At 50.6% G+C, this 72,089-nt stretch overlaps 1 protein-coding gene and 4 non-coding genes across 5 annotated transcripts; 1 reads left to right on the forward strand and 4 right to left on the reverse strand.

The window, feature by feature from the left end:
• Positions 1-5,105: 5,105 nt before the first annotated feature.
• trnak-uuu (transfer RNA lysine (anticodon UUU)) lies at positions 5,106-5,178 on the reverse strand. The gene has a single exon. It is a non-coding gene; the product is annotated as a tRNA-Lys (tRNA).
• An 8,120-nt stretch (positions 5,179-13,298) lies between these two features.
• trnak-cuu (transfer RNA lysine (anticodon CUU)) lies at positions 13,299-13,371 on the reverse strand. Its single transcript has one exon. It is a non-coding gene; the product is annotated as a tRNA-Lys (tRNA).
• Positions 13,372-15,663: 2,292 nt separating this feature from the next.
• On the reverse strand, positions 15,664-15,736 carry trnak-uuu (transfer RNA lysine (anticodon UUU)). Its single transcript has one exon. It is a non-coding gene; the product is annotated as a tRNA-Lys (tRNA).
• An 11,811-nt stretch (positions 15,737-27,547) lies between these two features.
• trnak-uuu (transfer RNA lysine (anticodon UUU)) lies at positions 27,548-27,620 on the reverse strand. Its single transcript has one exon. It is a non-coding gene; the product is annotated as a tRNA-Lys (tRNA).
• Positions 27,621-67,660: 40,040 nt separating this feature from the next.
• LOC132388874 (beta-1,3-galactosyltransferase 5-like) lies at positions 67,661-68,605 on the forward strand. The gene has a single exon (XM_059961301.1). The coding sequence runs from the start codon at positions 67,661-67,663 to the stop codon at positions 68,603-68,605; it is 945 nt and encodes a 314-aa protein (XP_059817284.1).
• The last annotated feature ends 3,484 nt before the right edge of the window (positions 68,606-72,089 follow it).

A 72,089-nucleotide genomic window follows, 5' to 3' on the forward strand; every position in this document is an offset into this window, starting at 1 on the left:
TCTAGTTAAGTTCAGATTCATAAACGCAATTGGCGGCACTAATTTGTCACAGGGTAGCAAATCTGACGGCGTCCGGGCTAACCGGGAACGGTGGGGGTGGCAGAAGCGTCTCAATCTCACGGGTTTGGCGGGGCCGGCTGACTGCCTTCCCGAGAAATACGCAGCCAAGGAAAACAAGGGGGGGGGGTTCAAGAAAAAAAAAATAAATTTCAGCTAAAGCTTCAAGAACGAAGCCAGAAAATAACTCAGGCAGGGAATTGGGAAAGCCAGGAGGGGCAGTGGAAAGTTCTTGCCGGATGTGATCAAAGGGAAACGCAGGACGTTTTATGCAGACGCCGAGAGCACCAGGATGGCAAGGGACCCACTCAAGGACGAGGCGGAGGAGGTGGTCCTGGTCGCAGACAGGCTCTTTGCATCGGTAGGTACAGCGGAGAAGGACATGAGGGACCGGGAGATCAGCATGGAACAGAGTGTCTCGCCAGGGCGCTTCACGATGAAGGAGGTCAGCGCGGGACTTCTTAAAGAACGTTGAGGTGGATAACCCCCAACACTGTTGGGGACCATCAGGGAGGAGGTACAGAAACCCGAAGGCACACACTCAGCGATTCAGGAACAGCTTCTCCCCCTCCGCCATCAGGGAGGAGGTACAGAAACCCGAAGGCACACACTCAGCGATTCAGGAACAGCTTCTCCCCCTCCGCCATCAGGTAGGAGGTACAGAAGCCTGAAGACACACACTCAGCGATTCAGGAACAGCTTCTCCCCCTCCGCCATCAGGGAGGGGGTACAGAAACCCGAAGGCACACACTCAGCGATTCAGGAACAGCTTCTCCCCCTCCGCCATCAGGTAGGAGGTACAGAAGCCTGAAGACACACACTCAGCGATTCAGGAACAGCTTCTCCCCCTCCGCCATCAGGGAGGAGGTACAGAAACCCGAAGGCACACACTCAGCGATTCAGGAACAGCTTCTCCCCCTCTGCCGTCCGATTCCTGAATGGACATTGAATCCGTGAATACTGCCTCACTTCTTTTCGAACGCAGAATATTTCTGATTCTCTGCACGTTTTAAAAATCTAATTAATCTACGTATACTGCAGTTGATTTACTGATTTATTCATCATTATTATATTTTTATTTGTTATTTCTTTTTCCTCTTCCCTGTCGTGCAGCCGCTGAGTTTCACCTCGCCCGCCGGAGATAATAAACCCGATTCGGGTTCCGCTCTGCAAGCAGGCCATCGAGGTGGAGGAGCGGCCGGGGAACTGGCGCGGTTCCGGATCACTGGAACGACATCCGGGCCGGGGGTCGACCCCGACGATAGGGTCACCTACCCGGTGACGTCTCCGAGGACTGAGGAGCGGGCGAATTTGTTCCATTGCTGGATCGGAGAAACAGGGATGATTCGGGAAGCCACGCGTGTTCAGTCAGTGGTTGGGAAGTACTGGAGAGGACTTTTATTTGCGGAGAGGATCTATGAGCGTGCGGAGAAACACGGCCGGTTTAAGTCGTGCGTTATAACTTCAGCGACGGTTCCGAGGTGGTGACAGGAAGTGATTTATGAGGTTAGAACCGATATTGTCTGCTTTATTTTTTATGTAAGGCGTTTGACATAATCCTTCATGGTTGTCGAAGCACAGATGCGCAGGATCCGCGGTGAAGTGGCCGTTTGAATCCAGAACTGATTGAGAGATTTGATGGAGTGTTGGACTGGATGGAGGGGGGTGTAATCGCTGTTGTTCTGCCGGAATCTCTGCGGGGAACGTTGCTCTTTGTGATATATCGGGTGAAAGCCGACGTGGGACAACGAGCGGTCTGACAGATCACACCAGGATCGGTGGTGTGCGCGGCTTAGAAGACCGGCGAAGGTTACAGCGTCATGTCGATCAGTTCCAGGGATGGGCGGAGATATGGCAGATGGCGTTTGACGCGGCCAAGGGTGAGGCTTCACACCCGAGGAGATGAAATGTAAAAGGTAAGTACACTCTCCATATCTCCCGGACAGTGTCCATACAGGTTGAAAGGGCTGTGGAGAAGGCATAAGACCGTAAGAACGTATGGCGTAGGAGCAGAATGAGGCCATTCAGCCCATCGAGTCTGCCCCGCCATTCCATCATGGCTGATCCCGGATCCCACTCAATCCCGTACACCCGCCTTCTCAGGATACACTTCGATGCCCCGACCAATCAGGAAATGACCAACTTCCACCTTAAATCTACCCAAGGACTTGGCCTCCACCGCCGTCTGTGGCAGAGCATTCCACAGATTCATTACCCTCTTGTTAAAAAAAATCCTTCTTACCTCTGTTCTGAAGGGTCGCCCCTCAATTCTGAGACTGTGCCCTCCAGTTCTGGATACCACCCCCCCCCCCATAGGAAACATCCTCTCCACATCCACACCCTGTCTAGATCTTTCAACATTCGGCAGGTTTCAAAGAGTTCAGCCCCGCATTCTTCTAAATTCCAGCGAGTCCAGGCCCAAAGCTGCCGAACGCGCCTCGTATGTTAACCCCTTCATTCCCGGAATCAGCCTCGTGAACCTCCCCTGGACTCTCTCCAATGACAACACATCCTTTCTGAGATGCGGGGCCTGAAACCGTGGACAATACTCCCAAGTGCGGCCTGACCAATGCCTTATCGAGGCTCAGCATTATCCCCTCGCTTACAGCGTACCCGTTGCCTTTATTTGTCGAGACACGTGAGGTCAAACGTTGGGAACTCGTGTCGCAGACTTATACACCTCGAGTGAGACCACATCCGGCTTACCGACTTCAATTCTGATCGCCCCCTCTGCATGAAAGACCTGGGGGCTTTGGAGAGTGCGAAGAAGAGGTTGACCCAAGTTACAGTGCTTGGACAAATTGGGGTGTCTTATCAGGAGAACTGGAGTTGAGAGGGAGAAATTCCGGATGGGATCTTGAACTTATTTCACATGTTCTCTCTCTACTACTTACTTATTTTTATTTAGAGATTCAACGCGAGGAGGCCCTTCAGCCCGAAGGAGCCGGGCGGCCCAGCAACCCCCCTGTTTAGCACTAGCCTAATCATCTGACGATGTGCAATGACCAACGAGAGGAATTAAGGATGTGGAGGCTTTGGAGCGGGCAAGGAGGTTCACATAGTGTTATCCTAGCTAGAGGGCATGTCTTATCGGGAGGGAGGGCGGGGGGGGGGGTTTGTCTTACCTGGAGAGGAGGAGGCTGAGTGGAGACCCAACAGGCTATTCAATAGGTTGAAATCGCTGATTTAAAAGTCTGTTACGTTGCTTTTTCCGAGCTCTGCGCCCAGGGGGTCGGCCCCAGAAAGGCGCAGCCCCCTGGATACAACGGTCCACGGCAGCTAACCCGCTGCTTCCGATGTTCCGTGCTCTGCCGCCGCGACCCGGTCAGGGGCACCGGCCTGGAATCAACCCGCCTCCAGAGCCACGAAAACCCGGCACCCTGAGGTGCTGGTCTTCCAGGCCGCGTCCTTGGGGCATCGAACAGTGGCCGGCCGTGAGACCCTGAGAGCGGGTCCTATTCCTGGAAGAACCGAAGTCAGAATGTAACTCTAGGTCAAGGTCTTCGAAAGCACCTTGTGAAGGGGAAAAAAGATATGAAATATAGAAATAGAGCTGTATCAGGAGTCGGAGTCTCCGATTAGCGCCATCTTAACTCTGCTCCGCCCCTCCGTTCACACTCCCCCCCCCCAGTACCATTTGATCTCCTGCCCCTGCTACACCAGGACGGGGTCAGTTTTGCAACAGAGCATAAAGAATACTAGAACAGTAGCGGCCCTTCGGCCCACCAGGTTGTGCCGCCTCTTGAACCGACTCCAACATCAGCCTATCCCTTCCTTCCCGAGTAGCCTCCCACAGCCACCTATGTACTCATATAAAAGCGTCTCAGAATGCCCGTAATGAATCTGCATCTACCACACGCCCGGCAGCGACTTCCACGCATCTACCTACCACCGTGTAAGAGAAAATAACCACCCTTATACTTTCCGTCTATCACCGTTGAATTGTTCCCACTGGTGCTCGACATGTCCGCCCTGGGAAACGGACCTTGGCTGTCTATTTGTATCATGCTTCGTAACTTCTTGACCACCTCCGTCAAGTCACCTCGCCCCCTTTCTTCTCTCCAAAGAAAAAAAGCCCACGCGGGATCCTCATCAGACGTGCTCTCTAATCCGGGCAGCATCCTGGCTAATCTGCCCTGCACCCACTCTGAAGCTGCCCCATCCTCTCTGCAATGAGGCGGCCTGCCTTGAACACGAGTCATCACTGAAGCATCCTGGCGCAAAATGATGTCACGCGAGCAAAGAACATAAACGGTCAGCAGTGCGAGAAATACTGCAACACACCCAGCATGGAAATGTTGTAAATTTTGTTAGTGGGGTGTAAACATGCGATATAAAGACAACTGCGCTTCCGGGAGTCGCACCTTTGACCTTCGGGTTGAAGGTCCCGATTCTACACCAGTGACTGCGCTCTCCAGGCTCCGCGTCGCGGCTACCTGAGCGCCCTCTGCTGCCTGAGTAAGTCCTCTACACCAGTGACTGCGCTCTCCAGGCTCCGCGTCGCGGCTACCAGAGCGCCCTCTGCTGCCTGAGTAAGTCCTCTACACCAGTGACTGCGCTCTCCAGGCTCCGCGTCGCGACTACCAGAGCGCCCTCTGCTGCCTGAGTAAGTCCTCTACACCAGTGACTGCGCTCTCCAGGCTCCGCGTCGCGGCTACCAGAGCGCCCTCTGCTGCCTGAGTAAGCCCTCTACACCAGTGATCGTCCATGTAATGAACTCGCTTCCCTGTCACAAAGACTGCAGTACAGTTAAAGAGAATCAGGGTTATCATCACGTGACGTGAAAAGTGATGCCGTGTGGCTACACTGCAGTGATAAAGATCACTATCTTACTAAAGCAGGTCGAGTATAATCGCTTGGACAGTGAGGCGTTTGGTCACGGGGAGAATATGACAGGCCAAACGTTATCTTCTGATCTTATTGAAGATCTTCGATTGTCTGATCTTAAGACCAGGGCCCCGAATGGCTGCTCAGATTATTGAAATAGGGAATACCTTTGGCATATGCTCCGCACTTACACTTGCGGCGAACCGGCAGGATAAAGTCAGCGCCCAAACAAGGACTTGAACCCTGGACCCTCAGATTAAAAGTCTGATGCTCTACCGACTGAGCTATCCGGGCTCGGTTTGAAACGCCGAGCCGACGGCGCCAATCGGAGCCGGGCCGGTGCACCCACCATCCTCCTACCGGCCGCGATCCACCTCAAGAATCAAGATCGCTCAGTGTCGTCCCCGGCGCACAAAGTCAAAGGCGAATGAAAAAGCTCATAATGCAGGTCGGATGCAGCTGCAGGAACGGAGTAAGATGGAGAACAAAGCACATTGATGCGAGTACGTGAGTTTAAACGGCGGGTTCTGCCGGCTGCGCAAGTCGTGGGAAGTTCGATCTTCAGCCCTGCCGAGCGGGTGGGGTTGAGATGCGAGCCCGAACACCCCCTTATCTGTCTGGGTGTCCTGTTACAAGTCAGTGCCACGAAAATAACGGGCAGTACACCGCACGCAATGAAACGACTTTGCTTTATAATTCTTAGTTTGACCGCAGAGTCAGTGAAGTAAAAAAAACAAGAAAAGGGCCCATTTTAATGAAACAGTCCCGTGTGCGCAAGGTGGAGCTCGCGGCTTTCCCTTCGCCGACCCTCCATCGAATTTCCCCCGGGCTTCGACAACTCCCGGCCCCTAGGGCTTCTCTCTCCATCTCCCCCCCCCCCACCACCACCTCCGGAACAAAAGACCCAGATCGCCTCGGTGTCAGGCACTCTTCCGTCGTCCACCGGAATCCGATGACGCGTCCACACCTTTAACGGTGAGATCTTTGATGACTATACAGTCCTATCCTGGACCCACAAGCTCTATTGTAGGTGGGACGTGTATATGTGGTAGTGATGGTGATCATGGCTGCATTTCTCCTGGCTCTCTTCTGCTCTCTTCTGGTTGTTCTTTCCATCTCCAGAATACAAACCCCATCCCTACACAGCTGTCGCCAAGTGTTACGGTCAGCAGCAACATCTTCCAGGTCCTCGGGTCTGATCTTGCACTTCCTTAAAACATTCTTCATCTGATCCTTATAGCGCCTCCTCGGCCCTCCAGCTGAGCGTCGACCATAATGTAGCTGGCCGTATAACACTCTGCAGGGTAGCCGACATGGGGGCATCCTTATCACATGCCCCAGCCACTGCAGCTGACGCTGGGTGATCACGGCCTCAGTACTTCTGCAGTTGTTCTTTACCATTATTTCAGTGTGAGGCACCCGCTCACGCCAGGTAATTCCCAGGATGCGCTGAAGGCAGCTTATGTGGAAGCGCTCCAGGGACTTGATGTGACGGCTGTAGGTTACCCAAGCTTCGTAGCCATAAAGGAGGGTGGTGACACCGACCGCCTGGTACACGGCGACCTTTGTGGAGGGGCGAAGGCTCCTGCTCTGAAAGACTCTACGCCGAAGTCTCCCAAGGGCAGCTGATGCCTGTTTAATGCGGCTCCGGATGTCGTTGTCAGGCACACAACGCGAAGACACGCACTCCTCCCATTGGACGGCCCCCGTTATCTCCAACCATGACCCAAACACCGCTTCGACAGAAAGACCATCACGCCGGCAGCGAAACCTTTCCCAGGGTGTCACACGATAACAAAACACGTTAAAACAAACACGATGACATGCACAGAGGCTGATTGCATGCGCGTACAGCGACGCCACGTACGGAGCTGTCAGCACAAATGGTGGCTCTGAAAGACAACGATGTAGCAGCGGTGGGCGCAGGTGCTGATCAGCCTCGCTGATGAGGGAACAGAACCGTTTCATCTTCGAGCGGCGGCCCCGGCGTGGTTGCTGCGCGACGCCGCCCACGATGGGGCAGACAGTTCATGAGCAGGGTTGGGGTGCCTGAGAACCCTTCCTGATGGTACTGGGCTTCCCCGGCACCTTTGCTGTGTGTATTTCCCTGTTACCCCTCCTGACTTGACTGACCGACCGAGTCGACTCCCAGGTCCGTTATCTCAGCTCACACCGGCGCAGAAAGTCACGAAAGGCTTCGCCAGGCTGAAGGACCCCGCTCCCACCCCGCTGCTGTCGGGCTATGAGAACGGGGACGCTGGTCGGAACAGCCTGCCTCGCCATGCCCTGACGGTCACCTGACGATATCCCTGCCCGGTACTTCCCCGGTAACTGCAACGCCGGTAATCTTGTTACCCAGGCCCATCATCCCCCGCCAGAGTCCTCTGCCCCGGGCCGGTCTGTCCCCAGGTGGACTCCCTCTCCCAGCGACGAGGCGCTCGGGGCTTCCGATGGCATTTCTGCCTTTTGCAGTTCTGGGATTTTACGGTATTGGGACTGCCAATCCCGTGCCCGAGCCCTGCTCCTTTCGCAGCCGGATTTGGGAGTGTCCACCGCGGGGATTTTAACGCAGTAATCTGCCATCTTTTACCATATTCGTCCTTGCTTCGGACCACCGTTCGGGTGACGTGCGGAATAATCTGCCTGAATGGCACTAAAAAAAAACAACAGGCTTTTCACTGCAGCTCGGCACGTGACTAATTGCCACTTGCCGGAGAGACAACGGGGTTACAAACTGCGCCACGATCTAACAAAGCCACGATGTAACAGAGCGCCAGCAAGCAAACTGCCCCGGTGTTAGAGATTCGGCAGCCGCTGGGAATCGCGAGCAACACCCACGAAATGCCGGAGGCACCCAGCAGGTCGGACAGCGTCGGTGGGAAGGAACAAGCAGTCGACGTTTCCGGCCGAGACCCTTCCCCGGGACTGCGAGGGGGGATGAAGCCGGAGGTCAGGAGTACTAGCTGGCGGGTGCTACGTCAAGCCAGGTGGGGAGGAAGTGGGGGGGATGGTAGGAGATTGGGGTGCGGGATTGAAGGGCGAAGCTGGTGGGGGGGGGGCGGGGCTGATAAAGTCATAGAGGTCTAGAAAAACACGGGCACAGAAACAGGCCCTTCGGCCCATCTAGTCGGTGCCAAACCATTCTAATTGCCTACTCCCGTAGATCTGCAGCCGGACCATAGCCCTCCACACCCCGACCATCCACGTACCTGCTCTTGAACGCCGAAATCGAGCCCGCATGCGCCACCTGTGCCGACAGCTCGTTCCACCCTCTCACGCAGAAGTTTCCCCTCTCCTTCCCATTGAGCGCTTCATCTTTCACTCTTGACCCATGACCTCCGGTGGAAATGGCCTGTCTAGGAGGGAGACAAGCAATTTATCTCATCTAGGAGGGTGAATCTCCTAGAGAAGGAGAAGAAGGAATCTGATAGGGGAGGAGGGTAGAGAGCTGCAGAAAGGGAAGGAGCCCCTTTCCTCTTCTCCCCCCCCCCACCTTTCCAGTCCCGGTGAAAGATTCTCGGGCCGAAATCTCGACTGCTCGTCCCTCTCCATCGATGCAACATGACCAGCTGAGTGCCTGCGGCTTCTCACCCAAACAGACGCGCCTGACTCAAGCACCGCTTCCTCGCTGGGGATGGAGAATGCAAGACGGAGGGGAAGCACTGGTTCGTGTCGGACACCAGAGGGCGCTGTGGAGGAGCTGCTTCTCCAGCGCCAGGAATGCCCAGCTGGCAGCTCTTGAGACTTTGGATCTGGCGGTCCTGGCTCAGCGTCCCCTTTCCGGCGTTGGCTTTAAAGGTCTCCAAAGGTTAATTGCATTGTCAAAGTGTATCTGTACAAAACAACACTGATATTGGTCTTCTCCAGTCAGCCATGAAACACACAACACACACAAAATATACATGTCTGGTTGAAAGAAAAGACATTAGCCCTCCCTCCACAACTGTAAAGAAAAAAGAAACAAAACTAACAAATTCCCACCCCCTCCTCGCGCACACAAACGCAACTAACACGGAGAACGGCAGCTGGAACATTAAACCCCAAATACCCCCAAGCCCACCCTCTGAAGAGCAGCGACATTAAAATCATACCCTCAACCCCAGCGGCAATGGCACCAAACCACCAACGCCCCCGCCCCGTTACATGCAAAACACACAGAGGAATCAATTAATGCGCCAGGCCCCACATTCCGAGATCCCCCCCCCCCCGCCCCGCAAGGGTTAAGATGTCGCACACCCGGAGCCCCGAACGCCCTTCGGAAACAAGGATGAAAATGCAGAGAACAATATAACGTATAGTCCTATAATCGCACCAATCTCACGAAAACTTTTTCCCCACGTAACCGAGGATCGCGTCCGCTCCAATTCATCCCTTTCGTGAGAGCGATTCCCGCGTTGCCGACCTGCGGCCTCCCGAACGCCGCCGACCCGCCTACCAACCGCCGTGCCCTCCTCGGTCAGCGACCGCCGACCTCCTCCGCAATCGCGCCGATTGTGCTTCAGCCTTCCCCGACGCTTCCAAACGGAGTCGGCCACTGCCCCCGCGGCCCGTCTCTGACCTGCTGCACAAGACAGCAGGCGCTGGCGGTCCACGCCGGGTCACAGGCCCCAGCAGCTCCCGAAGCACAACGAGGACAAGGGGGAGTAATTAAAGTGATTGGCTACCTGGAAGAAGTCGCCCGAGGATTGGTTGCTCGTCGGCGTCACCTTGACCGAACAATCTCGCAGGCTGACTCTCCATCGCGATATTTGTATCAAAGCCGTGAAATGACGTAAGTCCATGCTGAACACGTTTGTATTAATTCTCTCTTTTATTCTTTTCAACGTTCATTGATTGATTGATCGAGTCACATATAGTGGGTAATGGACCTCTCTGGCCCTTTGAGCCGCGCCGCCCAACAACCTACCAATCTAATCCTAGCGTAATCGCAGGACAGCTTACGATATCCATTTAATTTATCAATCGGTACGGCTTTAGACCGGAGGGCGGGGGGGGGGGGTAAAAAAGACGCGGTCACGGAGGAGGGCGGGGGGGGGGGGGGTAAAAAAGACGCGGTCACGGAGGAGGGCGCACAAAACACTTCCCGGTAGCGGCGGGAATCGAACCCGGCTCGCCGGCCGTTGTGCTAACCGCGAGGCTACCATTGCTCCCCGTGCTGAACTGGACTTTGCAGCCCCAGGACCTCTGAGCCGGTCTGCAAAAGCTCAGCGAGTCGGATGAACAGCCCGCGCCCGCACGCAGATCTGAGGCGGCGCGGCGGGGTCAGAGAGACTCGGGTTCAATGATCGCATGCGCGCCGAGACTTGCAGCGAAATACGGCACGGTCTGTGGAGGGGCGGCTGGTTTCCGTGACCCGCCGAGCTGAGCCTGCAGTCCTCTGCGGGTAAGACCCCTTGTGTGATGGACTGGTGATTTTTGTTCTTTTAAAAACTCGGTCACTGCTTCCATTAAAAACGCCACAGCCTGCTTCTGGCCGGCGGCATGCAATCCTTTCTGGAAGAAGAAAGTAGACCGCTCCACACATCAAGTCTGTAATTGGCCCCTTTCATCTTCAACGCAAACTCTCAGCATGCGACGAAAGACGCGTGCTTGAGGTGTGGACTTACAAGCATTTCGGGGGGTGGGTGAGGACTGCAAATGGGATGATGGGGAGTCATGCTCTGAGGTAACGACAGACCCCACGGAAACACCAAGCTGACGCACGACTGGCGGCGCTACCCAGGCCCTGGGCAATATTGACCCAGAGCGCCCTCCAGAGGCTGACCTTGAACCAGCGTCTGAGCCGGAACTTGAACCCCAGACCTCTACCGACTGGGCTATATCCGATTTATAGTTCACCATCTGCCCAGGGCGATCGCTGCTTTCTCACTCACCGCTCGTGAGCTGTGTGTGGTACATTCATTTATTGTTCCAAGACCCGGTGAGAGAAAAAAAAACGTTTCTTATTGAGAGCGGAGAGCAGAATATGTTGTCGCAGTTACAGCGAAAGCCCAGTGCAGCTAGACTGGAAGATGCAGGATCATCGCGAGGTAGACGGTGAGGTCAACAGTCCATCCGAACTGACTGGGCATTATTTAGCAGTCTTTTAACAGCGGAATAGAAACTATCTTTCATTCTGTTGGTACGTTCTTCAAGCCTTATACATACAGCGCGGTGGGTGTGGGAGAGAACATGGTGGGAGGGATTTTTTTTGTACAGGTTGCTTTAACAAGAGTGGAAGGGAGTGCTGGAGTGATTTTTTTGGGGGGTTAGGTCACTTACATATAAGCAAATGGCTTTGGCTGTCAGTCTTCTGTCCCTTGAGAATGTACCTTCCTGAAAGCTGTGTGTCCCAGTCCAGCCGATGCTGGCGCCTGTGGGGTTGAAGCGAGTCATGAACAGATTAGATATGGCGAAGTTATTTCCCATGGTAGGGGATTCTAGGACAAGAGGGCACGGCTTCAGGATTGAAGGACGCCCTTTTAGAACGGAGATGCGGAGAAACTTTCCAATCCTTGGGAACCTCTCCCGTCCCCATTGATGATGCGGAGATCATCGCCAGAGGCTCAGCGCGATCGCATCCCTCGCCTCCCACAGTAGCCTGGGGTAGAGCTCGTCCAGTCCCGGTGACTTATCCAACTCGACGCTTTACAAAAGCTCCAACACATCCTCTTTCTTAATATCTACATGCTTAAGTTTTTCAGCCTACTGTAAGTCATCCCTGCAGTCACTAAGATCCTTGTCCGTAGTGAACGCTGAAGCAAAGTATTCATTAAGTGCCTCTGCTATCTCCTCCAGTTCCATACACACGCTGAGTTTACTTTCGCCTCACTATAGGAAAGACGTGGAAACCTTAGAAAGGGTGCAGAGGAGATTTACCAGGATGCTGCCTGGTTTAGTGAGCATGGATTGCGATCAGAGATTAAGGGAGCTGGGGCTTTACTCTTTGGAGAGAAGGAGGATGAGAGGAGACATGATAGAGGTGTACAAGATATTAAGAGGAATTGACAGAGTGGACAGCCAGCGCCTCTTCCCCAGGGCACCACTGCTCAGTACAAGAGGACATGGCTTTAAGGTGAGGGGAGGGAAGTTCAAGGGGGATATTAGAGGAAGGTTTTTCACTCAGAGAGTGGTAGGTGCGTGGAATGCACTGCCTGAGTCTGTGGTGGAGTCAGATACACTAGTGAAGTTTAAGAGACTACTAGACAGGTATATGGAGGAATTTAAGGTGGGGGGGGGGGTTATATGGAAGGCAGGGTTTAAGGGTCGGCACAATATGGTGGGCCGAAGGGCCTGTACTGTGCTGTATTGCTCTATGAACTATGTAATTACTCTTTCCCGTGCACTTCCCTAGCCACAGGAGGATCGGGAGAAATTGTCGGTGATATTTACAGCTGGGGACTTGTGGCATCTCCACGTGAAGACCACAGCTGCAGGCCCTCGAAGTCAATAACCGGCTCCTTCGTCCGGCTGACACCGACGGGGCAACGTCCGAACGACTCTCTTTCCCTTTGGGACCGCTCGACAGGACGGTCACTGGCTGTCGAGATTTCACAAAGCGCCCTGTGTGTCCTTCCCGGCCGCCAGGCACGGATTTGAAATCTTCGGGCGTTAATCCAAGTGGGTGCGTTGTGAATTCAGCGCCTGAAAAGGAACTTGGATTCCGGACCCTCAGATTGAAAGTTTGAAGCTCTGCAGACTGAGGTACCCATGTTCCGGGTCACCGGCTGCCAACGCGCCCTCGACGGCCTGACCGAACCCCGCCACCCCCGACCCCGAAACAGCGGGCGTGTTATTCTTGTGTGGCATCTGCCGTGTTGGTTCATTGTTAACACATTACAGTGAAAAACATGGCTTGCATGCCCGTGCACTGCGTGACCGCGTTATGCACTGAACTGTCTGAAGGTCGGAAGAGGGTCCGATCAGCGGATGGGTCTGTCCCTGCGCTCTCTCATTCTCCAACGGCGGTAAGGACCCAGCACAACACTACCGGGAGAGTCTGTTGGGTGACGTCACAGCGTGTCAGGAAGGAGCTGCTGACCGGCTTCCGGAAACAGGGAGCAGGACGCGCCGCTGTCTCTGTTAATGCACTGAGGTCGAAATTTCCTTTATTTCATTTTTCTTTATTTCTTAATCGACACACCGCGGGGATTAGACTCTACCGGTCCTTTGAGCGCCTCTGCCTCAGCAAGCTATAACATCACCGATCGAACGGACCAGGTAACGAGGAAAGCGGGGCACTCGGGGAAAACGCACTAATTCAACGGGGTCGACGTACGGACGCTTTACGGAGGACGCCGGATTGAACTTTGAACTCCCTCCCCCCACCACAAGCTGCAAAGCGTCGCGCTTTTGGCTCCGAGGTGCCTAAACTGCCGAAATTTACTTCGAACTGTATATCCTCATACCCAAGTTTAGTTTGACTCTTGATGCTTCGCCCGAACAGGGACTTGAACCCTGGACCCTCAGATTAAGAGTCTGACGCTCTACCGACTGAGCTATCCGGGCTCTATCTGTAGGTTGGCTGAAATTTCCCGGAAGGGAATAGCAACACGCTCAAGATGCCGGGGGAAGTCGTCAGGCCAGGCAGTAGGACTGGAGAGGAAGGGGAGAATTCAGGAAAAGAATGTGAGGGGAAGGAAGTGGTTCAAGTTGGCAGGTGAGATGTGAAACCGGGAGAGTGGGAGTGCGCTCAGGGAACGAGGAACAGCTGTAATCTACGGGCGTCGAACTGAACAAAGGCTCCATATCGACAACACTCCGATCTATCACCCGGGATGTCTCCTTCGTTGAGCCTGCAGTAGAATCAGATTCCGGTTTCTTATCAGTGTTTTATCTGAGAAACCGCATCAGGAACTGAACTCGGTTGTCAGAGGGTATTGGTCAGAGGGCACACGGCTTTGGCAGCATTTGATAGGTAATGGGAATTTGTCCCCCATTACCACCTCCCGTCTGTAACAACCCTAAGGAACCACAATCCGACCAAAAAAAAAAGGCACAAAAAGAGAACAGTTGGTATTTATTGGTCAAAGTTTCCAGAGTGGCTGCAAATTGGCGGCGATTAAGGTTTTGCTGTGGTTGGAGAAGACAATAGTTGAAGGGAGTTTGCGGCCCTTGGACACCGCAACGTGGGGCTTGATGTTTCTCCACCTCCTGCCGGAAGAGGGCGTGCCCCCTATGCTGGTGTCGTCTGATGTTGGATGCTGCCTGTCGGCAATCATCCACCATGGAGGCCCCTTTCCTCACGCACCCACCACCAGGAACGAGAGACGCCGGACTTAGCCCCCACTCTGCCACTCATCCATCAGGCGCTTGAAGAAGAAGGGACCGCTTCCTCATCTTCACTCACCCCACGGCAACGGAACCGCTCACATAGCCATCGGCCTCACGTTTTGCAGCTCGCAATCACGGTACTTCTTGCTTATCTACTCGAGTGTTAATCTTTCCTCCTTTCTTGTAAGTGGCGGTTTGTTGCGTCTTGTAGATGGCCTGCCCGTCTTTGTTGTCTGCGGATTTTCATTGATTCTTTTGGGTTCCGCCGTCGTTGCGGTGAAGGCTGAGAGGAAAGCGAGCCCCAGGTTCATCTATGTACTTCGATAGTGAAGTAGGCGGAGGCGGAGTCACGACGGCGCCAAACTGCGGCTCCTTCCTGTCCATCTGCAAAGCAGCTCAATCTCTGCCTGTGATCTCTCACCTTTCCCTTTGCAGGGTGGATGGCGTCCTGCTGCAGTTGCACACAGGCCTCGGTTGTCGGTGGTGCTGGGACCCGCTCCGGTGGGGCGGGGAGGGTGCGGGTGGCGGCGCGGTTCAACATCAGAAGGGCGCGCCTTCGGGGTTTCGCGGCTCTGCGGTCGGGCTCACTGCAGGCCGGTGCCGCCGACCGAAGCGTCGCGGGGAGCGAACGCAGCTTCGGGAACAGCGGAGTCGTGATTGAAGTTTCGCCGGCCGCTCGAGCAGATAATGTTCGAAGGGGTTTTCTTTTTTTTTGGACCGTGGAGTGAAGCATCATATATCGCCAACTCCTACGAGGGAGGAGATAGCAGCCAGATGAGGATAGTGGAAGATGTTTGATGGCAGATGTTGAATTTGGAGACAAGCCGCCATCACCATGGACCTCGAGCACCCCAGGCCATGACCTGTTCTCGCTGCCGTCGTCAGGGCAGAGATGAAGGAGCGTCAGGTCAGACAATGCCAGCTTCAGATGCGGTTAATCCGATCAACTATGAGGTACTTCTGCCAGAGCGGATACTTTCCACTGGGATACCTGAACTTGTATGCCCTTTCAACTTTGAAGTAGCGCTTTTGACCTCGTTGGGAGTTGGTGGGTCATCCGGCTGAAGACCGAGGTCATGCTGGGGCTTCTTTTCAATGGAAGCTTCTTGTAACTGACGGTGATCTCCGAAAGGTCTCTCGTCGTGGTCTGTCCATATGACTTGGACAACAATTCTATTCTGAACTTTGATCGAATTTGAACTTTGAACTTCTGTCCTTCCGTTGCTGGGGAATGACGTGCCTGCGATATAACGGGCTGAGTCCACCGCACGTTCACATTTCCTTACCAGGAATATTCAGGATACTCTGAAGAGTACATCTATAGAAGGTTCTTTTTGGAGAACTCGGTGACAATAAAATCACCTTTGCTTCCTAAGAAAGCAAAGATGCTGGGTTTATTCCCCTCTGTGCTGGGTCCAGGACAGGTACCAGTATGTCCAAGAAAATTGATTCCCACTTCGATCGCGTAATTTCAATAATGAGAGAGGCCTTGGGTCGGCAGTGCGGATTGTTAAAATGTAACATTAGCGCCCGAACAGGGACTTGAACCCTGGACCCTCAGATTAAAAGTCTGATGCTCTACCGACTGAGCTATCCGGGCCCTTAGTCATTATGCACTGCGCAGCTCCACCAGGCTGCTGATGTTAGGTGTTCATTGATTCATTGATTTCTGAGAATAAAATCAAGCCTATGAGGTGTTATGTAGTTAAACCATTTTTCCCAGTATAAAACAAATTGTTCCAACTTATGATTAACAGATGCTTCTATCTTCTCCATTTTGTAAATGTCCGTTGTAATTTCCATCCATGCATTTAAAGTTGGGCTCTCCTGTGACAGCAATTTCCTAGTAAGAGTCTTTTTACCAGCCACCAGCAGTATATTAATGAATATTTATCTATTTTCAACCATTCTTGAGGTATATATCCAAAATATATGGTCTTACTCTCTAGGAGTATTTCACATTTAAAGATGTCTTGTAGAGCGTTGTGTATCTCCCTCCAATAGCCTTTGGTAACGGGGCAATCCCAGAAAGTATGATACTGGTTTGCATTTTGATTTTCACAATTTCTCCAGCAAACAGGGACCTTAGCATCTAATAGGATTTCTGAGAGGGTGTAATAAGATATCTTATCAAGTTTTTCCACCCGAACTCCCTCCATTTCTGTGAACTGGTACACTTCCATTGATATCTCCATATTGTTGTCCATTCTTCCTCAGAAATAGTCATCCCTCCTTCGATCTCGCATTTTGTTTTGATGTATGAAGTCGAATCTGGTTGAAGATTTGACAAACCCTTATACATGCTTGAATTGGTTCTACTACCGTTATCTGAATTATATACCTTTCTAAATCGCTCTATTGTTATGAGTGCTGAACAGACCTGATGGAAATGGGGTGCAGAGTTAGCCATTCTCCCCCCCCCCCCTTGAGAACTATGAGTTAAAACTATTGCTATGCTGCTAACGAGAGAGAGAAATGAAGCACAGAGGCAGGGACATCTGCTACGGATACGAAAGAGAGACAGTTGATTTATGTATTATGGCTTCTTCCTGGATTGTTTACCTTTCGCTACAAGGACGTTAGTTGTTCGTTAACATTCCTAAGGAGACAGCAGGAGTGGCCTGATTTGATGGACATGGTCATTTTGAGCTGATGGAGGGCTGATACCCCGTCAGTGGGGATAAAAGACAGGTGTGGGGAGACACCCCTCAGACACACCAGTGGACACTGACCAAGTGTTGTGCACCCACAGGAAGGTGGGGGCTTCGAGGACCGAATCAGGAGATCGGTCAACAAAGCTCACAGTGTGACGGCAGGGCCGGTGGGGACTTGTGTGTGTGTCCACTCACGTCAGAGTGACGAGTCCACCACAGAAGAACGGTCTGGCCGAGAACGGAGGGTCATAACCGAATGACCACAACGGTACAACGGAATCAGAATACAACAGAAGGTTTGCTTGCTGCAGCTGCTCAATCTCTCTCTCTCTCTCTCTCTCTCTCTCTCTCCAACAACTTACAATACAGCAACCGCAACTTGCTCAGCACACATGAACTGAACCTAACTCTATATCCTCTTATGACAATTCATTTCCCCCTAGACATTGATAGATCGTGCTTATTATTGTTTATTATTATTCCTACACCTAGGTTTATTATTGCTAACTTGTTTTATATGTATATTTGCATTTTTGATATTGTGTTTCTTAGTTTACTAATAAACACCTTTAGTTTTCGGTGCCACCAAACTCCAACGGATTCTTCTATTTCTGCTGGTCTGTTTACCCAGTTACGAGGTACGTCATCAAATTGGGGGCTCGTCCGGGATCGATGACAAAATTTGAGCCCGGTGAATCCCGATAGAAGTCCTTTATCTGATATGGTTGTGCGGATAATCAGACGGGAAACCAGAACAGATGGGAATAGACAAATTTTTAAAGAACCAACTACAGGGGGCATTAGAGGATGTCAGAAATGTGGAATTGTTGAGTATTGCGAGACAATTGAATCTCTCGGCGGTGAAACCGGCGATGAGAAAGTTGGAGATACAGAGGGCGATAGCTGTATATTATGTATCCCAAGGTTTTTTTCCCGTCGGGGGCATTAGAACTGTATCCTGAGAGGAAACCAACCGAGTGTGAGCTTCAGTTACAGTTGGAAAAATTAATGTTGGCTGAGGAGGAGAAGTAGCGGTAACATTAACTCCGGATCAGGCAGCTGGAGGCAGAGAGAGAGAGAGAGAGAGAGAGAGAGAGAGAGAGAGAGAGAGAGAGAGAGAGAGGGAGAGAGGGGGAGGGAGAGAGAGAGGGAGAGAGAGAGAGAGAGAGAGAGAGGGAGAGAGGGAGAGAGGGAGAGAGAGGGAGAGAGAGAGAGAGAGAGAGAGAGAGGGAGAGAGAGAGGGAGGGAGAGATAGAGAGAGAGAGAGAGAGAGGGAGAGAGGGAGAGAGGGAGAGAGAGGGAGAGAGAGAGAGAGAGAAGGCTGAAACGGAGAAAGAAGAAGCTGAAAGGCAGAGGAAGGAAAGGGAGAAAGGTTAAAGGCACAGCAGGGAGGAGGCCAGGCAGCCGATCCAAATCAGGATTGGTCAGGAGATTAAGTTGGTGCCTCCATTTGAGGAGATGGATGTCGATAGGTACTTCCTCCATTTGGAGAAAGTGATTTTGAATCAGAACTGGCCTAAGGAGAAATGGGCTGTTCTGTTGCAGAGTGTACTTAGGGGGAAGGCTCAGCAAGCGTATTCGGCATTGGCTATGGATGTCTAAAGATTATAATGAAGTAAAATAAAGTAAAGTAATGCTGTACTATGGAGTTATGAATTGGTTGCAGAGGCATACCGGCAGAAATTCCGGAATTTGAGGAAGCCGTGGGACCGCCCATATTTAGAGTTTGCCCGTGAGATGCAAATGTATTGGGATCAGTGGTGCGCCTCAGAAGGGGTCAATGGAAATTCTGATAGGCTTCAACAGCTGATGCTTATTGAGCAATTTAAAAGAGGTGTCCCAGAAGGTATGAAGACGCATTTGGACGAGAAGGAGACAGAGACTCTATCTGAGAATGCCAAGTTAGCAGACGAGTATGCCTTAACCCACAAGATAAAGTTTCCCCCAAATAAGAGCTACCAGAGGGGTAGCAGTGACGGTAGAAAAAGCTCACCGGCTAAATCTGAGATACCAGGGACTACCGGAAAAGGCAGGGAGGAGGAAAAGCAGGTTGGCAAGAAGGTTCCCAGCTTTATAATTGTGGGAAAGCGGACCACATAGCATCTAAGTGCTTTGCTCCAAAGAAGGAGACAGGAAAGGGAAAGACGGCAACTCCGACAGGTTGCATTGAACCGGTCAGCAGACCGATGAGGAAGGCGAAGGTAGATAGAGCCCAAGAGGGGCGTGAGAGGCTTATTTCGGAAGGGACGGTGGCTGTGAAGGAAGGAGCAACCCCGGTTTCCGTGCGGATCTGGAGAGATACTGCAGACGTGTATTCAGCAGTGAAGCTGACAAGCAAGCCCGTGAGTGCTGAGGACCCGCCCAGAGAATCCAAGATTTATCCCGCATGCGCAATAACTCGCAGCATGTCTAGAAAGGCGGCTGAGACAGGAACCAGTTTAAATGAGTCCAGTGTTGATTTAGCCGAGACGTTTTTACCGACCTTGTATCAAAAGCGGTTACCGGATGAGGAGAAACAGGATAGTGGGGCTAAGGAGAGTAAGGTAGACGAAGCAGATTTAGTGTTGTCAAGGAACGGAATTTTGAGTCTTGCCCATAAGATACTTGGGAGTCAGGAAGGAGGTTATGGAGGCACAGAGCCAAGATGAGAAACAGATGTGGCAGCTAGAAGGTCCAGGGGTGGACACGGATGAGGTATCAAGCTTGACAGAGCTTTTTGCAGTTGAAGAATTTACGTGTGTTCCCAATGATGTGAGGGCAGTCCTAGATGAAAAGGATGCCGCTACCTGGAGGGAGTCTGCTGGGTTAGCAGACGAGGTTGTTTTAACCGGCAAGGTTGAGTTTACTCCGGAGGGGAGTTGTCCAGAGAGTAACTGGGAGGATCAGGGGAACTTGGAATTTGAAATGGTGACTGGTATTGAAAGCCTAGGAGAGGCCGATGTCCCGTTTGCCTGTGTTCAGGGTGTGAAGGATGTGGAGGCACAGGGTACTTGTGTGGAGACTCAGGAAAAGTCTGAGGGGTCTGACTTAGTTGAAAAGGAATGCAGTCCTTTTGGGTCAGATGGACTTGTTTCAGTGAAGAAAGGGTTAACCTTGGCACCGGTAGAAAGTGAGAATTCTCAGTCACTTGTGTTAAAAGTTAATGATGAGATGAAAGCCGGTGATGTGAATATTATTGAAGGAAAAGGAAAAGTATTGTTCTTAAACTTTTGAATAAGGAAAATTTAAAGTCTGGATTGATTTTAGATGCCTTGGCCATGCTGAAGGAGCAATGGTTTGTTAACAAGGTGCCTGCGAGTCAATTACAGTTTGTTTTGGAATTTAAGGATAACCAACTTGGTGGCGTTGTTCAAGGATGTGATTTGGAGAGGTAGAACCTGAAGTGTTGTTTTGACCGAGAGGGATCACCTGCAGGTGTTAGACTGGAAACTAGCAGAATTAAAGATCCTGAAGATAAAATTAATGACCTGCTTAAAATTAGTGAGTGGTTTGGAAGTTCAGCAAATGGGCTGAGTTTGGAAAACATTGGTGATGAGCTAGCCCCTGTGAAAGGAGTCTGTGAAGGTCTATTCCACACTGGCGAGCAAGCTAACCACGCGAGAGTTAAATGGTAAGGGACAAAGGTTGACCAAATACCACTTAGAATAACAGGATCTGATTTTGCGGGAATTTGACGTTTTTCTCGGCAAAGCATGTGAATTATAAAGGCGATATCATAGTAGATTGACAGAATGTTAAGTTTAAAAGTGAAATAGAGATTAGTATTTGCACAAACTTCTGTAATGTACCACAGTATAATCACACATGTATTGGTTCACATTTTGAAATATACACCTAAGCTAAGATCACAACCCCTTGGTATTTTTGGCTAACATGAAGAATAAAAATAGACGTTATTAAGTTGGAGTCTGTTGTTACAAGAATTCGATATTAAAATGCAACATGTAAAAGGGAGTGACAGTGTCATTGCTGATTGTTTATCCAGGTGTTAATTTGAAATTATATCTGCATTATTCTTATAGTTAAAAGACCACTTCTGTATTATATTAGATTCTGTAGTGTGCTTTACTAGTTAATTTTCACCCTGGTGAAAATTCCTTGATGGATGGGGGTGTTATGAGTGCTGAACAGACCTGATGGAAATGGGGTGCAGAGTAAACCATTCCCCACCCTCCTTGAGAACTATGAACTAAAGCTATTGCTATGCTGCTAATGAGCGAGAGAGATGAAACACAGAGGCAGGGACATCTGCTACGGATACGAGAGAGAGACAGTTGATTTATGTATTATGGCCTCTTCCTGGATTGTTTACCTTTCGCTACAAGGACGTTACTTTGCTCGTTAACATTCCTAATGAGACAGCAGGAGTGGCCTGATTTGATGGACATGGTCATTTTGAGCTGAGGGATGGTTGATACCCCGTCAATGGGGATAAAAGGCAGTTGTGGGGAGACACCCCTCAGACACACCAGTGGACACTGACCGAGTGTTGGGCACCCACAGGAAGGTGGGGGCTTCGAGGACCGAATCAGGAGATCGGTCACAAAGCTGACAGTGTGACGGCCGGGCCGGTGGGGACTTGTGTGTGTGTCCACTCATGCCAGAGTGACGAGTCACCACAGAAGAACGGTCTGGCCGAGAACGGAGGGTCATAACCGAATGACCACAACGGTACGACGGAATCAGAATAAAACAGAAGGTTTGCTGGCTGCAACTGCTCAATCTCTCTCTCTCTCTCTCTCTCTCTCCTCTCTCTCTCTCTCTCTCTCTCTTCTCTCTCTCTCTCTCTCTCTCTCTCTCGCTCGCTCGCTCTCTCTCTCTCTCTCTCTCTCTCGCTCTCTCTCTCTCTCTCTCTCTCTCTTCTCCAACAAACTACAATACAACAACCACATCTACCGCAGCACACGTGAACTGAACTGAACTCTATATTCCCTTATGACAATTCATTTACCCCTCGACGTTGATAGAGCTTGTTTATTATTGTTGATTATTATTCCTACACTTCTATGTTTATTATCGCTAACCTGTTTTATATGCATATTTGTATTATTGATACTGTTTTGCTTATTTTACTAATAAACACCTTTAGTTCTCGGTACCTCCAGACTCCAACGGATTCCTTTATTTCTGGGGGTCTGTTAACCCAGCCGTAACACTATCAAACATGTTCTTGCCTTGGTTACATTTTTAACGGTCCTATTAACATATTCCTCGAACTTTTAGCTCCCGAACTCTGATCTTCACTCTCCACTGATTTTTAACTGGCAGTATCGTAAAGAAATTGCCGGCAATGACCTTTTAAACTTCAGGCATTAAATAAAACTCCACCTTTCAACCAATCTGCGTCATAATATTGGACCACGCAGTAGCATGGAGTCAAAATGGCAAATCCAGCCACGAACTGCCCCTCCTCAAAGGGAGGGGTCCTCCTTTTATACCCTGTTGAAAAAAAACTGTCACATGACCTGTACTGGCGGGGGGAAATGACGTCACTCCACCATCACAAGACCGTTACCTTAAATCCAGTACAGCTTCAACACGACTGTCACGTGACAAGTACAAGATACCCACAGGTACTTAACAATAGCATCCAGTTTATTCGGCTTAAAATCCGAGTCATATGCACACCATTTAAGAATTGCAATATCTTCCTCTAGCTTATACTCTCTTATAATAGTTTTCCATATTTTCAGAGTCCATTTCACCCATAGGTTATCAATAGCATTTATTTACCTTTGTAGGTTGTTATCAGCCAAAATTGCCTGTATGGGTATGGAAAGTATCCTCTGCTCAATGTTTTTCCATTGGGCGTCATATGATGGGTTACACCAGCATATCAGAGCTCTCAATTATGCTGCAATCTCTAAGAGAAGGTAGGCCCCATCCCCCCCCCCCTTTCCCTTGGCTAGTTGCAAAGTTTTGAGACGAACTTTTACCTTGCCAAATATATCTTGAAAACATTTTGTTCCATTCATTGAATTGATTTTGATTAATCTCCATTGATAGGGTCTGAAAGAGATATAATATTCTGGGCTGGGCAGTATATTCATTTTAAGACTCAATCCTTGAACTGAGACTAAAAAAAAGAATTAGGTTCCATCTTGTTATATCGTTCGTAATTTTTTTATATAGAGGCTGATAATTGCATTCTGATAATTTTGCCAAATCTTTTGGCATAATATTTGAAAGTCTCTGTTTGCCATGCGCAGGGATATTTTCAATTTCTCTTGGTGGGCTATTGTTATATGAAAGTAATTGGGTTTTATCTACGTTGATCTTTTATCCTGATAATTGGTCATATTGTTCAGAGGATTGCATCAATTTAGGTAAAGAGTGTGTTGGTTGCCCTAGATAGATCAATATATCATCCGTGTAACAAGCCAATTTATGCTCTGTCCCTTTAATAGTAATTCCTCTGATATCTTCATTTTGTCTGATGTATTGAGCTAATGTTTCCAGATATAATGCGAAGAGTAGCAGGGACCATGCACAACCCTGTCTCATGCCCCTTTCTAGGGTAAGACTATTTGATAAATATCCATTGATTTTGATCCTAGCAGTAGGGTTGACATATAGTGTCTGTATAGTTTTAATAATCGTGTCTTGGAAACCAAATCTATGTAACACTCTGTAAAGAAAATTCCAATTAACTGAATAAAATGCCTTTTCAGTGTCCACACCAACCACTATTGTTTTGCTTTTATTTTTTGTATATGATCCATAATGTGAAGTATCCTTCGTATATTGTCTTGTTTCTGGCGTTGTCGTTTAAAGCCAGTCTGATCGTTATGTATCAGTATGGGTAGAAACTCTTCTAATTGTTTGGCCATGATGGAGGTAAATAACCTATAATCTACATTAAGAACGGATATTGGTCTAAATGACCCACAATCCATTTTATCCTTGCCTTCTTTCGGTATAGCTGAGATTATCGCTTTCTTCCAGCTGGGTGGCATTTGTGCCTTTCTTAGAGCCCAGTTCAGTGTGGGGAGTGAAACAGGAATTAACTCATTTTTTAAATTCTTTGTACCACTCCGCCGTATACCCATCTGATCCTGGTGACTTGCATAATTTAAGCCTACTAATTGCAGCTTTTAATTCAACTTCAGTTATGTCAGCAGTCATCCTATTTTGCTCTTTGCTTAAAGCGGGTAACTCTGGAGAATTCAGGAAGGTGTGAATTTGGGTTATGCTTCCCCCTGGAACTTTGGAAAATAGAGTTTTGTAAAACAGTTCCAAAGCTTCTTGAATTTCACTCAGCTTATTTTTTTTTTTATCATTTTTGTTCCTGGATACTAATTCTATGAATTGTATTTTCAGCTATCTTTTTTTTTTCAGTTTCCACGCCAGTATTTTCATAGACTTCGATGCACTTTCATAATGTCTCTGTTTCAGAAACATTGTTTTTCCTGATTTCTTGCGTAGCCAAGTTATTTATTTCATCCCTAATTCTTTTAATTTCCCCAATGTATCCTGTGCCAAATCCAATTTGTGTGTTTTTGCAGTTCCTTCAGCCTATTTTGTAATTCCTCTAATATTTTATTCCTTATTATTTTCTTATATGAAGATATCGCTATAAATTTCACTCTTCAGACCACCTTCAGAGTACCCCATGAAATGCGAGATGAAACCTCTCCATTATCATTAAATTCTAAGTAGAGACCAATTTCTTTTTTAATTTGTTCATAAAAGTAGGGATCATTGAGTAGACTTGAATTTAGTTTCTAACTAGTATTCTTTGGTTGTAGGTCAAAATCAACAGATAAATATATAGGTGCATGGTCACTTACATCCATTGTCCCAATTCCACAGGTGTTTATTTTGTCTTTTTCTTTTCCAAATGTTATGTAATAGTCTATTCTTGTATATACAGAATGGGGAGCTCAATAATGAGTGTAATCATGGAAAAGTTCCCTCCATATATCAATTAAAACAACATCCTCAAAAAAGGTATTAACTTTCTTATGTAAAGATTTTGTTTCATAGGTTTTTCTTTTGGAAGAGTCTAAGTTTGGTTGTAATTGTAAATTAAATCTCCCCCACATATCAGGAGACCTTCTGTTTCTGTTACCATAATATCAGTAATTTTCTGAAAGAAACCAGTATCACTTCCCGGGGTTGTGTATGCATTCAATAGAATAACTGAATTGCCGTCTATATTCCCCCTTACCAGAATATATCTGCCTTCTTTATCACCCATTTCGAATACTTTTTCAAAATTTAGCTGACTTGGGATAAGAATAGCAACTCCCCTCCTATGTCCTGATTTATATTAGGAGAGAGTGGAAAACATCAAGTTCCTAGAGGTGCAGATCTCGGACAATCTCACCTGGTACAGGAACACCACTGGGATTGTGAAACGAGCCCAGCAGAGATTGCACTTCCTGAGGAAGCTTAAACAAGTATCACCCTACTGTCATCTTAACTACATTCTACAGAGGCATGGTTGAGAGTGTGCTGATTCTAAGCCGGTGCCGCCGGTAGAGAACGGGGCTTTGGGAATAGCGCAGTCATGCCGGCCGTTGGAGAAGATAATGTCCGAAGGGATTTGCTTTCCTTGGACCTGTGGCGGGAGACATCATGTACGAGATGATAGCAGGCAGATGAAGGCACGGCCGGATGGCGGAAAATGTTTGATGATGGATGTTGTCTTTGGACATCAGCATCATCATGGACCACGGGCATCGAGGCCATGCGCTGCTCTCCCAGCCGTCGTCGGGGCGGAGATACAGGAGCCTCAAGTCACACAATACCAGCGTTAATCCGATCAACTTGTGACTTGTGACAGAGGCGATAATTTCCTCAGCTTCACTCACCCCAGTACTGATCTGGCTCCACAAGCTCTGCGCTGTTTACATAAGGAATTGGAGCAGGAGTCAGCCATCCGGCCCATCGAGCCTGCCCCGCCATTCAATAAGATCACGGCTGATCTGGCCACAGACTCATCTCCTCCAACCTGCCTTTCCCCACAACCCCTAATTACCTTACTGTGTAAAAACCTATATAACCGTTTCTTCCCTGGGCAGAGCATTTCACAGATTCTCTGGGAAAAAGCATTTCGAGAAGTCTGCAGCTCATGCTCTCGATACTTATTGTTTTTCGTTTTGTTTGTTTATTTATTTATTTATTTATTTATTTGTTTGTTTGTTTGTTTGTTTGTTTATTATTACTATGTATATTTTTCCCTTACCGTTTTTGCACTTGCAATCTTTGTTGTCTTTTGGACGTTGGCAGTTCATCCGTCTTTCTTGTCTGTGATTTTTCACCGGTTCTGTTCTGTTTCTTCAGAGCTCCAACTGCGAGTCCAGCTGGAGAATCTGAGCTTCACGGAGCTTCTGCAAGGACGGTCAGGAATTCCGGGGGACAGAGAGAGCTTCGGCGGAATCTCCGGAGACCATGGCGGCTGACTGTCTCAATGGTCCTGGTCAGGTCAATCACCGCCGGGCACAGTCCCTCGTACTATTCGCGGCACCTCTCCTGTATCAGGCGCCGGACGAAGATCACGTTCGCTCTGAATCTACACTGGAATTTAGAAGGATGAGAGGGGATCTGATTGAGACATATGAGATTATTAAGGGATTGGACCACGCTGGAGGCAGGAAGCATGTTCCCGCTGATGGGTGAGTCCAGAACCAGAGGCCGCAGTTTAAGAATAAATGGTAGGCCATTTAGAACAGAGATGCGGAAAAACGTTTTCACTCAGAGAGTGGTGGATATGTGGAATGCTCTGCCCCAGAAGGCAGTGGAGGCCAAGTCTCTTGATGCATTCAAGAAAGAGTTAGATAGAGCTCTTATAGAGAGCGGGGTCAAGGGATATGGGGAGAGGGCAGGAACGGGGTACTGATTGTATGTGATCAACCATGGTCACAGTGAATGGCGGTGCAGGCTAGAAGGGCCGAACGGCCTACTCCTGCACCTATTGTCTATTGAATCCGCACCGACAGTCTGTGAGGCTGCCTTCGTCAATGGTGGGGATGGTTCTGGCCCAAGAGAATTCTGGCGGGGAGCGTCCCGGCGGCGGACAGCCGGGTGACACCTCTGTAGCTTGAGTAACCCGATTTCTCACATTTGTCCTTGAACAGGGGGGAGAAGCGCAGCGTCGCGGAGGAAACTGGGGACCCCATCCGAGTGTAAATATGTTCGTGAGTTCGCTCAGGAGAATGTCTCCGCCCATCTGGGACGCTTCCACTGGGCTACCTGGGGATCTAAGGCACTTCCCGCTTGGAAATCGTGTTTTTGACCTCGTTCGGAGCTGGCGGGCCTTCAGGCTGAAGCCTGTTCTCATGATGGGGCTTCATTTCCATGGAGACTTCCTGCAACTAACGACTTTCTCCGAAATGTCTCTTGCAGTGCTCTGCCCATATGATCTTATTACTTTGAAAACGACTTGATTCTGAACTTTGATCTACTTTGAACTTCCGTCTTACCGCTGGGGAATGAGGTGCCTGTGATATAACGGGCTGAGTCCACCGCATATTCACTTTCCCTTTCCAGGCCATTATGCAAATAGTCAGGTTATTCTCAACAATACCCCGATAGAAGGTTTTTTTTGGAGGATTCGGAGGCAAAAAAAAAATTAGCAGCTCTCCCTAAGAAAGCAACGGCGCTGCTTTTGTTTCACACTCTGTACTGGGTCCAGGACAGATACCAGTATGTCAAAGAAAATCGATTTCCACTTCGATCACGAGGGTTCGCGGGATTTCAATAATGAGAGAGGCCTTGGGTCGGCAGTGCGGATTGTTAAATTAGAACATTAGCGCCCGAACAGGGACTTGAACCCTGGACCCTCAGATTAAAAGTCTGATGCTCTACCGACTGAGCTATCCGGGCCCTGAGTCGTTATGACATTGTGCAGCTCCAGCACCAGCTGATGTTAGGTGTTCCGGCTGAGAGATGAGCTCTCTCCCTCCACGAACAGTTATTGCTCGACGCGTTGAGTGTCTTCCAGCGTCGCTGGATCTATGCCATCTGCGCCACCCTACCTGCGACAGAAAGCAACGAGCCTGGTAAGGAATACACCCCGCTCGCCGCCAACCACCTCTCCGACCCAGCGTCACGGCGCCCTCTGGCGTCACAGTTACTCAGTGTGACGTCATAACGCGTCCAGATCTGTTTGCATCGTTGATCTCATCCAGGCTTCACTTTCAAGGAGTCTACAACTTATATTGTCGATATTTATTGCTTATTTCTTTGTTATTCTTATTTTTTTAAAATATTTTTCTCTCGTTGCATTTTCATCGCTTGTTGCCTTTTCAGCTCGGGCTGTTCGTCCGTCTTTGCTGTCAGCGGGTTTTCGCTGATTCCATTCGTGTTTCTTCATGGCTACTGGGAATAACCGCAGGAAAATGAACCTCAGGGCAACTTTTATTTAAACTTTGATGTAACTTGATTATGCTACCGGCCGCAGGTAGCGGGCTGAGCCTGCTGCATTCTTTTCTGTTCCTTTCCTGCACTTTCACATTGCCTTAACCCCCTTAGGGGACAAAATTGCAGTTGGAGTTCAGGGCCCTAAAAGGGACTTGAACCCTGGACCCTCAGGTTCAAAGTCTAATGCTCTACCGGCTGAGCTATCCCGGCTCTCAGTGGCTCACCCATACAATACAATTAAATTACAATAATAACAGATAGATAAGCAATACGTATCAGTAACATAAGAGAATGAGAACATGAGAAGCAGGAGCGGGAGTCGGCCATCCGGCCCGTCGAGCCTGCCCCGCCGTTCAATAAGATCACGGCTGATCTCGCCACGGACTCATCTCCACCTCCCCGCCTTTTCCTCATAATCCGAAATTCCCCGACGATGGAAAAATCTACCCAGCCTTGTCTGAAATATATCTACTGAGGCAACCTCCACTGATTCATTGGGCAGACAATTCGACATGTTCACAAACTCTGGGAAAAGCAGTTCCTCTCCATCATGTCCTCTGGTTCTCGTCTCACCGACCGGTGGAAAGAACTTTCCTGTCTCTGTCTTCTCTATCCCGTTCATAATGAGCTGTCGGAACTTGAACCTGGGTCCGGAGCCTGTGGAAACAGTTCGGCGCTGGGCTCAGTGAAATTGAGTAAAGTTATCCCCTGTGGTTGAAGACTCTGCTGACTGACGGGAAATAACTGTCACTGGACCTGTTAATGTGGGGCCTGAGGCTACTGTCTCTCATTCCTGATTGCCGCAACGAGTTGTGAACATGGCCTGGATGGAGCGGGTCTGAATGATGAGTGTTTATCGACAGGAAACATTGCTTGAAAAAGCACCTTTCCAAGCTTTCAGAGGTTCGTCTTTTATCGGAGTTTACAACTCTGAAATTCGACTCCTCCCGGTGGTCAAAGGAGCACAATCATTAACCCCCGAATCTCCCCTCCCCGCACAAAACTACTGAACACAAAGGGAGCGGGCACATCATCCCCCAAATCTCCCCTCCCCACAGAAAAATAATTAACAGAAAGGGAGCGGGCACATCAACCCCCAAATCTCCCCTCCCCACACAAAACTAATTAACAAAAAGGGAGCGGGCACATCAATTCCAAAATCTCCCCTCCCCACACAAAACTAATTAACAAAAAGGGAGCGGGCACATCAACCCCCAAATCTCCCCTCCCCGCACAAAACTACTGAACACAAAGGGAGCGGGCACATCAACCCCCAAATCTCCCCTCCCCACACAAAACAAATTAACAAAAAGGGAGCGGGCACATAAATCCCAAAATCTCCCCTCCCCACACAAAACAACTGAACAAAAAGAGAGCGGGCACATCAACCCCCAAATCTCCCCTCCCCACACAAAACTACTGAACAAAAAGGGAGCGGGCACATCAACCCCCAAATCTCCCCTCCCCGCACAAAACTAATTAACAAAAAGGGAGCGGGCACACCAAACCCCAAATCTCCCCTCCCCGCACAAAACTACTGAACAAAAAGGGAGCGGGCACATCAACCCCCAAATCTCCCCTCCCCGCACAAAACTAATTAACAAAAAGGGAGCGAGCACATCAACCCCCAAATCTCCCCTCTCCACACAAAACTAATTAACAAAAAGGGAGCGAGCACATCAACCCCCAAATCTCCCCTCCCCACACAAAACTACTGAACAAAAAGGGAGCGGGCACATCAACCCCCAAATCTCCCCTCCCCGCACAAAACTACTGAACAAAAAGGGAGCGGGCACATCAACCCCCAAATCTCCCCTCCCCGCACAAAACTAATTAACAAAAAGGGAGCGGGCACTTCAGCCCCCAAATCTCCCCTCCCCGCACAAAACTACTGAACAAAAAGGGAGCGGGCACATCAACCCCCAAATCTCCCCTCCCCACACAAAACAACTGAACAAAAAGGGAGCGGGCACATCAACCCCCAAATCACCCCTCCCCACACAAAACTACTGAACAAAAAGGGAGCGGGCACATCAACCCCCAAATATCCCCTCCCCACACAAAACTACTGAAAAAAAAGGGAGCGGGCACATCAACCCCCAAATCTCCCCTCCCCACACAAAACTACTGAACAAAAAGGGAGCGGGCACATCAACCCCCAAATCTCCCCTCCCCGCACAAAACTACTGAAAAAAAAGGGAGCGGGCACATCAACCCCCAAATCTCCCCTCCCCACACAAAACTAATTAACAAAAAGGGAGCTTGCACATCAACCCCCAAATCTCCCCTCCCCACACAAAACTACTGAACAAAAAGGGAGCGGGCACATCAACCCCAAATCTCCCCTCCCCACACAAAACTAATTAACAAAAAGGGAGCGGGCACATCAACCCCCAAATCTCCCCTCCCCACACAAAACTAATTAACAAAAAGAGAGCGGGCACATCAACCCCCAAATTTCCCCTCCCCACACAAAACTACTGAAAAAAAAGGGAGCGGGCACATCAACCCCCAAATCTCCCCTCCCCGCACAAAACTAATTAACAAAAAGGGAGCGGGCACATCAACCCCCAAATCTCCCCTCCCCACACAAAACTAATTAACAAAAAGGGAGCGGGCACATCAACCCCCAAATCTCCCCTCCCCACACAAAACTAATGAACAAAAAGGGAGCGGGCACATCAACCCCCAAATCTCCCCTCCCCACACAAAACTATTGAACAAAAAGGGAGCGGGCACATCAACCCCCAAATCACCCCTCCCCACACAAAACTAATGAACAAAAAGGGATCGGGCACATCAACCCCCAAATCTCCCCTCCCCGCACAAAACTTATGAACAAAAAGGGAGCGGGCACATCAACCCCCAAATCTCCCCTCCCCGCACAAAACTAATTAACAAAAAGGGAGCGGGCACATCAACCCCCAAATCACCCCTCCCCGCACAAAACTACAGAACAAAAAGGGAGCGGGCACATCAACCCCCAAATCTCCCCTCCCCACACAAAACTAATGAACAAAAAGGGAGCGGGCACACCAACCCCCAAATCTCCCCTTCCCACACAAAACTAATTAACAAAAAGGGAGCGGGCACATCAACCCCAAAATCTCCCCTCCCCGCACAAAACTAATGAACAAAAAGGGAGCGGGCACACCAACCCCCAAATCTCCCCTCCCCGCACAAAACTACTGAACAAAAAGGGAGCGGGCACATCAACCCCCAAATCTCCCCTCCCCACACAAAACTAATGAACAAAAAGGGAGCGGGCACACCAACACCCAAATCTCCCCTGCCCACACAAAACTAATGAACAAAAAGGGAGCGGGCACATCAGCCCCCAAATCTCCCCTCCCCGCACAAAACTGCTGAACAAAAAGGGAGCGGGCACATCAGCCCCCAAATCTCCCCTCCCCGCACAAAACTACTGAACAAAAAGGGAGCGGGCACATCAGCCCCCAAATCTCCCCTCCACGCACAAAACTACTGAACAAAAAGGGAGCGGGCACATCAACCCCCAAATCTCCCCTCCCCGCACAAAACTAATGAACAAAAAGGGAGCGGGCACATCAGCCCCCAATCTCCCCTCCCCACACAAAACTAATTAACAAAAAGGGAGCGGGCACATCAACCCCCAAATCTCCCCTCCCCACACAAAACTAATGAACAAAAAGGGAGCGGGCACATCAACCCCCAAATCTCCCCTCCCCGCACAAAACTAATGAACAAAAAGGGAGCGGGCACATCAGCCCCCAATCTCCCCTCCCCACACAAAACTAATGAACAAAAAGGGATCGGGCACATCAACCCCCAAATCTCCCCTCCCCGCACAAAACTAATTAACAAAAAGAGAGCGGGCACATCAACCCCCAAATTTCCCCTCCCCACACAAAACTACTGAAAAAAAAGGGAGCGGGCACATCAACCCCCAAATCTCCCCTCCCCACACAAAACTAATTAACAAAAAGGGAGCGGGCACATCAGCCCCCAAATCTCCCCTCCCCACACAAAACTAATTAACAAAAAGGGAGCGGGCACATCAACCCCCAAATCTCCCCTCCCCGCACAAAACTACAGAACAAAAAGGGAGCGGGCACATCAACCCCCAAATCTCCCCTCCCCACACAAAACTAATTAACAAAAAGGGAGCGGGCACATCAACCCCCAAATCTCCCCTCCCCACACAAAACTAATGAACAAAAAGGGAGCGGGCACATCAACCCCCAAATCTCCCCTCCCCACACAAAACTATTGAACAAAAAGGGAGCGGGCACATCAACCCCCAAATCTCCCCTCCCCGCACAAAACTACAGAACAAAAAGGGAGCGGGCACATCAACCCCCAAATCTCCCCTCCCCACACAAAACTAATTAACAAAAAGGGAGCGGGCACATCAACCCCCAAATCTCCCCTCCCCACACAAAACTAATGAACAAAAAGGGAGCGGGCACATCAACCCCCAAATCTCCCCTCCCCACACAAAACTATTGAACAAAAAGGGAGCGGGCACATCAACCCCCAAATCACCCCTCCCCACACAAAACTAATGAACAAAAAGGGATCGGGCACATCAACCCCCAAATCTCCCCTCCCCGCACAAAACTTATGAACAAAAAGGGAGCGGGCACATCAACCCCCAAATCTCCCCTCCCCACACAAAACTAATTAACAAAAAGGGAGCGGGCACATCAACCCCCATATCACCCCTCCCCGCACAAAACTACAGAACAAAAAGGGAGCGGGCACATCAACCCCCAAATCTCCCCTCCCCACACAAAACTAATGAACAAAAAGGGAGCGGGCACACCAACCCCCAAATCTCCCCTTCCCACACAAAACTAATTAACAAAAAGGGAGCGGGCACATCAACCCCAAAATCTCCCCTCCCCGCACAAAACTAATGAACAAAAAGGGAGCGGGCACACCAACCCCCAAATCTCCCCTCCCCGCACAAAACTACTGAACAAAAAGGGAGCGGGCACATCAACCCCCAAATCTCCCCTCCCCACACAAAACTAATTAACAAAAAGGGAGCGGGCACATCAACCCCCAAATCACCCCTCCCCACACAAAACTAATGAACAAAAAGGGAGCGGGCACACCAACACCCAAATCTCCCCTGCCCACACAAAACTAATGAACAAAAAGGGAGCGGGCACATCAACCCCCAAATCTCCCCTCCCCACACAAAACTAATTAACAAAAAGGGAGCGGGCACATCAGCCCCCAAATCTCCCCTCCCCGCACAAAACTACTGAACAAAAAGGGAGCGGGCACATCAGCCCCCAAATCTCCCCTCCCCGCACAAAACTACTGAACAAAAAGGGAGCGGGCACATCAGCCCCCAAATCTCCCCTCCCCGCACAAAACTACTGAACAAAAAGGGTGCGGGCACACCAACCCCCAAATCTCCCCTCCCCGCACAAAACTAATGAACAAAAAGGGAGCGGGCACATCAGCCCCCAATCTCCCCTCCCCACACAAAACTAATTAACAAAAAGGGAGCGGGCACATCAACCCCCAAATCTCCCCTCCCCGCACAAAACTAATGAACAAAAAGTGAGCGGGCACATCAACCCCCAAATCTCCCCTCCCCACACAAAACTAATTAACAAAAAGGGAGCGGGCACATCAACCCCCAAGTCTCCCCTCCCCACACAAAACTACTGAACAAAAAGGGAGCGGGCACATCAACCCCCAAATCTCCCCTCCTCGCACAAAACTACTGAACAAAAAGGGAGCGGGCACATCAACCCCCAAATCTCCCCTCCCCGCACAAAACTACTGAACAAAAAGGGAGCGGGCACATCAACCCCCAAATCTCCCCTCCCCGCACAAAACAACTGAACAAAAAGGGAGCGGGCACACCAACCCCCAAATCTCCCCTCCCCACACAAAACTAATTAACAAAAAGGGAGCGGGTACATCAACCCCCAAATCTCCCCTCCCCACACAAAACTAATGAACAAAAAGGGAGCGGGCACATCAACCCCCAAATCTCCCCTCCCCGCACAAAACTAATGAACAAAAAGGGAGCGGGCACACCAACCCCCAAATCTCCCCTCCCCGCAGAAAACTACTGAACACAAAGGGAGCGGGCACATCAACCCCCAAATCTCCCCTCCCCACACAAAACTAATGAACAAAAAGGGAGCGGGCACATCAACCCCCAAATCTCCCCTCCCCACACAAAACTACTGAACAAAAAGGGAGCGGGCACATCAACCCCCAAATCTCCCCGCCCCACACAAAACTAATTAACAAAAAGGGAGCGGGCACATCAACCCCCAAATCTCCCCTCCCCACACAAAACTAATTAACAAAAAGGGAGCGGGCACATCAACCCCCAAATCTCCCCTCCCCACACAAAACTAATGAACAAAAAGGGAGCGGGCACATCAACCTCCAAATCTCCCCTCCCCACACAAAACTACTGAACAAAAAGGGAGCGGGCACACCAACCCCCAAATCTCCCCGCCCCACACAAAACTAATTAACAAAAAGGGAGCGGGCACATCAACCCCCAAATCTCCCCTCACCACACAAAACTACTGAACAAAAAGGGAGCGGGCACATCAACCCCCAAATCTCCCCTCCCCACACAAAACTACAGAACAAAAAGGGAGCGGGCACATCAACCCCCAAATCTCCCCTCACCACACAAAACTAATTAACAAAAAGGGAGCGGGCACATCAACCCCAAATCTCCCCTCCCCACACAAAACTAATTAACAAAAAGGGAGCGGGCACATCAACCCCCAAATCTCCCCTCCCCACACAAAACTAATTAACAAAAAGGGAGCGGGCACATCAACCCCCAAATTTCCCCTCCCCACACAAAACTACTGAAAAAAAAGGGAGCGGGCACATCAACCCCCAAATCTCCACTCCCCGCACAAAACTAATTAACAAAAAGGGAGCGGGCACATCAACCCCCAAATCTCCCCTCCCCACACAAAACTAATTAACAAAAAGGGAGCGGGCACATCAACCCCCAAATCTCCCCTCCCCACACAAAACTAATTAACAAAAAGGGAGCGGGCACATCAACCCCCAAATCTCCCCTCCCCACACAAAACTAATTAACAAAAAGGGAGCGGGCACATCAACCCCCAAATCTCCCCTCCCCACACAAAACTATTGAACAAAAAGGGAGCGGGCACATCAACCCCCAAATCACCCCTCCCCACACAAAACTAATGAACAAAAAGGGATCGGGCACATCAACCCCCAAATCTCCCCTCCCCGCACAAAACTAATGAACAAAAAGGGAGCGGGCACATCAACCCCCAAATCTCCCCTCCCCACACAAAACTAATTAACAAAAAGGGAGCGGGCACATCAACCCCCAAATCACCCCTCCCCGCACAAAACTACAGAACAAAAAGGGAGCGGGCACATCAACCCCCAAATCTCCCCTCCCCACACAAAACTACAGAACAAAAAGGGAGCGGGCACATCAACCCCCAAATCTCCCCTCCCCGCACAAAACTAATGAACAAAAAGGGAGCGGGCACATCAACCCCCAAATCTCCCCTCCCCACACAAAACTAATTAACAAAAAGGGAGCGGGCACATCAACCCCCAAATCACCCCTCCCCGCACAAAACTACAGAACAAAAAGGGAGCGGGCACATCAACCCCCAAATCTCCCCTCCCCACACAAAACTAATGAACAAAAAGGGAGCGGGCACACCAACCCCCAAATCTCCCCTCCCCGCAGAAAACTAATGAACAAAAAGGGAGCGGGCACACCAACCCCCAAACCTCCCCTTCCCACACAAAACTAATTAACAAAAAGGGAGCGTGCACATCAACCCCAAAATCTCCCCTCCCCGCACAAAACTACAGAACAAAAAGGGAGCGGGCACATCAACCCCCAAATCTCCCCTCCCCACACAAAACTAATGAACAAAAAGGGAGCGGGCACACCAACCCCCAAATCTCCCCTTCCCACACAAAACTAATTAACAAAAAGGGAGCGGGCACATCAACCCCAAAATCTCCCCTCCCCGCACAAAACTAATGAACAAAAAGGGAGCGGGCACACCAACCCCCAAATCTCCCCTCCCCGCACAAAACTACTGAACAAAAAGGGAGCGGGCACATCAACCCCCAAATCTCCCCTCCCCACACAAAACTAATGAACAAAAAGGGAGCGGGCACACCAACACCCAAATCTCCCCTGCCCACACAAAACTAATGAACAAAAAGGGAGCGGGCACATCAACCCCCAAATCTCCCCTCCCCACACAAAACTAATTAACAAAAAGGGAGCGGGCACATCAGCCCCCAAATCTCCCCTCCCCGCACAAAACTACTGAACAAAAAGGGAGCGGGCACATCAGCCCCCAAATCTCCCCTCCCCGCACAAAACTACTGAACAAAAAGGGAGCGGGCACATCAGCCCCCAAATCTCCCCTCCCCGCACAAAACTACTGAACAAAAAGGGTGCGGGCACACCAACCCCCAAATCTCCCCTCCCCGCACAAAACTAATGAACAAAAAGGGAGCGGGCACATCAGCCCCCAATCTCCCCTCCCCACACAAAACTAATTAACAAAAAGGGAGCGGGCACATCAACCCCCAAATCTCCCCTCCCCGCACAAAACTAATGAACAAAAAGTGAGCGGGCACATCAACCCCCAAATCTCCCCTCCCCACACAAAACTAATTAACAAAAAGGGAGCGGGCACATCAACCCCCAAGTCTCCCCTCCCCACACAAAACTACTGAACAAAAAGGGAGCGGGCACATCAACCCCCAAATCTCCCCTCCTCGCACAAAACTACTGAACAAAAAGGGAGCGGGCACATCAACCCCCAAATCTCCCCTCCCCGCACAAAACTACTGAACAAAAAGGGAGCGGGCACATCAACCCCCAAATCTCCCCTCCCCGCACAAAACAACTGAACAAAAAGGGAGCGGGCACACCAACCCCCAAATCTCCCCTCCCCACACAAAACTAATTAACAAAAAGGGAGCGGGTACATCAACCCCCAAATCTCCCCTCCCCACACAAAACTAATGAACAAAAAGGGAGCGGGCACATCAACCCCCAAATCTCCCCTCCCCGCACAAAACTAATGAACAAAAAGGGAGCGGGCACACCAACCCCCAAATCTCCCCTCCCCGCAGAAAACTACTGAACACAAAGGGAGCGGGCACATCAACCCCCAAATCTCCCCTCCCCACACAAAACTAATGAACAAAAAGGGAGCGGGCACATCAACCCCCAAATCTCCCCTCCCCACACAAAACTACTGAACAAAAAGGGAGCGGGCACATCAACCCCCAAATCTCCCCGCCCCACACAAAACTAATTAACAAAAAGGGAGCGGGCACATCAACCCCCAAATCTCCCCTCCCCACACAAAACTAATTAACAAAAAGGGAGCGGGCACATCAACCCCCAAATCTCCCCTCCCCACACAAAACTAATGAACAAAAAGGGAGCGGGCACATCAACCTCCAAATCTCCCCTCCCCACACAAAACTACTGAACAAAAAGGGAGCGGGCACACCAACCCCCAAATCTCCCCGCCCCACACAAAACTAATTAACAAAAAGGGAGCGGGCACATCAACCCCCAAATCTCCCCTCACCACACAAAACTACTGAACAAAAAGGGAGCGGGCACATCAACCCCCAAATCTCCCCTCCCCACACAAAACTACAGAACAAAAAGGGAGCGGGCACATCAACCCCCAAATCTCCCCTCACCACACAAAACTAATTAACAAAAAGGGAGCGGGCACATCAACCCCAAATCTCCCCTCCCCACACAAAACTAATTAACAAAAAGGGAGCGGGCACATCAACCCCCAAATCTCCCCTCCCCACACAAAACTAATTAACAAAAAGGGAGCGGGCACATCAACCCCCAAATTTCCCCTCCCCACACAAAACTACTGAAAAAAAAGGGAGCGGGCACATCAACCCCCAAATCTCCACTCCCCGCACAAAACTAATTAACAAAAAGGGAGCGGGCACATCAACCCCCAAATCTCCCCTCCCCACACAAAACTAATTAACAAAAAGGGAGCGGGCACATCAACCCCCAAATCTCCCCTCCCCACACAAAACTAATTAACAAAAAGGGAGCGGGCACATCAACCCCCAAATCTCCCCTCCCCACACAAAACTAATTAACAAAAAGGGAGCGGGCACATCAACCCCCAAATCTCCCCTCCCCACACAAAACTATTGAACAAAAAGGGAGCGGGCACATCAACCCCCAAATCACCCCTCCCCACACAAAACTAATGAACAAAAAGGGATCGGGCACATCAACCCCCAAATCTCCCCTCCCCGCACAAAACTAATGAACAAAAAGGGAGCGGGCACATCAACCCCCAAATCTCCCCTCCCCACACAAAACTAATTAACAAAAAGGGAGCGGGCACATCAACCCCCAAATCACCCCTCCCCGCACAAAACTACAGAACAAAAAGGGAGCGGGCACATCAACCCCCAAATCTCCCCTCCCCACACAAAACTAATGAACAAAAAGGGAGCGGGCACACCAACCCCCAAATCTCCCCTCCCCGCAGAAAACTAATGAACAAAAAGGGAGCGGGCACACCAACCCCCAAACCTCCCCTTCCCACACAAAACTAATTAACAAAAAGGGAGCGTGCACATCAACCCCAAAATCTCCCCTCCCCGCACAAAACTAATGAACAAAAAGGGAGCGTGCACATCAACCCCAAAATCTCCCCTCCCCGCACAAAACTAATGAACAAAAAGGGAGCGGGCACACCAACCCACAAACCTCCCCTCCCCGCACAAAACTACTGAACAAAAAGGGAGCGGGCACATCAACCCCCAAATCTCCCCTCCCCACACAAAACTAATGAACAAAAAGGGAGCGGGCACACCAACCCCCAAATCTCCCCTGCCCACACAAAACTAATGAACAAAAAGGGAGCGGGCACATCAACCCCCAAATCTCCCCGCCCCACACAAAACTAATTAACAAAAAGAGAGCGGGCACATCAACCCCCAAATCTCCCCTCCCCGCACAAAACTAATGAACAAAAAGGGAGCGGGCACACCAACCCCCAAATCTCCCCTCCCCGCAGAAAACTACTGAACACAAAGGGAGCGGGCACATCAACCCCCAAATCTCCCCTCCCCACACAAAACTAATGAACAAAAAGGGAGCGGGCACATCAACCCCCAAATCTCCCCTCCCCACACAAAACTACTGAACAAAAAGGGAGCGGGCACATCAACCCCCAAATCTCCCCGCCCCACACAAAACTAATTAACAAAAAGGGAGCGGGCACATCAACCCCCAAATCTCCCCTCCCCACACAAAACTAATTAACAAAAAGGGAGCGGGCACATCAACCCCCAAATCTCCCCTCCCCACACAAAACTAATGAACAAAAAGGGAGCGGGCACATCAACCTCCAAATCTCCCCTCCCCACACAAAACTACTGAACAAAAAGGGAGCGGGCACACCAACCCCCAAATCTCCCCGCCCCACACAAAACTAATTAACAAAAAGGGAGCGGGCACATCAACCCCCAAATCTCCCCTCACCACACAAAACTACTGAACAAAAAGGGAGCGGGCACATCAACCCCCAAATCTCCCCTCCCCACACAAAACTACAGAACAAAAAGGGAGCGGGCACATCAACCCCCAAATCTCCCCTCACCACACAAAACTAATTAACAAAAAGGGAGCGGGCACATCAACCCCAAATCTCCCCTCCCCACACAAAACTAATTAACAAAAAGGGAGCGGGCACATCAACCCCCAAATCTCCCCTCCCCACACAAAACTAATTAACAAAAAGGGAGCGGGCACATCAACCCCCAAATTTCCCCTCCCCACACAAAACTACTGAAAAAAAAGGGAGCGGGCACATCAACCCCCAAATCTCCACTCCCCGCACAAAACTAATTAACAAAAAGGGAGCGGGCACATCAACCCCCAAATCTCCCCTCCCCACACAAAACTAATTAACAAAAAGGGAGCGGGCACATCAACCCCCAAATCTCCCCTCCCCACACAAAACTAATTAACAAAAAGGGAGCGGGCACATCAACCCCCAAATCTCCCCTCCCCACACAAAACTAATTAACAAAAAGGGAGCGGGCACATCAACCCCCAAATCTCCCCTCCCCACACAAAACTAATGAACAAAAAGGGATCGGGCACATCAACCCCCAAATCTCCCCTCCCCGCACAAAACTAATGAACAAAAAGGGAGCGGGCACATCAACCCCCAAATCTCCCCTCCCCACACAAAACTAATTAACAAAAAGGGAGCGGGCACATCAACCCCCAAATCACCCCTCCCCGCACAAAACTACAGAACAAAAAGGGAGCGGGCACATCAACCCCCAAATCTCCCCTCCCCACACAAAACTAATGAACAAAAAGGGAGCGGGCACACCAACCCCCAAATCTCCCCTCCCCGCAGAAAACTAATGAACAAAAAGGGAGCGGGCACACCAACCCCCAAACCTCCCCTTCCCACACAAAACTAATTAACAAAAAGGGAGCGTGCACATCAACCCCAAAATCTCCCCTCCCCGCACAAAACTAATGAACAAAAAGGGAGCGGGCACACCAACCCACAAACCTCCCCTCCCCGCACAAAACTACTGAACAAAAAGGGAGCGGGCACATCAACCCCCAAATCTCCCCTCCCCACACAAAACTAATGAACAAAAAGGGAGCGGGCACACCAACCCCCAAATCTCCCCTGCCCACACAAAACTAATGAACAAAAAGGGAGCGGGCACATCAACCCCCAAATCTCCCCTCCCCACACAAAACTAATTAACAAAAAGGGAGCGGGCACATCAGCCCCCAAATCTCCCCTCCCCGCACAAAACTACTGAACAAAAAGGGAGCAGGCACATCAGCCCCCAAATCTCCCCTCCCCGCACAAAACTACTGAACAAAAAGGGAGCGGGCACATCAGCCCCCAAATCTCCCCTCCCCGCACAAAACTACTGAACAAAAAGGGAGCGGGCACATCAACCCCCAAATCTCCCCTCCCCGCACAAAACTAATGAACAAAAAGGGAGCGGGCACATCAGCCCCCAATCTCCCCTCCCCACACAAAACTAATTAACAAAAAGGGAGCGGGCACATCAACCCCCAAATCTCCCCTCCCCGCACAAAACTAATGAACAAAAAGGGAGCGGGCACATCAACCCCCAAATCTCCCCTCCCCGCACAAAACTACTGAACAAAAAGGGAGCGGGAACATCAACCCCCAAATCTCCCCTCCCCACACAAAACTAATGAACAAAAAGGAGCGGGCACATCAACCCCCAAATCTCCCCCCCCCGCACAAAACTACTGAACAAAAAGGGAGAGGGCACATCAACCCCCAAATCTCCCCTCCGCACACAAAACTAATGAACAAAAAGTGAGCGGGCACATCAACCCCCAAATCTCCCCTCCCCACACAAAACTAATGAACAAAAAGGGAGCGGGCACATCAATCCCCAAATCGCCCCTCCCCACACAAAACTAATGAACAAAAAGGGAGCGGGCACATCAACCCCCAAATCTCCCCTCCCCGCACAAAACTACTGAACAAAAAGGGAGCGGGCACATCAGCCCCCAAATCTCACCTCCCCACACAAAACTAATTAACAAAAAGGGAGCGGGCACATCAACCCCCAAATCTCCCCTCCCCACACAAAACTACTGAACAAAAAGGGAGCGGGCACATCAACCCCCAAATCTCCCCTCCCCACACAAATCTACTGAACAAAAAGGGAGCGGGCACATCAACCCCCAAATCTCCCCTCCCCACACAAAACTAATTAACAAAAAGGGAGCGGGCACATCAACCCCCAAATTTCCCCTCCCCGCACAAAACTAATGAACAAAAAGGGAGCGGGCACGTCAACCCCCAAATCTCCCCTCCCCACACAAAACTAATGAACAAAAAGGGATCGGGCACATCAACCCCCAAATCTCCCCTCCCCGCGCAAAACTAATGAACAAAAAGGGAGCGGGAACATCAACCCCCAAATCTCCCCTCCCCACACAAAACTAATTAACAAAAAGGGAGCGGGCACATCAACCCCCAAATCACCCCTCCCCACACAAAACTAATGAACAAAAAGGGAGCGGGCACACCAACCCCCAAATCTCCCCTCCCCGCAGAAAACTACTGAACAAAAAGGGAGCGGGCACATCAACCCCCAAATCTCCCCTCCCCACACAAAACTAATTAACAAAAAGGGAGCGGGCACATCAGCCCCCAAATTTCCCCTACCCGCACAAAACTACTGAACAAAAAGGGAGCGGGCACATCAGCCCCCAAATCACCCCTCCCCGCACAAAACTACTGAGCAAAAAGGGAGCGGGCACATCAGCCCCCAAATCTCCCCTCCCCGCACAAAACTACTGAACAAAAAGGGAGCGGGCACATCAACCCCCAAATCTCCCCTCCCCGCACAAAACTAATGAACAAAAAGGGATCGGGCACATCAGCCCCCAATCTCCCCTCCCCACACAAAATTAATTAACAAAAAGGGAGCGGGCACATCAACCCCCAAATCTCCCCTCCCCGCACAAAACTAATGAACAAAAAGGGAGCGGGCACATCAACCCCCAAATCTCCCCTCCCCGCACAAAACTACTGAACAAAAAGGGAGCGGGAACATCAACCCCCAAATCTCCCCTCCCCACACAAAACTAATGAACAAAAAGGGAGCGGGCACATCAACCCCCAAATCTCCCCCCCCCGCACAAAACTACTGAACAAAAAGGGAGAGGGCACATCAACCCCCAAATCTCCCCTCCCCACACAAAACTAATGAACAAAAAGTGAGCGGGCACATCAACCCCCAAATCTCCCCTCCCCACACAAAACTAATGAACAAAAAGGGAGCGGGCACATCAACCCCCAAATCTCCCCTCCCCACACAAAACTAATGAACAAAAAGGGAGCGGGCACATCAACCCCCAAATCTCCCCTCCCCACACAAAACTAATTAACAAAAAGGGAGCGGGCACATCAACCCCCAAATCTCCCCTCCCCACACAAAAATAATGAACAAAAAGGGAGCGGGCACATCAACCCCCAAATCTCCCCTCCCCACACAAAACTACTGAACAAAAAGGGAGCGGGCACATCAACCCCCAAATCTCCCCTCCCCACACAAAACTACTGAACAAAAAGGGAGCGGGCACATCAACCCCCAAATCTCCCCTCCCCACACAAAACTACTGAACAAAAAGGGAGCGGGCACATCAACCCCCAAATCTCCCCTCCCCACACAAAACTAATTAACAAAAAGGGAGCGGGCACATCAACCCCCAAATCTCCCCTCCCCGCAGAAAACTAATGAACAAAAAGGGAGCGGGCACATCAACCCCCAAATCTCCCCTCCCCACACAAAACTAATGAACAAAAAGGGAGCGGGCACATCAACCCCCAAATCTCCCCTCCCCACACCAAACTAATTAACAAAAAGGGAGCGGGGACATCAAACCCCAAATCTCCCCTCCCCACACAAAACTAATGAACAAAAAGGGAGCGGGCACATCAACACCCAAATCTCCCCTCCCCACACAAAACTAATGAACAAAAAGGGAGCGGGCACATCAACCCCCAAATCTCCCCTCCCCACACAAAACTAATGAACAAAAAGGGAGCGGGCACATCAACCCCCAAATCTCCCCTCCCCACACAAAACTACTGAACAAAAAGGGAGCGGGCACACCAACCCCCAAATCTCCCCTCCCCACACAAAACTAATTAACAAAAAGGGAGCGGGCACACCAACCCCCAAATCTCCCCTGCCCACACAAAACTAATGAACAAAAAGGGAGCGGGCACATCAACTCCCAAATCTCCCCTCCCCACACAAAACTAATTAACAAAAAGGGAGCGGGCACATCAGCCCCCAAATCTCCCCTCCCCGCACAAAACTACTGAACAAAAAGGGAGCGGGCACATCAGCCCCCAAATCTCCCCTCCCCGCACAAAACTACTGAACAAAAAGGGAGCGGGCACATCAGCCCCCAAATCTCCCCTCCCCGCACAAAACTACTGAACAAAAAGGGAGCGGGCACATCAGCCCCCAAATCTCCCCTCCCCTCACAAAACTACTGAACAAAAAGGGAGCGGGCACATCAGCCCCCAAATCTCCCCTCCCCGCACAAAACTACTGAACAAAAAGGGAGCGGGCACATCAGCCCCCAATCTCCCCTCCCCACACAAAATTAATTAACAAAAAGGGAGCGGGCACATCAACCCCCAAATCTCCCCTCCCCGCACAAAACTAATGAACAAAAAGGGAGCGGGCACATCAACCCCCAAATCTCCCCTCCCCGCACAAAACTACTGAACAAAAAGGGAGCGGGCACATCAACCCCCAAATCTCCCCTCCCCACACAAAACTAATGAACAAAAAGTGAGCGGGCACATCAACCCCCAAATCTCCCCTCCCCACACAAAACTAATGAACAAAAAGGGAGCGGGCACATCAACCCCCAAATCTCCCCTCCCCACACAAAACTAATTAACAAAAAGGGAGCGGGCACATCAACCCCCAAATCACCCCTCCCCGCACAAAACTACAGAACAAAAAGGGAGCGGGCACATCAACCCCCAAATCTCCCCTCCCCGCACAAAACTAATGAACAAAAAGGGAGCGGGCACACCAACCCCCAAATCTCCCCTTCCCACACAAAACTAATTAACAAAAAGGGAGCGGGCACATCAACCCCAAAATCTCCCCTCCCCGCACAAAACTAATGAACAAAAAGGGAGCGGGCACACCAACCCCCAAATCTCCCCTCCCCACACAAAACTAATGAACAAAAAGGGAGCGGGCACATCAACCCCCAAATCTCCCCTCCCCACACAAAACTAATGAACAAAAAGGGAGCGGGCACATCAACCCCCAAATCTCCCCTCCCCACACAAAACTAATTAACAAAAAGGGAGCGGGGACATCAAACCCCAAATCTCCCCTCCCCACACAAAACTAATGAACAAAAAGGGAGCGGGCACATCAACCCCCAAATCTCCCCTCCCCACACAAAACTAATGAACAAAAAGGGAGCGGGCACATCAACCCCCAAATCTCCCCTCCCCGCACAAAACTACTGAACAAAAAGGGAGCGGGCACATCAACCCCCAAATCTCCCCTCCCCACACAAAACTAATGAACAAAAAGTGAGCGGGCACATCAACCCCCAAATCTCCCCTCCCCACACAAAACTAATGAACAAAAAGGGAGCGGGCACATCAACCCCCAAATCTCCCCTCCCCACACAAAACTAATGAACAAAAAGGGAGAGGGCACATCAACCCCCAAATCTCCCCTCCCCACTCAAAACTAATGAACAAAAAGTGAGCGGGCACATCAACCCCCAAATCCCCCCTCCCCACACAAAACTAATGAACAAAAAGGGAGCGGGCACATCAGCCCCCAATCTCCCCTCCCCGCACAAAATTAATTAACAAAAAGGGAGCGGGCACATCCACCCCCAAATCTCCCCTCCCCGCACAAAACTAATGAACAAAAAGGGAGCGGGCACATCAACCCCCAAATCTCCCCTCCCCGCACAAAACTAATGAACAAAAAGGGATCGGGCACATCAACCCCCAAATCTCCCCTCCCCGCGCAAAACTAATGAACAAAAAGGGAGCGGGCACATCAACCCCCAAATCTCCCCTCCCCACACAAAACTAATGAACAAAAAGTGAGCGGGCACATCAACCCCCAAATCTCCCCTCCCCACACAAAACTAATGAACAAAAAGGGAGCGGGCACATCAACCCCCAAATCTCCCCTCCCCACACAAAACTAATGAACAAAAAGGGAGCGGGCACACCAACCCCCAAATCTCCCCTTCCCACACAAAACTAATTAACAAAAAGGGAGCGGGCACATCAACCCCAAAATCTCCCCTCCCCGCACAAAACTAATGAACAAAAAGGGAGCGGGCACACCAACCCCCAAATCTCCCCTCCCCACACAAAACTAATGAACAAAAAGGGAGCGGGCACATCAACCCCCAAATCTCCCCTCCCCACACAAAAATAATGAACAAAAAGGGAGCGGGCACATCAACCCCCAAATCTCCCCTCCCCACACAAAACTACTGAACAAAAAGGGAGCGGGCACATCAACCCCCAAATCTCCCCTCCCCACACAAAACTACTAAACAAAAAGGGAGCGGGCACATCAACCCCCAAATCTCCCCTCCCCACACAAAACTAATGAACAAAAAGGGAGCGGGCACATCAACCCCCAAATCTCCCCTCCCCGCACAAAACTACTGAACAAAAAGGGAGCGGGCACATCAACCCCCAAATCTCCCCTCCCCACACAAAACTAATGAACAAAAAGTGAGCGGGCACATCAACCCCCAAATCTCCCCTCCCCACACAAAACTAATGAACAAAAAGGGAGCGGGCACATCAACCCCCAAATCTCCCCTCCCCACACAAAACTAATGAACAAAAAGGGAGAGGGCACATCAACCCCCAAATCTCCCCTCCCCACTCAAAACTAATGAACAAAAAGTGAGCGGGCACATCAACCCCCAAATCCCCCCTCCCCACACAAAACTAATGAACAAAAAGGGAGCGGGCACATCAGCCCCCAATCTCCCCTCCCCACACAAAATTAATTAACAAAAAGGGAGCGGGCACATCAACCCCCAAATCTCCCCTCCCCGCACAAAACTAATGAACAAAAAGGGAGCGGGCACATCAACCCCCAAATCTCCCCTCCCCGCACAAAACTACTGAACAAAAAGGGAGCGGGCACATCAACCCCCAAATCTCCCCCCCCCGCACAAAACTACTGAACAAAAAGGGAGAGGGCACATCAACCCCCAAATCTCCCCTCCCCACACAAAACTAATGAACAAAAAGTGAGCGGGCACATCAACCCCCAAATCTCCCCTCCCCACACAAAACTAATGAACAAAAAGGGAGCGGGCACATCAACCCCCAAATCTCCCCTCCCCACACAAAACTAATGAACAAAAAGTGAGCGGGCACATCAACCCCCAAATCTCCCCTCCCCACACAAAACTAATTAACAAAAAGGGAGCGGGCACATCAACCCCCAAATCTCCCCTCCCCACACAAAACTAATGAACAAAAAGGGAGCGGGCACATCAACCCCCAAATCTCCCCTCCCCACACAAAACTAATTAACAAAAAGGGAGCGGGCACATCAACCCCCAAATCTCCCCTCCCCACACAAAAATAATGAACAAAAAGGGAGCGGGCACATCAACCCCCAAATCTCCCCTCCCCACACAAAACTACTGAACAAAAAGGGAGCGGGCACATCAACCCCCAAATCTCCCCTCCCCACACAAAACTACTAAACAAAAAGGGAGCGGGCACATCAACCCCCAAATCTCCCCTCCCCACACAAAACTAATTAACAAAAAGGGAGCGGGCACATCAACCCCCAAATCTCCCCTCCCCGCACAAAACTAATGAACAAAAAGGGAGCGGGCACATCAACCCCCAAATCTCCCCTCCCCACACAAAACTAATGAACAAAAAGGGAGCGGGCACATCAACCCCCAAATCTCCCCTCCCCACACAAAACTAATTAACAAAAAGGGAGCGGGCACATCAAACCCCAAATCTCCCCTCCCCACACAAAACTAATTAACAAAAAGGGAGCGGGCACAACAACCCCCAAATCACCCCTCCCCACACAAAACTAATGAACAAAAAGGGAGCGGGCACATCAACCCCCAAATCTCCCCTCCCCACACAAAACTAATGAACAAAAAGGGAGCGGGCACATCAACCCCCAAATCTCCCGTCCCCACACAAAAATAATGAACAAAAAGGGAGCGGGCACATCAACCCCCAAATCTCCCCTCCCCACACAAAACTACTGAACAAAAAGGGAGCGGGCACATCAACACCCAAATCTCGCCTCCCCACACAAAACTACTGAACAAAAAGGGAGCGGGCACATCAACCCCCAAATCTCCCCTCCCCACACAAAACTACTGAACAAAAAGGGAGCGGGCACATCAACCCCCAAATCTCCCCTCCCCACACAAAACTAATTAACAAAAAGGGAGCGGGCACATCAACCCCCAAATCTCCCCTCCCCGCACAAAACTAATGAACAGAAAGGGAGCGGGCACATCAACCCCCAAATCTCCCCTCCCCACACAAAACTAATGAACAAAAAGGGATCGGGCACATCAACCACCAAATCTCCTCTCCCCGCGCAAAACTAATGAACAAAAAGGGAGCGGGCACATCAACCCCCAAATCTCCCCTCCCCACACAAAACTAATTAACAAAAAGGGAGCGGGCACATCAACCCCCAAATCACCCCTCCCCGCACAAAACTACAGAACAAAAAGGGAGCGGGCACATCAACCCCCAAATCTCCTCTCCCCACACAAAACTAATGAACAAAAAGGGAGCGGGCACACCAACCCCCAAATCTCCCCTTCCCACACAAAACTAATTAACAAAAAGGGAGCGGGCACATCAACCCCAAAATCTCCCCTCCCCGCACAAAACTAATGAACAAAAAGGGAGCGGGCACACCAACCCCCAAATCTCCCCTCCCCACACAAAACTACTGAACAAAAAGGGAGCGGGCACATCAACCCCCAAATCTCCCCTCCCCACACAAAACTAATTAACAAAAAGGGAGCTTGCACATCAACCCCCAAATCACCCCTCCGCGCACAAAACTAATGAACAAAAAGGGAGCGGGCACATCAACCCCCAAATCTCCCCTCCCCACACAAAACTAATTAACAAAAAGGGAGCGGGGACATCAAACCCCAAATCTCCCCTCCCCACACAAAACTAATGAACAAAAAGGGAGCGGGCACATCAACCCCCAAATCTCCCCTCCCCACACAAAACTAATGAACAAAAAGGGAGCGGGCACATCAACCCCCAAATCTCCCCTCCCCGCACAAAACTAATGAACAAAAAGGGAGCGGGCACACCAACCCCCAAATCTCCCCTCCCCGCACAAAACTACTGAACAAAAAGGGAGCGGGCACATCAACCCCCAAATCTCCCCTCCCCGCACAAAACTAATTAACAAAAAGGGAGCGGGCACATCAGCCCCCAAATCTCCCCTCCCCGCACAAAACTACTGAACAAAAAGGGAGCGGGCACATCAACCCCCAAATCTCCCCTCCCCACACAAAACAACTGAACAAAAAGGGAGCGGGCACATCAACCCCCAAATCACCCCTCCCCACACAAAACTACTGAACAAAAAGGGAGCGGGCACATCAACCCCCAAATATCCCCTCCCCACACAAAACTACTGAAAAAAAAGGGAGCGGGCACATCAACCCCCAAATCTCCCCTCCCCACACAAAACTACTGAACAAAAAGGGAGCGGGCACATCAACCCCCAAATCTCCCCTCCCCGCACAAAACTACTGAAAAAAAAGGGAGCGGGCACATCAACCCCCAAATCTCCCCTCCCCACACAAAACTAATTAACAAAAAGGGAGCTTGCACATCAACCCCCAAATCTCCCCTCCCCACACAAAACTACTGAACAAAAAGGGAGCGGGCACATCAACCCCAAATCTCCCCTCCCCACACAAAACTACTGAACAAAAAGGGAGCGGGCACATCAGCCCCCAATCTCCCCTCCCCACACAAAATTAATTAACAAAAAGGGAGCGGGCACATCAACCCCCAAATCTCCCCTCCCCACACAAAACTAATTAGCAAAAAGGGAGCGGGCACATCAACCCCCAAATCTCCCCTCCTCACACAAAACTAATTAACAAAAAGGGAGCGGGCACATCAACCCCCAAATCTCCCCTCCCCACACAAAAATAATGAACAAAAAGGGAGCGGGCACATCAACCCCCAAATCTCCCCTCCCCACACAAAACTACTGAACAAAAAGGGAGCGGGCACATCAACCCCCAAATCTCCCCTCCCCACACAAAACTACTGAACAAAAAGGGAGCGGGCACATCAACCCCCAAATCTCCCCTCCCCACACAAAACTACTGAACAAAAAGGGAGCGGGCACATCAACCCCCAAATCTCCCCTCCCCGCACAAAACTACTGAACAAAAAGGGAGCGGGCACATCAACCCCCAAATCTCCCCTCCCCGCACAAAACTAATGAACAAAATGGGAGCGGGCACATCAACCCCCAAATCTCCCCTCCCCACACAAAACTAATGAACAAAAAGGGAGCGGGCACATCAACCCCCAAATCTCCCCTCCCCACACCAAACTAATTAACAAAAAGGGAGCGGGGACATCAAACCCCAAATCTCCCCTCCCCACACAAAACTAATGAACAAAAAGGGAGCGGGCACATCAACACCCAAATCTCCCCTCCCCACACAAAACTAATGAACAAAAAGGGAGCGGGCACATCAACCCCCAAATCTCCCCTCCCCACACAAAACTAATGAACAAAAAGGGAGCGGGCACATCAACCCCCAAATCTCCCCTCCCCACACAAAACTACTGAACAAAAAGGGAGCGGGCACACCAACCCCCAAATCTCCCCTCCCCACACAAAACTAATTAACAAAAAGGGAGCGGGCACACCAACCCCCAAATCTCCCCTGCCCACACAAAACTAATGAACAAAAAGGGAGCGGGCACATCAACTCCCAAATCTCCCCTCCCCACACAAAACTAATTAACAAAAAGGGAGCGGGCACATCAGCCCCCAAATCTCCCCTCCCCGCACAAAACTACTGAACAAAAAGGGAGCGGGCACATCAGCCCCCAAATCTCCCCTCCCCGCACAAAACTACTGAACAAAAAGGGAGCGGGCACATCAGCCCCCAAATCTCCCCTCCCCGCACAAAACTAATTAACAAAAAGGGAGCGGGCACATCAGCCCCCAAATCTCCCCTCCCCTCACAAAACTACTGAACAAAAAGGGAGCGGGCACATCAGCCCCCAAATCTCCCCTCCCCGCACAAAACTACTGAACAAAAAGGGAGCGGGCACATCAGCCCCCAATCTCCCCTCCCCACACAAAATTAATTAACAAAAAGGGAGCGGGCACATCAACCCCCAAATCTCCCCTCCCCGCACAAAACTAATGAACAAAAAGGGAGCGGGCACATCAACCCCCAAATCTCCCCTCCCCACACAAAACTACTGAACAAAAAGGGAGCGGGCACACCAACCCCCAAATCTCCCCTCCCCACACAAAACTAATTAACAAAAAGGGAGCGGGCACACCAACCCCCAAATCTCCCCTGCCCACACAAAACTAATGAACAAAAAGGGAGCGGGCACATCAACTCCCAAATCTCCCCTCCCCACACAAAACTAATTAACAAAAAGGGAGCGGGCACATCAGCCCCCAAATCTCCCCTCCCCGCACAAAACTACTGAACAAAAAGGGAGCGGGCACATCAGCCCCCAAATCTCCCCTCCCCGCACAAAACTACTGAACAAAAAGGGAGCGGGCACATCAGCCCCCAAATCTCCCCTCCCCGCACAAAACTACTGAACAAAAAGGGAGCGGGCACATCAGCCCCCAAATCTCCCCTCCCCTCACAAAACTACTGAACAAAAAGGGAGCGGGCACATCAGCCCCCAAATCTCCCCTCCCCGCACAAAACTACTGAACAAAAAGGGAGCGGGCACATCAGCCCCCAATCTCCCCTCCCCACACAAAATTAATTAACAAAAAGGGAGCAGGCACATCAACCCCCAAATCTCCCCTCCCCGCACAAAACTAATGAACAAAAAGGGAGCGGGCACATCAACCCCCAAATCTCCCCTCCCCGCACAAAACTACTGAACAAAAAGGGAGCGGGCACATCAACCCCCAAATCTCCCCTCCCCACACAAAACTAATGAACAAAAAGTGAGCGGGCACATCAACCCCCAAATCTCCCCTCCCCACACAAAACTAATGAACAAAAAGGGAGCGGGCACATCAACCCCCAAATCTCCCCTCCCCACACAAAACTAATGAACAAAAAGGGAGCGGGCACATCAACCCCCAAATCTCCCCTCCCCACACAAAACTAATTAACAAAAAGGGAGCGGGTACATCAACCCCCAAATCTCCCCTCCCCACACAAAAATAATGAACAAAAAGGGAGCGGGCACATCAACCCCCAAATCTCCCCTCCCCACACAAAACTACTGAACAAAAAGGGAGCGGGCACATCAACCCCCAAATCTCCCCTCCCCACACAAAACTACTGAACAAAAAGGGAGCGGGCACATCAACCCCCAAATCTCCCCTCCCCACACAAAACTACTGAACAAAAAGGGAGCGGGCACATCAACCCCCAAATCTCCCCTCCCCACACAAAACTAATTAACAAAAAGGGAGCGGGCACATCAACCCCCAAATCTCCCCTCCCCGCACAAAACTAATGAACAAAAAGGGAGCGGGCACATCAACCCCCAAATCTCCCCTCCCCACACAAAACTAATGAACAAAAAGGGAGCGGGCACATCAGCCCCCAAATCTCCCCTCCCCACACAAAACTAATGAACAAAAAGGGAGCGGGCACATCAACCCCCAAATCTCCCCTCCCCACACAAAACTACTGAACAAAAAGGGAGCGGGCACATCAACCCCCAAATCTCCCCTCCCCACACAAAACTACTGAACAAAAAGGGAGCGGGCACATCAACCCCCAAATCTCCCCTCCCCACACAAAACTACTGAACAAAAAGGGAGCGGGCACATCAACCCCCAAATCTCCCCCCCCCACACAAAACTAATTAACAAAAAGGGAGCGGGCACATCAACCCCCAAATCTCCCCTCCCCGCACAAAACTAATGAACAAAAAGGGAGCGGGCACATCAACCCCCAAATCTCCCCTCCCCGCACAAAACTACTGAACAAAAAGGGAGCGGGCACATCAACCCCCAAATCTCCCCCCCCCCGCACAAAACTACTGAACAAAAAGGGAGAGGGCACATCAACCCCCAAATCTCCCCTCCCCACACAAAACTAATGAACAAAAAGTGAGCGGGCACATCAACCCCCAAATCTCCCCTCCCCACACAAAACTAATGAACAAAAAGGGAGCGGGCACATCAACCCCCAAATCTCCCCTCCCCACACAAAACTAATGAACAAAAAGTGAGCGGGCACATCAACCCCCAAATCTCCCCTCCCCACACAAAACTAATTAACAAAAAGGGAGCGGGCACATCAACCCCCAAATCTCCCCTCCCCACACAAAACTAATGAACAAAAAGGGAGCGGGCACATCAACCCCCAAATCTCCCCTCCCCACACAAAACTAATTAACAAAAAGGGAGCGGGCACATCAACCCCCAAATCTCCCCTCCCCACACAAAAATAATGAACAAAAAGGGAGCGGGCACATCAACCCCCAAATCTCCCCTCCCCACACAAAACTACTGAACAAAAAGGGAGCGGGCACATCAACCCCCAAATCTCCCCTCCCCACACAAAACTACTAAACAAAAAGGGAGCGGGCACATCAACCCCCAAATCTCCCCTCCCCACACAAAACTAATTAACAAAAAGGGAGCGGGCACATCAACCCCCAAATCTCCCCTCCCCGCACAAAACTAATGAACAAAAAGGGAGCGGGCACATCAACCCCCAAATCTCCCCTCCCCACACAAAACTAATGAACAAAAAGGGAGCGGGCACATCAACCCCCAAATCTCCCCTCCCCACACAAAACTAATTAACAAAAAGGGAGCGGGCACATCAACCCCCAAATCTCCCCTCCCCACACAAAACTAATGAACAAAAAGGGAGCGGGCACAACAACCCCCAAATCACCCCTCCCCACACAAAACTAATGAACAAAAAGGGAGCGGGCACATCAACCCCCAAATCTCCCCTCCCCACACAAAACTAATGAACAAAAAGGGAGCGGGCACATCAACCCCCAAATCTCCCCTCCCCACACAAAAATAATGAACAAAAAGGGAGCGGGCACATCAACCCCCAAATCTCCCCTCCCCACACAAAACTACTGAACAAAAAGGGAGCGGGCACATCAACACCCAAATCTCGCCTCCCCACACAAAACTACTGAACAAAAAGGGAGCGGGCACATCAACCCCCAAATCTCCCCTCCCCACACAAAACTACTGAACAAAAAGGGAGCGGGCACATCAACCCCCAAATCTCCCCTCCCCACACAAAACTAATTAACAAAAAGGGAGCGGGCACATCAACCCCCAAATCTCCCCTCCCCGCACAAAACTAATGAACAGAAAGGGAGCGGGCACATCAACCCCCAAATCTCCCCTCCCCACACAAAACTAATGAACAAAAAGGGATCGGGCACATCAACCCCCAAATCTCCTCTCCCCGCGCAAAACTAATGAACAAAAAGGGAGCGGGCACATCAACCCCCAAATCTCCCCTCCCCACACAAAACTAATTAACAAAAAGGGAGCGGGCACATCAACCCCCAAATCACCCCTCCCCGCACAAAACTACAGAACAAAAAGGGAGCGGGCACATCAACCCCCAAATCTCCCCTCCCCACACAAAACTAATGAACAAAAAGGGAGCGGGCACACCAACCCCCAAATCTCCCCTTCCCACACAAAACTAATTAACAAAAAGGGAGCGGGCACATCAACCCCAAAATCTCCCCTCCCCGCACAAAACTAATGAACAAAAAGGGAGCGGGCACACCAACCCCCAAATCTCCCCTCCCCACACAAAACTACTGAACAAAAAGGGAGCGGGCACATCAACCCCCAAATCTCCCCTCCCCACACAAAACTAATTAACAAAAAGGGAGCTTGCACATCAACCCCCAAATCACCCCTCCCCGCACAAAACTAATGATCAAAAAGGGAGCGGGCACATCAACCCCCAAATCTCCCCTCCCCACACAAAACTAATGAACAAAAAGGGAGCGGGCACATCAACCCCCAAATCTCCCCTCCCCACACAAAACTAATTAACAAAAAGGGAGCGGGGACATCAAACCCCAAATCTCCCCTCCCCACACAAAACTAATGAACAAAAAGGGAGCGGGCACATCAACCCCCAAATCTCCCCTCCCCACACAAAACTAATGAACAAAAAGGGAGCGGGCACATCAACCCCCAAATCTCCCCTCCCCACACAAAACTAATGAACAAAAAGGGAGCGGGCACATCAACCCCCAAATCTCCCCTCCCCACACAAAACTACTGAACAAAAAGGGAGCGGGCACACCAACCCCCAAATCTCCCCTCCCCACACAAAACTAATTAACAAAAAGGGAGCGGGCACACCAACCCCCAAATCTCCCCTGCCCACACAAAACTAATGAACAAAAAGGGAGCGGGCACATCAACTCCCAAATCTCCCCTCCCCACACAAAACTAATTAACAAAAAGGGAGCGGGCACATCAGCCCCCAAATCTCCCCTCCCCGCACAAAACTACTGAACAAAAAGGGAGCGGGCACATCAGCCCCCAAATCTCCCCTCCCCGCACAAAACTACTGAACAAAAAGGGAGCGGGCACATCAGCCCCCAAATCTCCCCTCCCCACACAAAACTAATGAACAAAAAGGGAGCGGGCACATCAACCCCCAAATCTCCCCTCCCCACACAAAACTACTGAACAAAAAGGGAGCGGGCACACCAACCCCCAAATCTCCCCTCCCCACACAAAACTAATTAACAAAAAGGGAGCGGGCACACCAACCCCCAAATCTCCCCTGCCCACACAAAACTAATGAACAAAAAGGGAGCGGGCACATCAACTCCCAAATCTCCCCTCCCCACACAAAACTAATTAACAAAAAGGGAGCGGGCACATCAGCCCCCAAATCTCCCCTCCCCGCACAAAACTACTGAACAAAAAGGGAGCGGGCACATCAGCCCCCAAATCTCCCCTCCCCGCACAAAACTACTGAACAAAAAGGGAGCGGGCACATCAGCCCCCAAATCTCCCCTCCCCGCACAAAACTACTGAACAAAAAGGGAGCGGGCACATCAGCCCCCAAATCTCCCCTCCCCGCACAAAACTACTGAACAAAAAGGGAGCGGGCACATCAGCCCCCAAATCTCCCCTCCCCGCACAAAACTACTGAACAAAAAGGGAGCGGGCATATCAACCCCCAAATCTCCCCTCCCCGCACAAAACTAATGATCAAAAAGGGAGCGGGCACATCAGCCCCCAATCTCCCCTCCCCACACAAAATTAATTAACAAAAAGGGAGCGGGCACATCAACCCCCAAATCTCCCCTCCCCGCACAAAACTAATGAACAAAAAGGGAGCGGGCACATCAACCCCCAAATCTCCCCTCCCCGCACAAAACTACTGAACAAAAAGGGAGCGGGCACATCAACCCCCAAATCTCCCCCCCCCCCGCACAAAACTACTGAACAAAAAGGGAGAGGGCACATCAACCCCCAAATATCCCCTCCCCACACAAAACTAATGAACAAAAAGTGAGCGGGCACATCAACCCCCAAATCTCCCCTCCCCACACAAAACTAATGAACAAAAAGGGAGCGGGCACATCAACCCCCAAATCTCCCCTCCCCACACAAAACTAATGAACAAAAAGGGAGCGGGCACATCAACCCCCAAATCTCCCCTCCCCACACAAAACTAATTAACAAAAAGGGAGCGGGCACATCAACCCCCAAATCTCCCCTCCCCACACAAAAATAATGAACAAAAAGGGAGCGGGCACATCAACCCCCAAATCTCCCCTCCCCACACAAAACTACTGAACAAAAAGGGAGCGGGCACATCAACCCCCAAATCTCCCCTCCCCACACAAAACTACTGAACAAAAAGGGAGCGGGCACATCAACCCCCAAATCTCCCCTCCCCACACAAAACTACTGAACAAAAAGGGAGCGGGCACATCAACCCCCAAATCTCCCCTCCCCACACAAAACTAATTAACAAAAAGGGAGCGGGCAGATCAACCCCGAAATCTCCCCTCCCCGCACAAAACTAATGAACAAAAAGGGAGCGGGCACATCAACCCCCAAATCTCCCCTCCCCACACAAAACTAATGAACAAAAAGGGAGCGGGCACATCAACCCCCAAATCTCCCCTCCCCACACAAAACTAATTAACAAAAAGGGAGCGGGCACATCAACCCCCAAATCTCCCCTCCCCACACAAAACTAATGAACAAAAAGGGAGCGGGCACATCAACCCCCAAATCTCCCCTCCCCACACAAAACTAATGAACAAAAAGGGAGCGGGCACATCAACCCCCAAATCTCCCCTCCCCACACAAAACTAATGAACAAAAAGGGAGCGGGCACATCAACCCCCAAATCTCCCCTCCCCACACAAAACTACTGAACAAAAAGGGAGCGGGCACACCAACCCCCAAATCTCCCCTCCCCACACAAAACTAATTAACAAAAAGGGAGCGGGCACACCAACCCCCAAATCTCCCCTGCCCACACAAAACTAATGAACAAAAAGGGAGCGGGCACATCAACCCCCAAATCTCCCCTCCCCACACAAAACTAATTAACAAAAAGGGAGCGGGCACATCAGCCCCCAAATCTCCCCTCCCCGCACAAAACTACTGAACAAAAAGGGAGCGGGCACATCAGCCTCCAAATATCCCCTCCCCGCACAAAACTACTGAACAAAAAGGGAGCGGGCACATCAGCCCCCAAATCTCCCCTCCCCACACATAACTACTGAACAAAAAGGGAGCGGGCACATCAGCCCCCAAATCTCCCCTCCCCGCACAAAACTACTGAACAAAAAGGGAGCGGGCACATCAACCCCCAAATCTCCCCTCCCCGCACAAAACTAATGAACAAAAAGGGAGCGGGCACATCAGCCCCCAATCTCCCCTCCCCACACAAAACTAATTAACAAAAAGGGAGCGGGCACATCAAACCCCAAATCTCCCCTCCCCACACAAAACTAATGAACAAAAAGGGAGCGGGCACATCAACCCCCAAATCTCCCCTCCCCACACAAAACTAATGGACAAAAAGGGAGCGGGCACATCAACCCCCAAATCACCCCTTCCCACACAAAACTAATTAACAAAAAGGGAGCGGGCACATCAACCCCAAAATCTCCCCTCCCCGCACAAAACTAATGAACAAAAAGGGAGCGGGCACACCAACCCCCAAATCTCCCCTCCCCGCACAAAACTACTGAACAAAAAGGGAGCGGGCACATCAACCCCCAAATCTCCCCTCCCCACACAAAACTAATGAACAAAAAGGGAGCGGGCACACCAACCCCCAAATCTCCCCTGCCCACACAAAACTAATGAACAAAAAGGGAGCGGGCACATCAACCCCCAAATCTCCCCTCCCCACACAAAACTAATTAACAAAAAGGGAGCGGGCACATCAGCCCCCAAATCTCCCCTCCCCGCACAAAACTACTGAACAAAAAGGGAGCGGGCACATCAGCCCCCAAATCTCCCCTCCCCGCACAAAACTACTGAACAAAATGGGAGCGGGCACATCAGCCCCCAATCTCCCCTCCCCACACAAAACTAATTAACAAAAAGGGAGCGGGCACATCAAACCCCAAATCTCCCCTCCCCACACAAAACTAATGAACAAAAAGGGAGCGGGCACATCAACCCCCAAATCTCCCCTCCCCACACAAAACTAATGGACAAAAAGGGAGCGGGCACATCAACCCCCAAATCACCCCTTCCCACACAAAACTAATTAACAAAAAGGGAGCGGGCACATCAACCCCAAAATCTCCCCTCCCCGCACAAAACTAATGAACAAAAAGGGAGCGGGCACACCAACCCCCAAATCTCCCCTCCCCACACAAAACTAATTAACAAAAAGGGAGCGGGCACATCAACCCCCAAATCTCCCCCCCCCGCACAAAACTACTGAACAAAAAGGGAGCGGGCACATCAACCCCCAAATCTCCCCTCCCCACACAAAACTAATGAACAAAAAGGGAGCGGGCACATCAGCCCCCAAATCTCCCCTCCCCGCACAAAACTACTGAACAAAATGGGAGCGGGCACATCAGCCCCCAAATCTCCCCTCCCCGCACAAAACTACTGAAAAAAAAGGGAGCGGGCACATCAGCCCCCAAATCTCCCCTCCCCGCACAAAACTACTGAACAAAAAGGGAGCGGGCACACCAACCCCCAAATCTCCCCTTCCCACACAAAACTACTGAACAAAAAGGGAGCGGGCACGTCAACCCCCAAATCTCCCCTCCCCACACAAAACTAATGAACAAAAAGGGAGCGGGCACACCAACCCCCAAATCTCCCCTCCCCACACAAAACTAATTAACAAAAAGGGAGCGGGCACATCAACCCCCAAATCTCCCCCCCCCGCACAAAACTACTGAACAAAAAGGGAGCGGGCACATCAACCCCCAAATCTCCCCTCCCCACACAAAACTAATGAACAAAAAGGGAGCGGGCACATCAGCCCCCAAATCTCCCCTCCCCGCACAAAACTACTGAACAAAAAGGGAGCGGGCACATCAACCCCCAAATCTCCCCTCTCCACACAAAACTACTGAACAAAAAGGGAGCGGGCACACCAACCCCCAAATCTCCCCTCCCCACACAAAACTAATTAACAAAAAGGGAGCGGGCACACCAACCCCCAAATCTCCCCTGCCCACACAAAACTAATGAACAAAAAGGGAGCGGGCACATCAACCCCCAAATCTCCCCTCCCCACACAAAACTAATTAACAAAAAGGGAGCGGGCACATCAGCCCCCAAATCTCCCCTCCCCGCACAAAACTACTGAACAAAAAGGGAGCGGGCACATCAGCCTCCAAATATCCCCTCCCCGCACAAAACTACTGAACAAAAAGGGAGCGGGCACATCAGCCCCCAAATCTCCCCTCCCCACACATAACTACTGAACAAAAAGGGAGCGGGCACATCAGCCCCCAAATCTCCCCTCCCCGCACAAAACTACTGAACAAAAAGGGAGCGGGCACATCAACCCCCAAATCTCCCCTCCCCGCACAAAACTAATGAACAAAAAGGGAGCGGGCACATCAGCCCCCAATCTCCCCTCCCCACACAAAACTAATTAACAAAAAGGGAGCGGGCACATCAAACCCCAAATCTCCCCTCCCCACACAAAACTAATGAACAAAAAGGGAGCGGGCACATCAACCCCCAAATCTCCCCTCCCCACACAAAACTAATGGACAAAAAGGGAGCGGGCACATCAACCCCCAAATCACCCCTTCCCACACAAAACTAATTAACAAAAAGGGAGCGGGCACATCAACCCCAAAATCTCCCCTCCCCGCACAAAACTAATGAACAAAAAGGGAGCGGGCACACCAACCCCCAAATCTCCCCTCCCCGCACAAAACTTCTGAACAAAAAGGGAGCGGGCACATCAACCCCCAAATCTCCCCTCCCCACACAAAACTAATGAACAAAAAGGGAGCGGGCACACCAACCCCCAAATCTCCCCTGCCCACACAAAACTAATGAACAAAAAGGGAGCGGGCACATCAACCCCCAAATCTCCCCTCCCCACACAAAACTAATTAACAAAAAGGGAGCGGGCACATCAGCCCCCAAATCTCCCCTCCCCGCACAAAACTACTGAACAAAAAGGGAGCGGGCACATCAGCCCCCAAATCTCCCCTCCCCGCACAAAACTACTGAACAAAATGGGAGCGGGCACATCAGCCCCCAAATCTCCCCTCCCCGCACAAAACTACTGAAAAAAAAGGGAGCGGGCACATCAGCCCCCAAATCTCCCCTCCCCGCACAAAACTACTGAACAAAAAGGGAGCGGGCACACCAACCCCCAAATCTCCCCTTCCCACACAAAACTACTGAACAAAAAGGGAGCGGGCACGTCAACCCCCAAATCTCCCCTCCCCACACAAAACTAATGAACAAAAAGGGAGCGGGCACACCAACCCCCAAATCTCCCCTCCCCGCACAAAACTAATTAACAAAAAGGGAGCGGGCACATCAACCCCCAAATCTCCCCCCCCCCGCACAAAACTACTGAACAAAAAGGGAGCGGGCACATCAACTCCCAAATCTCCCCTCCCCACACAAAACTAATTAACAAAAAGGGAGCGGGCACATCAACCCCCAAATCTCCCCCCCCCCGCACAAAACTACTGAACAAAAAGGGAGCGGGCACATCAACCCCCAAATCTCCCCTCCCCACACAAAACTAATGAACAAAAAGGGAGCGGGCACATCAATCCCAAATCTCCCCTCCCCACACAAAACTAATGAACAAAAAGGGAGCGGGCACATCAACCCCCAAATCTCCCCTCCCCACACAAAACTAATGAACAAAAAGTGAGCGGGCACATCAACCCCCAAATGTCCCCTCCCCACACAAAACTAATGAACAAAAAGGGAGCGGGCACATCAACCCCCAAATGTCCCCTCCCCACACAAAACTAATGAACAAAAAGGGAGCGGGCACATCAACCCCCAAATCTCCCCTCCCCACACAAAACTAATGAACAAAAAGTGAGCGGGCACATCAACCCCCAAATGTCCCCTCCCCACACAAAACTAATGAACAAAAAGGGAGCGGGCACATCAACCCCCAAATCTCCCCTCCCCACACAAAACTAATGAACAAAAAGGAAGCGGGCACATCAACCCCCAAATCTCCCCTCCCCACACAAAACTAATTAACAAAAAGGGAGCGGGCACATCAACCCCCAAATCTCCCCTCCCCACACAAAACTAATTAACAAAAAGGGAGCGGGCACATCAACCCCCAAATCTCCCCTCCCCACACAAAACTACTGAACAAAAAGGGAGCGGGCACATCAACCCCCAAATCTCCCCTCCCCACACAAAACTACTGAACATAAAGGGAGCGGGCACATCAACCCCCAAATCTCCCCTCCCCACACAAAACTACTGAACAAAAAGGGAGCGGGCACATCAACCCCCAAATCTCCCCTCCCCACACAAAACTACTGAACAAAAAGGGAGCGGGCACATCAACCCCCAAATCTCCCCTCCCCACACAAAACTAATTAGCAAAAAGGGAGCGGGCACATCAACCCCCAAATCTCCCCTCCTCACACAAAACTAATTAACAAAAAGGGAGCGGGCACATCAACCCCCAAATCTCCCCTCCCCGCACAAAACTACTGAACAAAAAGGGAGCGGGCACATCAACCCCCAAATCTCCCCTCCCCACACAAAACTAATTAACAAAAAGGGAGCGGGCACATCAACCCACAAATCTCCCCTCCCCACACAAAACTAATGAACAAAAAGGGAGCGGGCACACCAACCCCCAAATCTCCCCACCCCGCACAAAACTAATTAACAAAAAGGGAGCGGGCACATCAACCCACAAATCTCCCCTCCCCACACAAAACTAATGAACAAAAAGGGAGCGGGCACATCAACCCCCAAATCTCCCCTCCCCGCACAAAACTACTGAACAAAAAGGGAGCGGGCACATCAACCCCCAAATCTCCCCACCCCGCTCAAAACTAATTAACAAAAAGGGAGCGGGCACACCAACCCCCAAATCTCCCCTCCCCACACAAAACTACTGAACACAAAGGGAGCGGGCACATCAACCCCCAAATCTCCCCTCCCCACACAAAACTAATTAACACAAAGGGAGCGAGCACATCAACCCCCAAATCTCCCCTCCCCACACAAAACTAATTAACAACAAGGGAGCGTGCACATCAACCCCCAAATCTCCCCTCCCAACACAAAACTAATTAACAAAAAGGGACCGGGCACATCAACCCCCAAATCTCCCCTCCCCGCACAAAACTAATTAACAAAAAGGGACCGGGACATCAACCCCCAAATCTCCCCTCCCCACACAAAACTAATTAACAAAAAGGGAGCGGGCACATCAACCCCCAAATCTCCCCTCCCCGCACAAAACTACTGAACAAAAAGGAGCGGGCACATCAACCCCCAAATCTCCCCTCCCCGCACAAAACTAATTAACAAAAAGGGAGCGGGCACATCAACCCCCAAATCTCCCCTCCCCACACAAAACTAATGAACAAAAAGGGAGCGGGCTCATCAACCCCCAAATCTCCCCTTCCCACACAAAACTACTGAACAAAAAGGGAGCGGGCACATCAACCCCCAAATCTCCCCTCCCCACACAAAACTAATTAACAAAAAGGGAGCGGGCACGTCAACCCCCAAATCTCCCCTCCCCACACAAAACTACTGAACAAAAAGGGAGCGGGCACATCAACCCCCAAATCTCCCCTCCCCGCACAAAACTAATTAACAAAAAGGGAGCGGGCACATCAACCCCCAAATCTCCCCTCCCCACACAAAACTAATTAACAAAAAGGGAGCGGGCACATCAACCCCCAAATCTCCCCTCCGCGCACAAAACTACAGAACAAAAAGGGAGCGGGCACATCAACCCCCAAATCTCCCCTCCCCACACAAAACAACTGAACAAAAAGGGAGCGGGCACATCAACCCCCAAATCTCCCCTCCCCACACAAAACTACTGAACAAAAAGGGAGCGGGCACATCAACCCCCAAATCTCCCCTCCCCACACAAAACTACTGAACAAAAAGGGAGCGGGCACATCAACCCCCAAATCTCTCCTCCCCACACAAAACTAATTAACAAAAAGGGAGCGGGCACATCAACCCCCAAATCTCCCCTCCCCACACAAAACTAATTAACAAAAAGGGAGCGGGCACATCAACCTCCAAATCTCCCCTCCCCACACAAAACTAATGAACAAAAAGGGAGCGGGCACATCAACCCCCAAATCTCCCCTCCCCACACAAAACTAATTAACAAAAAGGGAGCGGGCACATCAACCCCCAAATCTCCCCTCCCCGCACAAAACTAATTAACAAAAAGGGAGCTGGCACATCAACCCCCAAATCTCCCCTCCCCACACAAAACAACTGAACAAAAAGGGAGCGGGCACATCAACCCCCAAATCTCCCCTCCCCACACAAAACTACTGAACAAAAAGGGAGCGGGCACATCAACCCCCAAATCTCCCCTCCCCGCACAAAACTAATGAACAAAAAGGGAGCGGGCACATCAACCCCCAAATCTCCCGTCCCTACACAAATCTTCTGAACAAAAAGGGAGCGGGCACATCAACCCCCAAATCTCCCCTCCCCACACAAAACTACTGAACAAAAAGGGAGCGGGCACATCAACCCCCAAATCTCCCCTCCCCACACAAAACTACTGAACAAAAAGGGAGCGGGCACATCAACCCCCAAATCTCCCCTCCCCACACAAAACTAATTAACAAAAAGGGAGCGGGCACATCAACCCCCAGATCTCCCCTCCCCACACAAAACTACTGAACAAAAAGGGAGCGGGCACATCAACCCCCAAATCTCCCCTCCCCACACAAAACTACTGAACAAAAAGGGAGCGGGCACATCAACCCCCAAATCGCCCCTCCGCGCACAAAACTAATTAACAAAAAGGGAGCGGGCACATCAACCCCAAATCTCCCCTCCCCACACAAAACTAATTAACAAAAAGGGAGCGGGCACATCAACCCCCAAATCTCCCCTCCCCGCACAAAACTAATGAACAAAAAGGGAGCGGGCACATCAACCCCCAAATCTCCCCTCCCCACACAAAACTATTGAACAAAAAGGGAGCGGGCACATCAACCCCCAAATCTCCCCTCCCCACACAAAACTATTGAACAAAAAGGGAGCGGGCACATCAACCCCCAAATCTCCCCTCCCCACACAAAACTAATTAACAAAAAGGGAGCGGGCACATCAACCCCCAAATCTCCCCTCCCCGCACAAAACAACGAACAAAACCGAACAAACACGTCGACTCCGAATGCAGAAAAAACGAGGAAGTGTTGGCGAAAAACAGAGAATATAAAAAAGTACAAGCCTCAAAAAAATTTTTCAGTCCAAGTTCATACCCAAACTCTGGAAACGTGGGTAACGTTCTCCGGGCTCAGCCTAGACTCTCCCCTCTCCGGGAGCGGAGCCATCAGTAGACCGGCAGTCAGTTATCAGGCTCCGCATTCACCTCGATGTTGCAATCTCCGTCGTCGCTTCAATCGGCGAACAGTGGAAAGTCTATTCGCGGAAATGGAGTCGGCATCGGATCGCGCCCCGTCCTGCAGCCTGCCCGCTGTGGGGTGCGCGCCCGCGGCCTCCGCCTGCCGCATTCCTCTCGGAGGCTGCAGAGCGCTGGAACACCCAGACGGTTACTAGCTACAGCAAATCGCCGGCTCCAACAGTTCCAGAATCGCACCCGAGGCGAGTCCTGAACGGGATCTGACCGTGTTGTTGATCTCACGCGAGGTAAATGAGATACTGCTGGGCTGTGACTGTGGCCTGTGGAGCCGTTAGGCGGGGAGCGGGGTAGGTCGCTGATTGTGTTGTTATTTGCCCGCGCTGACCCGTGTCCCGCCGTCGCATACAAAACTGACACTGCACCGGGCACTGATTCCGGCAAACGTTCGCAGACGGTGGAGACTCCCGGGTCTTAAATCAGACCCGGGTCGGCATGCAGCGCCGGTATAATCGGACGCCAGTAGACCACTGGTGTTATTTGTTACCTGAACCCTGAATGAGATGAGCGATGGGGAAATGGATCTGGCGGTTTATGTAAATGTGACAGCGGAGGTCGGGCTCTGACTCTGGGCTGGGGAGGCGGTTCCTCGCTCTGTTCCGGGTCCGGAAACGCCCAGGCAACGGGAATGCGCTCACTTCTGAGGGACCGCTTGCACTGGAGGGATCGCTGCAGAGGGTGAGGTAGGAATTCAAGCAAGTTGACGGCGTGGATCAGCCAGCAGAGATCAGCACCTTCCCGGTAAGGCCACAGATAGCCCGGTCAGCAGAGCATCAGATTTTCATCTGAGAGCCGAGGGTTTAAATCCCTGTTCAGGGCGGCGGTTTTAAACCACCCGGTTCATAATGCAGCTGTATTAACCCCCAAGTGATTTCGCTGCTGTAAATTAATTATCTTGACAGAATTGTTCCGACCATTTTATAAATACTTCTGCAGTAAAGGCTCTTAAGGGTTGATTCAGAAACAACGTAGTCCCTCCCCCATCGGATTTCAGAAAGCGCGTGCAGCTTCAAATACTAACTCTCTAATTATTCTTGTGCTACGTATTAATTTACTTCTGTGCTATTTATTAATTTGTCATTAGACTCACTTTGAACCTCTGTGTTAGACAGCTACCGAGATACCCATAAATTTCATGTCATATGGGACACTGATAAAAGTCCAAATTGTGACTCTGAGCGAAATCCACAAGAGGAAGACATACCGGATCTGAGATCAGAGGAACTCAGCAGGTCGGGCAGCATCGGTGGAAACGGGCAGTCAACGTTTCGGGCCGAGACCCTTCGGCAGGAGTGAAGAGGGAGGGGGCAGGGGGCCCTAAAGAGAAGGTGGGGGCGGGGGCAGTGTGGGAAGGAGAAGGTTTTCCTCGATTCGATTTTGAGAGAAGATGGGTCCCTTTTGCTAAATATTATCATTTAATTTGAATTATTTTATATGGTTTCCATCCAATCTTATTCTATAGAAACATGAATTGACGGTTGATGATTGCTTTTCTTTATTTATATAGACGATGTTAAGACGTATTGTTCCAGAGGTTGATTCCTAATGGTTTTTCCCCTTTTTGTAGTTAGTGGGGTTTTTTTTTAGTTAGTTGGGGTTCTCTTTTTTTCCTTCTTTCCCTATATAAATATATATATATAGATTTCATTTTCATATATTACGATCAGCTTCTTTCTCTTCAGCTTTATTAATTGTATATATATCAATTTGTTGAAGATTTGTATCATTTTATAGCTGTAGAAGATTATGTACCAGTAAAAAGATTCTAAAAATGAAATGGAATTCACTGCCTCAGGCGGCTGTGCAGGCCGCGTCATAGGGTGTGTGTAAAGTGGAGCTTGATAGGTAAAACCTCTGGCAATCCCCAGTCTTTTCCCCCATTCAACATAATATTCAGCACCCCCCCCCCGGTGTTCGCCACTTACGCCCTGGGGAAAGGGGGTTCACTTCCGGGTTACGCTACACTGACTGTCCGACACCGCCTGTGCCTCACGTACGTAATAAGAAGGCTACTGAGTGAATGTCCGCGGCGTTCCGCTGCTGCAGCCCAGCCGCTTCCAGGCTCGACTTGCCTGCGCGTCCAGAGACACTCTCCTCTGCGCACGACACGGTGTCACGCGTGGTTATTTGAGTCACTGTCGCCTTCCTGTCAGCTTCACACAGTCTGGCCATTTTCTGACCTCTCTCTGCAGCAGGGTGTTTTCACCCGCAGAGCTGCCGGTCACTGGATGATATTTCACTCGTATTCTGTGCGGGCTGTGGACTGTCGCGGGAGATGATCGCTTTCTGGGAGACGTAGCTCAGTGCGCCTGGCGCTAACCAACAGCCAGTCAAAGCCACTGAGATCGCATTCCCCCCCCCACCCCGGCTTCAGATCTCGGTTCTGAACACCCGACCCGCTTCGACCATGCCTGCATGATTTTATCCAGGGGGGCAGCTGCCGATTAGGAGTTTGCATTAACGAGCAGGTGTTCCGGGTACCTAACAGAGTGGCCACTGACTGTGTTTCTTTCTGTTCCAGCAGTTCTGATCGGCGCGGCCGGCGATGTATCGGACACCGCAATGTGTCAAGCGTATCCTGAAGGTGTCCATCCCTCTGCTGGTGGTCCCATGCCTGATAAAGCTGACGCTGGTTTGGATGAACGGGGACACGCGGCCCCTCTGCCACTCGCGGGTCAACGGCACAACCTTTCTGATGCAGCCCGTCCACCGGTGCGACAGCGGCGGCCCCTTCCTCGTCCTGCTGGTCACCAGCTCGCCGGAGCAGTTCGAGGCTCGCTCGGTCATCCGCCGGACCTGGGGGAGCGAGCGGCGGACGGCGGGGAGAGGCACGTCGGTCACCTACTTCCTTCTGGGGCGCGGCCGAGAAAGGCAGGAGCTCATCCGGCGGGAGGGCGAGGTGCACGGTGACATCATCCAGGGAGATTTCGGCGACACCTACTACAACCTGACCTACAAAGTCCTCCTGGGCCTCCAGTGGCTCTGTAACTCCTGCCCCTCCGCCACGTTCGTGATGAAGACCGATTCCGACATGTTCGTCAACACCGACTATCTGCTGGAGCTCCTCTCCCGGGAGCCCCGCCGGCGTGACCTCTTCACCGGGTTCATTATGGACCACTCGTTGCCCATCCGCAACATTTTCTCAAAGTGGTACGTGAGCGCGGCGGAGTACCCGATGCAAACGTACCCACCCTTCTGTTCCGGCACCGGATACGTCCTCTCCACCGACCTGGCCTGCCGCGTGTGTATCATCTCCCGGGCAGTGCCGCTGTTTAAACTGGAGGACGTCTATGTGGGGCTGTGCCTGGCCGAGCTAAAGGTGAAGCCGCTGGACATCCACGACCACCCCGTATTCCACAACTACAGGGTGCCGTTCTCCATCTGCTCCTACCGGCAGCTCGTCACCTCCCACCGGGTCACACCGACTGAGCAAGCGGACTACTGGAGACAGCTGCAGGCCTTTGGCAATGAGAAATGCCCAGGGGACTAGTGAGGGACCTGATGTCTCTGAGCCCACTCAGAGGACCTCCATACGGTAGGGAGAAAATGGGGGGAGGGCGTGGAATTGGCTCGGCGTACGGGTGACTTTACGACGGCTGAGCTGTGGGTGTGTCACGACCACGGATTCTGCAGCGCAGTAGATACGGCAACTGCGCATCTGAATATGCACGAGTCAGCTAATTATTATTTGATTGTGATTGTATCTAACGCCATTCATTCAGTCGAGGTAATTAGGAGCGGGAAACGAGGCCGGTTCTCTGAGAAAGGAGGAACTGGCTGAGGACTTGGTCCAGAAGAATGATCCGCCGGGAAGGAAAGGGTTAACGCCTGGGCGGCGTTTGCTCGCCTGCTGGCGTTCAGAAGAACGGCGGCGGGGAATCTGATTAAAACATATCGACTATGAAAAACCCTAGATGGAGTAGACCTGGAGAGGATGCTTCCTTATTCTGGGAATGTCTGGGACCTTGTTTCAGCCAGAGGGTGGTGAATCTGTGGAAATCATTGCCACAGACGATCGTGGAGGGCAGCTCAATTGGTATATTTAAAGTGGAGGTAGATAGGAGACGGTCGTGGAGGGCAGCTCAATGGGTATATTTAAAGTGGAGGTTGATAGGGTCTTGATGACTAAGGGCGTGAAAGGTTACGGAGAGAAGGCGGGAAAATGGGGTTGGGAGGGATCATAAATTTACCACGATGCAATGCCGGAGCAGACAAGATAGGCTGAATGGCCAAATTCTCACATGCCTTCTTGTCTCACGGTCTCCTGTTCGCCCATCCTTGCCAGTATTTTGTCAGCATCGCATCTCCTGTGCTGAGACAGTGACTTTCGGATCGTCCACTGAGAACTGTGGATACTCCGAACCGCTATTTCAGATGCTCGAACTTTACGGGACTTAGAACATAAGACCAGAAAACATCGGAACAGAACGAGGCCATTCAGCCCATCGGCCATGGTCCACCATTCCATCATGACTGATCCCGGTTCCCACTCAACCCCGACACACCTGCCTTCTCGCCGTGCCCTTGGACGCCCTGACCGATCACGATCCACGTCCGTCTTAAATATACCCACGGACTTGTCCTCCACCACAGTTCGTGGCCGAGCATCTCACAGAGTCACTACTATTTACCTAAACAAGATCCTCCCGATCAATGTTCTGAAGAGACTGCTCCGCCATTCAATCATGGGCGGATCCAATTCCTCTGGTCTTCCCCCCACACCCTTTGATGCCCTGGCTAATCAAGACCCTGTCTATCTCTGACCCGGCCTCCACAGCCGCTCGTGGCAACAAATTCCTCAGACTTACCACCCTCTGGCTAAAGTAATTTCTCCGCATCTCTGTTCGAAATGGACGTCCTTCAATCCTGAAGCTGTGTCTTCTTGTCCTAGAATCCCCTGCCATGGGAACTAACTTTGCCATATCTAATCTGTTCAAGCCTTTTAATGTTCCGAATGGTTCTCTGAGATCCCCCCTCATTCTCCTGAACTCCAGGGAAGAGCTGCCAGACGTTCCTCATACAGTAACCCTTTCATTCCTGGAACCATTCTCACGAATCTTCTCTGAACCCTCTCCAAAGTCAGTTTATCCTTTCTACAACAAGGAGCCCAAAACTGCACACAATGCTCCAAGTGTGCTCTCACAAGTGCCTTATAGAGCCTCAACATCTCATCCCTGCTCTTAGATTCTATACCAACATTGCATTCGCCTTCTTCAACACCGGCTCAACCTGGAGGTTAACCTTTAGGGTATCCTGCACAAGGACTCCCAAGTCCCTTTACATCCTGCATTTTGAAATCTCTCCCCATCGAAGTAATAGTCTGCCCGTTTATTTCTTTCACCAAAGTGCATGGCCATACACTTTCCAACACTGTATCTCATTTGCCACTCCTTTGCACATTCCCCTAAACCACCCGTCTCTCTGCAGCCTTGCTGTTTCCCCAACACTACCCGCTCGCCCACCTATCTTTGTGTAATCGGTAAAGTTAGTCACAAATGCATTAAGCCCGTAGTCTAAATCTTTTTGCATACATCGTGAAAAGCAGCGGTACCAACACCGACCCCTGTGGAACTCCACTGGTAACCGGCAGCCAGCCAGAATAGGATCCCTTTATTCCCACTCTCTGCTTTCTGCCGTCCAGCCAATGCTCCACCCATGCGAGCAACTACCCTGTAATCCCATGGACTCTTATCTTGCTAAGCAGCCTCACGTGTGACACCGTGTCAAAGGCTTCTGAAAATCCAAGCACACCACGTCCACAGCATCTCTTTTGTCTACCTTTCTCGTCATTTCCTCCAAGAACTGCAGTAGGTTTGTTAGTCAGGATTTTCCTTTCAGGAAACCATGCTGACTTTGGCCCATCTTGTCACGTTCCTCCAGGTGCTCTGTCGTCTCAGCCATAACAATCGATTCCAACAACTTCCCAACCACTGATGCCGGACTAACAGGTCTATCGTTTCCCTTCTGTTGACTCCCACCCTTCTTAAGTTGCGGAGCAACATTTGCAATTTCCCAGACATCCGGTACAGTGTCAGAATATATCGATTCTTGAAAGATCATCGTTAATGCCTCTGCAATCTCTCCAGCTACTTCCTTCAGAAGCCGAGTCTGCAATCCATCAGGTCCCGGAGATTTATCCACCCTGAGACCACCTTCTCCGTCGTAATTTTCAATGCACGAACGTCACTTCCCTGACACTCTTGAATGTCCGGTATACTTCAGTCGGACCGCTGAGTTTCACAGTTGGCGTGCTGTGACACAATTTTATAAACCTCTAATTAGAAAGTATTGCTGCTTGGTAAAGAAAGGAAAAAAGTCCTTATCACACAGTGATTTATGTTATTCGACAACGTCTGTACTTTAAGACCAAATCAAAGGTTTTGAAAGTAGTTCGAATGGTCCCCACAATGTTTGAAAGTCTTGGTTAGAATCAGAAATTGAACAACGGATCTTCTCTAAATTTAAGCATGACATCACATCACGTAACCATTAAGCGTGAGTAGGCGGAGCAACACCTATCTAGAAGAGAAATAAAAGGCAATATATGCAAATCTGATGTCTCCAAAGTTACGGCCTTTTCTCCAACAATACCAAACAAAGTAGTCAAAGAATTAGGCTTAAACTTTACTTTATAAAGTACAGAAAAAGTTTAGGATACTTCCTTCCAGTATTTGTCAAGATTCGGACGTGTTCAAAAACATATGGATTAGTGAAGCCTCTCCATTGTAACATCTATCACAACAGGGAGATATATCCGGATAGAAACGAGTCAGCTTGTCTTTGGACATGTGGGCCCTGTGGACCACTTTAAATTGAAGGAGGGAGTGGCGAGCACATAGTGATGAAGTGTTAACCAATTAAAAAATTTCATTCCAAGTCTCCTCAGAAATTGGAATCTGTAAATCTTGTTCCCAGGCATTTCTCATTTCCTCTAAAGGAGCCTCTGTTATTCCCAAGAACATTCCATAAATATT

The sequence above is a fragment of the Hypanus sabinus genome, unplaced genomic scaffold, assembly GCF_030144855.1.
Source record: "Hypanus sabinus isolate sHypSab1 unplaced genomic scaffold, sHypSab1.hap1 scaffold_43, whole genome shotgun sequence".
In the NCBI taxonomy this organism is placed as follows: Eukaryota; Metazoa; Chordata; class Chondrichthyes; order Myliobatiformes; family Dasyatidae; genus Hypanus; species Hypanus sabinus.

Coding starts and splice junctions, on each gene's coding strand:
- LOC132388874 (XM_059961301.1), top strand. CDS start 67,661: ATGTATCGGACACCGCAATGTGTCAAGCGTATCCTGAAGGTGTCCATC.